General features: G+C 46.0%; 3 protein-coding genes and 1 pseudogene across 4 annotated transcripts; 1 reads left to right on the top strand and 3 right to left on the bottom strand.

Annotated features, from left to right (window-relative positions):
* Positions 1–32,475: 32,475 nt before the first annotated feature.
* Positions 32,476–36,928, bottom strand: LOC123101681 (uncharacterized; the record flags this gene model as incomplete). Its single annotated transcript, XM_044523026.1, has 7 exons — positions 32,476–32,881; positions 32,986–33,161; positions 33,256–33,380; positions 33,693–33,951; positions 34,289–34,849; positions 36,478–36,547; positions 36,648–36,928. Coding segments are annotated over 6 exons (1,320 nt in total), but the record flags the coding sequence as incomplete, so codon positions are not given.
* A 1,349-nt stretch (positions 36,929–38,277) lies between these two features.
* Positions 38,278–40,798, bottom strand: LOC123105521 (signal peptidase complex catalytic subunit SEC11A). The gene is made up of 8 exons (XM_044527602.1): positions 40,557–40,798; positions 39,955–40,067; positions 39,445–39,516; positions 39,269–39,304; positions 39,120–39,165; positions 38,866–38,953; positions 38,716–38,773; positions 38,278–38,484 (listed from the first exon to the last, which is right to left on the bottom strand). The coding sequence occupies exons 1-8, from the start codon at positions 40,633–40,635 to the stop codon at positions 38,434–38,436; spliced, it is 543 nt and encodes a 180-aa protein (XP_044383537.1). The 5' UTR covers positions 40,636–40,798; the 3' UTR covers positions 38,278–38,433.
* A 4,702-nt stretch (positions 40,799–45,500) lies between these two features.
* On the bottom strand, positions 45,501–50,067 carry LOC123108114 (probable CoA ligase CCL12; annotated as a pseudogene).
* Positions 50,068–58,713: 8,646 nt separating this feature from the next.
* LOC123105520 (probable CoA ligase CCL12) lies at positions 58,714–63,502 on the top strand. Of its 2 annotated transcripts, XM_044527601.1 has the most exons (14): positions 58,717–59,115; positions 59,484–59,613; positions 59,717–59,976; positions 60,087–60,288; positions 60,366–60,406; positions 60,625–60,747; positions 60,903–60,976; positions 61,093–61,313; positions 61,587–61,681; positions 61,763–61,979; positions 62,057–62,182; positions 62,533–62,631; positions 62,721–62,930; positions 63,002–63,502. In XM_044527601.1, exons 1-14 carry the CDS (start codon positions 58,838–58,840, stop codon positions 63,113–63,115), a joined length of 2,190 nt encoding a protein of 729 aa, XP_044383536.1. In that variant the 5' UTR covers positions 58,717–58,837; the 3' UTR covers positions 63,116–63,502. The 2 variants fall into 2 exon arrangements, with proteins under 2 accessions (XP_044383535.1, XP_044383536.1); XM_044527600.1 differs by having other exon boundaries at positions 58,714–59,115; positions 61,587–61,979.
* The last annotated feature ends 8,587 nt before the right edge of the window (positions 63,503–72,089 follow it).

Raw genomic sequence — 72,089 nt, 5'->3', positions numbered from 1 at the left:
ACACGGGGCGAACGTCGGATGCTCCTCCTACAGAGGATGCGGATAGACTATCCGCTAAAAATTCCGAAGTGGAGAGTGCCATGAATCACAAGCGTCGCCGGGCCGTACTCCGTGATGCTTGTTTCTCCCAAGAGGCGTTCGATGCCTTCAACTCAGGAGACGTGTACATCCGTGCTGCTCAAAATGGTCTTGCCAGAGCCATGGACCAGTATGTAAAGGATATACGGGTAAGAAAATCTGACGATTATATATATCAGTAGCCCCTGAGACTTGAAACAGTTGACGCAACTGATTTAAGGATCATTATTTGTGCAGGATCTTACAAAGAAGAATACCCAATTGTCTCAAGAGCTGGAAGAGTGCAAAGCCCAGCTACGGGCCGCGGTTACCGCGTTGAAGGAGTCCGAGAAGGCCCCCTCTGGTAACACTTGTTTCCATTGCAAAGAATGGCAGGTACTAGATAATATGCGGCATGCATGAAAATCTAACAATAGATGTTGCAGATGACTCCGGAGTGAATCCGGAGGCCGTGCTGGAGAATGCTCGACGTGCTAATCTACAGCTAAATGCTGGCGAGCGCGTGCTTACGCGGGTTAGGCAGGAGAAAAATAATCTCCAGGACGCCAATATCCAGCTGGGCATGGAACTAAAAGATGTCCGAGCCCAGCTTGCGGACTCCGTGAAGGAGAATAAGCGGCTTTGACGCGACATTTTCAGTAAGTGCGTGAACGAACTTTTGAAAGAGTTCGGCGAAGAAGCCGGCTAACAGAGTTATGTCTGCAGGTATGCTGACGGGTCGTCCCGCGGAGGAGATGCCCGGGTCTACGGGTGATCTTCTACCAGAGCTCTCACAATTGCACGAACAAGTTCGGCAGGTGATGCAGGGTATTGCCCAAGCCTTGTGGCCATCCGCCTCCCTGCCAGGAGGCATGGGGGAGCTTATAGAGAAGCTCAAGGGAGCGTGGCAGTGCTTCCGATTATGGAAGATATCAGCCTGCCGACAAGGTGCAAGGGAAGCCTGGGCCATGGTGAAGACGTGATATACCAAAGCTGACCCAAACCACATGGCCGAGGTCGGACCTATGGGGCCTGATGGGAAAGAGATCCCCATCAGTTTGGTCTATGACCAAGTAGAATTAGCCGCAAAGTATTCCCAATAGGATTGTAGGCTAGACAGCCTGTTGGATGGTATAGAAGAAGAATTTAGTCAGTCTTAGTGACTCTGTACTTTAAGTGACATATATAATGTCCCTAGCCGGATTGTAAATCATTTGTCATGGCAGACCTTTTCGCTTCGACCTCTGGACCCGATAGTCCGGAGTGTATCCGAATACCCGCTCGGTTATGTAAAAACCGGGGTATGCGTGGAAACCAGGCGTAGGGGTCATAAGTGCTTCAACAGACAAGTACCCAACTAGCTATGCTATATTACATGGATAGTAAGAAACATCTTCCAGGGAGAATAGTTCCATTAAGGGTTCCTTTCCCTGGGTACGCATGCCCTAATGTGCATGTCCGAACTGCGAAAAGAGACGCAGGCTATAAACATCTGGGGGCATGTATCAAAATAAATAAAAGTCATCTTTTGTTCACCGACCGAATATTCCCTTAAGAACGCTAGCTTTCGGCTTCACCCAGTCTGAGGTACACATCCGGCTGACCCGGCAGTAACAATCGCAGAGGTGCTCCCCTTATGCCCTATCCGGATTAACGGGAACGTAGGGCATAAATACAAGAGCCAGGCAACCAAGCTTGGCCAAAACTTAATTCATATCGATGCATATAATGGCGAAAAAAGGTACATGTGGAAGAATAACACATGTGTGGGGCATAAAGCCCAGAAAAATAGTTATATTAAGCTTCTGTATAAGAAGCCCCCAGGTATAATGAGTGTGGTTAGCGCGTCAAGATTGTGTAGTCAAGACACAAGTTAGCCTTTTAAGACCTTGAGGAGAAGAAAAAAGAAGAGAGAAAGAGAGAAAAGACAGATAACGGATATGCAAAAAATTGACGGGGGTAAGGAGACGAACATAGAGTCTGGCACTAGGCGTAGAATCTTCGGAGTCTGGCTGCGTTCCATGGGTTTGGCTCGAGTCGATTGTCCGATGCATCCCACAGACGGTACGCTCCACCGGTCAGAACCTGGTCAATAATGAAGGGACCTTCCCATTTTGGGCTTGAGCTTGTTCTTTCTCTTCTCCAGCAGGCGTAGAACTAGTTCACCAACGTTATAGGTTTTGGCCCGTACTTCTCTGCTTTGATACTTTCGAGCCTGTTGCTGATAGAATGCGGAACGGGCTTTTGCCACGTCGCGCTCCTCCTCCAGGGCGTCCAAACTATCCTGCCGATCGAGCTCGGCCTCTTTTTCTTCGTACATGCGCACTCGAGGTGAGTCATGAATTATGTCGCAAGATAGAATCGCCTCTGCGTCGTACACCATAAAAAACGGTGTGTATCTAGTAGTGCGATTCGGCGTGGTCCGCAGCCCCCATAGTACAGAGTCGAGCTCCTCTACCCAGTGTGTGTTTGATTCCTTTAAGGACCGCACTAATCTGGGTTTGATGCCGCTCATGATAAGATCATTTGCTCGCTCGACTTGACCATTAGTTTGCGGGTGATAGACAGAAGCATAATCGAGCTTGATGCCCATATTGCTGCACCAAAGTTTTACCTCGTCGGCTGTAAAGTTCGTGCCGTTGTCAGTGATGATGCTGTGGGGGATGCCATAACGGTGTACAACCCCAGATATGAAGTCTATCACCAGTCCGGATTCAGTCGTTTTAACGGGTTTGGCTTCTATCCATTTGGTGAATTTATCCACCATGACCAGTAAGTATTTTTTTTTTCTTATGGGTTCCCCCTTTGAGGGGTCCGACCATATCAAACCCCCAGACCGCAAAGGGCCAAGTAATGGGGATTGTTTGGAGAGTGGTAGGCGGCATATGGCTTTGGTTTGCAAAAAGCTGGCAACTGACGCAATGTTGGACCAGATCTTGTGCATCTGCTCGGGTCGTCGGCCAATAGAAACATGTACGGAAGGCCTTGCTTACAAGGGCCCAGGCTGCAGCGTGGTGGCCGCCGAGTCCAGCATGGATTTATGCCAAAAGCTTCTGCCCTTCCTCTTCGGAGATGCACCTTTGAGGGACTCCGGTAGTGCTTTTCTTATAAAGCTCTCCCCCGTGGACCTTGTAGGATTTAGATCGCCGCACTATGCAGCGTGCCTCATTTTGGTCCTTAGGTAGTTCCTGCCTGGTTAGGTAGGCCAAGAATGGTTCTGTCCACGGGGCGATGACGGCCATTATCATGTGGGCTGAAGGTGTTATTTCGATGGCAGAGCCTCTGATTGTGTCAGAGTGTTCAGTATATGGTGTTGTGGCCGGTTCCGGACTATTGTTACCGGTGTCCCCTTCCCATACCACGGATGGCTTAAACAGCCTTTCCAAGAATATGTTAGGTGGGACAGGATCGCGCTTAGCGCCGATACGGGCAAGGATATCCACCGCCTGATTGTTTTCCTGAGCCACATGGTGGAATTCAAGCCCCTCGAACCGAGCTGACATTTTGAGGACGGCGTTGCGATATGCCGCCATTTTCAGATCCTTGGCATCGAAGTCTCCATTTATTTGAGATATTGCGAGGTTCGAGTCCCCACCCACCTCCAGGCGTTGAATGCCCATGGAAACTTCCATCCAGAGACCATGTAATAGGGCCTCGTATTCGGCTGCGTTGTTGGGGTCTGTGTATAGTATTTGGAGTACGTATTGGACTGTATCTCCGGTGGGGGACGTCAGGACGATGCCAGCCCCCAGACTAGCCAGCATTTTAGAGCCATCAAAGTGCATGATCCAATTGGAGTACGCACCATACTCTTTAGGGAGTTCGGCTTCTATCCACTCGGCGAAGAAATCGGCCAGTACTTGCGACTTAATGGCTCGCCGTGGTCTGTATGTTATGTCGAATGGGAGGAGCTCGATAGCCCATTTGGCAATCCAGCCCGTGGCATCGCAGTTGTTTATTATGTCGTTGAGTAGTACTTCTGAGGCCACCGTAATTGAACACTCTTGAAAGTAGTGTCGTAATTTCCGGGATGCCATGAATACCATGTATGCTATCTTTTGATAATGTGGGTACCGTGATTTGCATGGAGTGAGGACAGTGGATACATAATATACCGGCTTTTGAAGTGGGAATTTATGTCCGTCCGTCTATCGTTCGACGAGGAGCGCTGCGCTTACAACTTGGTGAGTTGCTGCTATATATAACGGCATTAATTCGCTGACATTTGGCGCGGCCAAGATTGGGTTGGTGGCCAGGATGGCTTTTATTTCTTCCAATCCGGCCGTGGCTGCGTTCGTCCACTCGAAGTGTTCAGTGTGCCGAAGAAGGCGATAAAGGGGGAGTGTCTTTTCTCCTAATCGGGAGATAAAACGGCTTAAGGCCGCCACACATCCAGTTAACTTCTGGATTTGCTTGAGGTCAGTTGGGATAGCCAACTGCGACAGAGCTTGGATTTTAGCCGGATTTGCTTCAATTCCTCTCCTGGAGATGATGAAGCCCAGGAGCTTTCCGGCGGGTACGCCGAAAACGCATTTTTCCGCATTGAGCTTAATGTCGTATGTTCGGAGTTAGCGACCACATCGTCTACGTATGCCTCCACTGTTTTGCCGATCTGCTTTTCCAGACATGTCTGAATCATGCGTTGATACGTTGCGCCGGCGTTTTTGAGCCCGAAGGGCATTGTGTTAAAACAAAAGGGGCCGTATGGAGTGATAAATGTCGTTGCGGCTTGATCGGACTCCGCCATCTTAATTTGGTGGTAACCGGAGTATGCGTCGAGGAAGCACAATGAGTCATGTCCTGCGGTGGCCTCGATAATTTGATCGATGCGAGGGAGGGGAAGGGATCCTTTGGGCAAGCCTTATTAAGGTCCTTGAAGTCGACGCATAGGCGCCAGGATTTGTCCTTCTTTGGTACCATTATCAGGCTTTCTAGCCAGTCCGGATGTTTTATTTCTCTAATGAATCCGGCCTCGAGTAACTTGGCTAGCTCTTCTCCCATGGCTTGTCGCTTAGGCTCAGAGAAACGCCGAAGAGTCTGCTTGACCGGCTTGAACCCCTGTAGAATGTTAAGGCTATGCTCGGCCAGCCTACGTGGGATTCCTGGCATGTCTGAAGGATGCCAGGCGAAGATGTCCCAATTCTCACACAAGAACTCCTGCAGGGCGGCGTCTGTTGTGGGGTTCAGCTATGCCTCGATGGATGCTGTTTTTGTGGAGTCCGTTGGGTGGACCTGGAATTTGACTATTTCGTCTGCTGGTTTAAAACAGGTGGACTTGGGTCTTTTGTCGAGTATCACGTCGTCCCTGTCCACCGTGGAGTGCAGCGCAGTTAGTTCTTCAGCCGCAAGGGCTTCGGATAACGCCTCGAGGGCTAGTGCGGCGGTTTTATTTTCGGTGCGGAGTGCTATGTCCGGATCACTAGCCAGAGTGATGATTCCATGGGGCCCAGGCATTTTGAGCTTCATGTACCCGTAATGGGGTATAGCTTGGAAGATCGTGAATGCCTCCCGCCCTAAAAGGGCGTGGTATCCGCTACTGAGCGGGGCCACTTGGAATGTGATTTCTTTGGACCTATAATTCTCCGGCGTGCCGAATACCACATCTAGTGTGATTTTTCCCGCACATCGTGCCTCCCGACTAGGGGTGATTCCTCTGAAGGTCGTGCTGCTTTGCTCAATGCGGCTCTTGTCTATTTCCATTTTGCTAAGAGTTTCCTTGTAGATGAGGTTTAATCCGCTGCCACCGTCCATGAGCACTTTAGTAAGCTGGAAGCCGTCCACAATTGGACTAAGGACCAAAGCGCCTGGTGCTCGGGCTATTCGGAATTGGGGTTCGTCACTGGCATTGAAGGTTATGGTCGTGTCGTTCCATGGATTTATTGCTGCAACATGGCAGACTTCGGCAAGGCTGCGGAGTGTTCGCTTGCACCTATTATTTGAGGCGAAGGTCTCAAAGACTGTCAATACTGTATTGTTATTTTCCACGGGATGGTGCTCTATTGTATTGTTGATGAGGATATCCTCGCCGCTCTTGGCCACCTGCCGGAGTATCCAACATGCTCTAAGGCTGTGTGTTGGCATGGTATCTGCTGTACTGTGAATTTTGCATGGCCCATTGAGCCATCCCTCCAATACAATTTTACGCCCTATAGTGGGCTTTTGTTTCTTTGTAATTGGATCGGGTGACTTACGAGAGTACACCCTTTTAGTTCGGGTGGGGGGTTTAGTGAGAGCCGGAGGGTCCCAGAATTTTGTTTGGATTTTCCAAGCGCTTTCCGTCGCAAAGTACTTCCATACTATGGCCGCTAAGTCAGCAAAGTGTGCTATGTCACGGCGACTTATGGCGTTGAGGATTCCCTTGTCCGTGCAATTTTTGCAAAAGAATGAAATTGCATCTTCCTCGCGACAGTCCTTGACCTTGCTCATTACAAGGACGAATCTGGCCCAATAGTGATGTACTGTCTCTTGGGGCTCTTGTCTAATGTGGGAAAGATCACTTGAGTCTGGGTGGGTGGGTAGATTTAGGTCCAAAACCTGACCCGATCTGAGACCCAGGGGCGGAGGAGTTTCCGAGCTTGGCAGTTCGGACTCCGGGATGTTGCCCAATAGTTCTGGCCCGCTGTCTGATTCTAGGTTCGAAGCTTGGGCCATGTCCTCCCGTGGACGGGTATCCGGCTCGGAGAGCTCGGGAATCCGGACATAGTTTTTCCTCAAAATATAGGAAGAATTGCTACATTGCTCCTCCACCACCGCTATCTGATGGGTGACCGACGAAGAGTTAATCTCCCTTTGGTCGGGTTTAAGCTCGATCTGATCATAGTCCATTGCGACTCCCAGGGCGGCGATGCGATCCAAGAGCTCGTTCAGGGAAGAGAGCTCTATTGGATCCATCTGCTCGGTGAATCCCGAGCCGACGTGGAGGCTGTTTTTGATGACCCGAGAAGTCATCGTCGGCGCGACGGCCGAACGGGCGGTCATGACGAAGCTGCCTAGTCGGAGAGTTTGGCCTATAGTCAGGGCTCCCCCCGAGGTAATGTTGTCCTTGACAACAAGACGAGCCATCAAGCCTTATCGTGGCGGCACAGTGGAACTCTCAAAGAAAGCACCAATGTCGGTGTCAAAACCGGCGGATCTCGAGTAGGGGGTCCCGAACTATGTGTCTAAGACAGATGGTAACAGGAGGCGGGGGACACAATGTTTACCCAGGTTCGGGCCCTCTCGATGGAGGTAATACCCTACTTCCTGCATGATTGATCTTCATGATATGAGTATTACAAGAGTTGATCTACCACGAGATCGTAGAGGCTAAACCCTAGAAGCTAGCCTACGATTATGATTGTTCTCGTCCTACGGACTAAACCCTCTGGTTTATATAGACATCGGAGGGGGCTAGGGTTACACAGAGTCGGTTACAAGGGAGGAGATCTACATATCCGAATTACCAAACTTGCCTTCCACGCAAAGGAGAGTCCCACCCGGACAGGGGACGAAGTCTTCAATCTTGTATCTTCATAATCCAACAGTCCGGCCGAAGGATATAGTCCGGCTGTCCGAGGACCCCCTAATCCAGGACTCCCTCAGACACGAGGCATCCACGAGGGTGGAGGGCGTGCCATACCCCCCTGGGCGCGCCCCCTGCCTCGTGGGCACCTCGTGTGCCCCCCGGACTCCGTTTTCTTGCACGATACTTCTTTTTGTCGGTAAAAATTCATTATATAATCTCCTAAAGGTTTTGATCACCGTACCACGCAAATATCCCTTGCTTTTGTTTTAGGCTAGTTTTTTGACAGATCTAGATCACCATGACGTCTTCAAGCGCCCCAATGACAAGTTTTTCGAGAAGGTCATCAACCCCTACCTCGCGGAGGTGCTGCAACACCCTCAAACCATTGAGATGCGTGAGGGGGTGCTGCACATCCGCGATGTTGAGGGACCAAGGAGGACTAGAAGCGTGGAGACAAGACTCGAAGCAATGGATCAACAGGTTTTTCAAGTGCCAGGAGATGGTGGAACGCGGACTCGACACCAACCACATGATGATCACGGAGTTCACCAACAACCACAAGCTGAATGCCAAGAACATTGGGGAGACCATCTTCAAGCTTCACGAGAAAATCGAGCACCTCCAAGCCCAGATCTATGACCTGCACAACCAAAAATGTGAGTATGAATATAGATTCAAGAGGATGAGTTTGGCTGCAGATTTGAGGATCCTGGAGACTTGGTCATCCTTCTATGATGGTGAGCCTATGCCTTGGAAGATGGACGACAAGCCTACATTATCAACAATTCCTTCATCGCCACCTTCGAAGAAAGAGACATAAACACATGGGTATGGGCACTCCCCTTGGCAACTGCCAAGCTTGGGGGAGGTGCCCCGATATCGTATCGTATCACCATCACACTTCTATCTTTACCATTTTTCTTAGTTCGATCCTTTTGGTTATATCTGGATCTAGTAGAATAAAGTTTAGTATGATCTAGCTTTGCGTTTTTGTGTTGATCCTTATCTATGTAATCGAGTCCGTGAGCTATATATAATAAAGATTAGTCTTGAGTAGAGGGCTTGGTTATCTTGCTATGATCTTAAGGGAATAAAAGTAAAAAGAAAGAATAAAAAGAAATAAAGAGATCATATTGATCTTATGGAGAGAGTAATGACTTCACATATAAAGAGTATGATGAATAAAAGTTGTTGAGAGCCGATAAACATAGTTTTGGTCATTGTTGCAATTAATAGGAAGTAATAAAGAAAGAGAGGCTTTCACATATAAATATACTATCTTGGACATCTTTTATGATTGTGAACACTCATTAAAATATGACATGCTAAAAAGTTGATGTTGGACAAGGAAGACAACATAATGGGTTATGTTTTCTTATATCCGAAATAAATTATATTGTCATGGATCATCCAACATGTTGAGCTTGCCTTTCCCCCTCATGCTAGCCAAATTCTTTGCACCAAGTAGAGATACTACTTGTGCTTCCAAATATCCTTAAACCCAGTTTTGCCATGAGAGTCCACCATATCTACCTATGGATTGAGTAAGATCCTTCAAGTAAGTTGTCATTGTTGCAAGCAATAAAAATTGCTCTCTAAATATGTGTGGATAAAATAAGCTTTATAAGAGCTTGTGATATGGAAGAAATAAAAGCGACGGACTGCATAATAAAGGTCCCTATCACAAGTGGCAATATAAAGTGACTTTCTTTTGCATGAAAATTTTGTGCATCCAACAATCAAACTACATGACAACCTCTGATTCCCTCTACGAAGGGCCTATCTTTTATTGTTTGTCTTATACCTTATGCAAAAGTCATGGTGACCTTCACCTTTCCTTTTTACACTTTATCCTTTGGCAAGCACTATATGTTGGAAAGATCCTGATATATATATCCACTCATATGTAAGTTATCATAAACTATTATTGTTGACATTACCCTTGAGGTAAAAGGTTGGGAGGCAAAACTATAAGCCACTATCTTTCTTTGTGTCCGATTAAAACTTCATACCCATAAGTATTGTGTGAGTGTTAGCAATTGTGAAAGACTAAATGATAGTTGAGTATGTGGAATTGCTGAAAAGCTCTTATATTGACTCTTTCTGATGTTATGATAAATTGCAATTGCTTCAATGACTGAGATTATAGTTTGCTAGTTTTTCAATGAAGTTTCTGATTCATACTTGACATTGTGAATAGATTGTTACTTTATCATAAGAAATCATATGACTATATATATATATTGCTATTCTAAGAATGATCATGATGCCCTCATGTCCGTATTTTATTTTATCGACACCTCTATCTCTAAACATGTGGACATATTTTTCGATATCGGCTTCCGCTTGAGGATAAGCGAGGTATAAGCTTGGGGAGTTGATATGTCCATTTTGCATCATGCTTTTATATCGATATTTATTGCATTATGGGCTGTTATTACACATTATGTCTCAATACTTATGCCTTTTCTCTCTTATTTTACAAGGTTTACATGAAGAGGGAGAATGCCGGCAGCTGGGATTCTGGGCTGGAAAAGGAGCAAATATTAGAGACCTATTCTACACAACTCCAAAAGTCCTGAAACTCCATGAAAGTCAGTTTTGGAATATATAAAAAATATTGGGTGAAGAAAGCATGAGAGGGGGGCCACCCACCGTCCACGAGGGTGGGGGCGCGCCCTACCCCCTGGGTGCGCCCCCTGCCTCGTGGGCCACCTGGAAGCCCCCCGATGCCCATCGTCTGGTATAAGGTGTCTTTCGCCCTGGAAAAAATAAGGAGGAAGCTTTCAGAACGAAGCGCCTCCGTCTCGAGGCGGAACCAATCTAGAGCTCTGGCGGAGCTGTTCTGCCGGGGAAACATCCCTCCGGGAGGGGGAAATTGTCACCATCGTCATCACCATCGATCCTCTCATCGGGAGGGGGTCAATCTCCATCAACATCTTCACTAGCACCATCTCCTCTCAAAACCTAGTTCATCTCTTGTATCCGACCTTTGTCTCAAAACATCAGATTGGTACATGTGGGTTGCTAGTAGTGTTGATTACTCCTTGTAGTTGATGCTAGTTGGTTTATTCGATGGAAGATTATATGTTCAGATCCTTTATGCATATTAATACCCCTCTGATTATGAACATGAATATGATTTGTGAGTAGTTACGTTTGTTCCTGAGGACATGGGAGAAGTCTTGTTATAAGTAGTCATGTGAATTTGGTATTCGTTCAATATGTTGATGAGTCTTTCCTCTAGTGGTGTTATGTGAACATTGACTACATGACACTTCACCATTGTTTGGGCCTAGAGGAAGGCATTGGGAAGTAATAAGTAGATGATGGGTTGCTAGAGTGACAGAAGCTTAAACCCTAGTTTATGCGTTGCTTCGTAAGGGGCTGATTTGGATCCATATGTTTCATGCTATGGTTAGGTTTACCTTAATACTTCTTTTGTAGTTGCAGATGCTTGCGAGGGGGGTTAATCATAAGTGGGATGCTTGTCCAAGGAAGGGCAGTACCCAAGCACCGGTCCACCCATATATCAAATTATCAAAGTAACGAACGCGAATCATATGAGCATGATGAAAACTAGCTTGACGATAATTCCCCTGTGTCATCGGGAGCGCTTTCCTTTATATAAGAGTTTGTCCAGGCTTGTCCTTTGCTGCAAAAGGGATTGGGCCACCTTGCTTCACCTTGTTTACTTTTGTTACTTGTTACCCGTTACGAATTACCTTGTCATAAAACTATATGTTACCGATAATTTCAGTGCTTGCAGAGAATACCTTACTGAAAACCGCTTGTCATTTCCTTCTGCTCCTCGTTGGGTTCAACACTCTTACTTATCGAAAGGACTATGATAGATCCCCTATACTTGTGGGTCATCAGAGGCCACTCCCATGGGCGGCATATGATCACTGCACGTCAACCTAGACCGACAATGAAGAGCTCCACGGTGTCCGTCAGCCCATGCCTTGTGCCCCGGCTCGTGGTGAGCCACACGCGCCACCGTCACTGTCCTCGCCCAACAGCACCCACACCAAGGTGGTCTCTCCTGACTTTTTATCTCCCCAGATCTAAGTGAGTTTTTTTAGTTAGTCTGGGTTGCCCGCTCTGATTCGTGGGTGGTATGATGATGTATTTAGAACAAAGCTCTATTCTGTCTCCAACCAGTCAGCCACTTCCTCCGCGGCAGCAAGTCCAGTCTCATCTCGAACACTCTTGGCAACCATTTTTCAAAACATGATCGATTCATGCTCGCGCTACAATCCGGTTGGTTTTGATTGGAAGCACTTTGGTGAAAATTACTCTTTATTTGTTTCCTTTATTGTTCTTGAAGCTTATCATTTACAACGTGGTACTACAATCATGCAACTCTCTAACTTATTAGTTCACTATGATTTTTGTTGGTATTTCTACAACTTTCCGTTGATTGTTTCATAGAATCAGAGCATCCGTGACCATGCTATTTACTTTCAGGTATGTTTTTGACCACCAGTATTCCACTGTGATGACATGAGATATGAGACTGCTCTAATAACCAACTGATACCAATGTGTAACTGAAATTTTTCGTTCTTCTACTAAGGGTGCACAACCGAAGGATTTGTTTTTGCTGCTAGGCAGTCTGGAGTCTCCCTGTTGACCATCACATGCATTGCATGCAAAAGGAGGCAATGATATCTAGTTATTATGATTAGTTTAGTGTTTTCTTTCTATTTCCAAACTGAGCATACATGATCACTACTCTAGGGAATTTTCTTCCCCATCATTGCTTCATACGCTTGGACATCACATGTACAAATTGGATTTAATATTTAGCAATGGCTACTAGATACACTTATTAAGTAGGATAATTTGTGTACTAATTTAATTGCTAAACTTACAGACTTTAATTAGTTCGATGCAAGAATTTCTAGGGTTTCTTAATTCCTTTAACTCACTATTGGTGCTTGATGATTTGCATCTTCTGTAGAAATAAGTTCAGTCCGCACCAAAGCGACATCAGGCATGAAACCCATATTTTATCAAGAACAATGTTCTAGAATATAATTGTTCATGAAAAATCATAGTATATTCTATGGGCATTTATTTTAGTTACATGATTTTTACTACAGTTCGATGAGAGCGAAATTCTACTTCATATCATATCCTCCATGTCTAGCTCTGTATGCTTCCACCCTTTTGGTATTGAATATATCTATTTCCACTTTTCCAGTTATTAAAATGCCCCTAATTCTTTTGGTTCATTTTTTTACTCTGTTGATGGTGCTCAATTCAAAGTACCATTGTGAATAATTCTTTTGGAGTATGAGTTACATGTTAATCAATTGGTGGCTTCAAGTGTGGCTTTCAAAGAAATCCATATATTAACAAGATCGATGGAAAATTGTATAATTGCATTTGATCTACATGATGTGTAGACTTCTCCTTTGGGAAATTGGGTCTTCTATTAATTATTTGCATCATATAACCACCAAAATGTTTAGTCCATGCAATTGCCTTATCATTCACATTTTTGCGTAACAAAGCGGTATATGTTTTGTTTTCATATTATTGCTGCTGCTATTACTGTTTCGTTTTTATTTTACGAAATTCACCCATCCTGAGTAAATATGAATTTATAAATGGCAAATGGTTTCATACTCCAAGTCATCTCCGTAACATATCTATTTACTCTTCCGTGCATATTCCCTTCAGATATGTAATAGTATACTCATAATCCAATGATATATTTCCAGATTTTAAAATGTATGTTTGTTGTTCCCCCAAATTGCTGATACATTACAGTTTATAGGTTATTTTGAGTTGGTGTTTGTTCAGTTGAATGCTTAACTTGACTACACCCTCAGTTTACATTCGTGTATCATGCATACTCCTCCTTGGGGCATGGGATGTGAAGTGCTGATGTGTTTCTGGTTTGGGGATAGATGCTATCATTTTATTGTTTATCAAATTTATTTCTAGTTCGAAATAGCAGCAAGAATAGTAACAAATGTTCAGTAGGCATGCATGTGTAAGTACAATCAAACAATCTTCTATAATGCTAAGCACTTGGATATTATTTATTTGAACACATATCTTCACTTTACTGATGTAAGAATAACTTTTCAATGTTTAGAATTATACTAAATGATTGTTCAAGTGTTGATAACAATCTTAGCCTAAAAGGTTTTTGCCCGTGCTAAGAGGATCAAGTATATCCAGTTTTGATCATCTGTTGGTTTAATTGGTCTTTGATGGCTGGCAGCCTATTGATAATATTTAGTAAAATGGACTAAGTTTTTCCTACTCATGAACCATGCCATTTTGCAAACCTTTGGTTATTCTGATCATTGTTGACACTCCAAGCTAATACCTGTTTGGCGCATTAACATCGAAAGGCTCACGGTTTAGCATGGAATTTCTTTATTTTTACCCTGATGTACTTCAAATATACAACCAAATTATATTGTATTGTATTATTTTAGGAAAAATCTTACCAAACTATATATTCTTCTTTTAATGTTAGCGATGCGCTCTAATTAAGCAAATATGGAGATACTCGATAATATACTAATTTTGATGAGTTTTCATCACACTAATTTTGCTGACTTTTCATCATACCATAAAGTCAGCAAAATTAGTATATTGTAGAGTATCTTCATGTTGTTTCATTTCATTCCTTTTCACTCCATAAATCCTTCTTGCAATACTATAAATTCCCGCAGCAACCGCGACGTATCATCTAGTTTATGAAGTATTCATGCCATTTTACAACAATTTTATATGGTTTTGGTATGATTTGCATGGAACTAACCCGGACAGATGTTGTTTTCAGCAGAACTACTTGGTGTTGTTTTTTGTGCAGAAATGAAGGTTCTCCAAATGAGCTGAAACTTTTTATAATCATTTTATAGAAACTATATATAATTTTTTGGGACTAACCTATTGACATCATGCCCAGTGCCAGTTGTTGTTTTTTGCTTGGTTTTTTTACATCGCAGAAAACCAATCCAAACGGAGTCCAAATGTAGCGAAACTTTTTGGAGATTTTTTCTAGACTAGAAGACACTCGGTGAGCCAAAGAAGTGTCAGAGGGGGGCTCCGAGGGGAGCACAACCCACCAGGGCGCGCCTGGGGGCCCAGGTGGGCTGTGCCCACCTCGGTGGCCTCCCGCACCGCCTCTTCGCCCTATAAATTGCCAAATATTCCAAAAAACCCCGAAGATAACCATAGATCAGAAGTTCCACCGCCGCAAGCCTCTGTAGCCACAAAAACCAATCTAGACCCCATTCTGGCACCCTGTCGGAGGGGGAAATCATCACCGGTGGCCATCTTCATCATCTCGGTGGCCACCATGATGAGGAGGGAGTAGTCCACCCTCGGGGCAGAGGGTTTCTACCAGTAGCTATGTGTTTAATCTCTCTCTCTCTCTCTCATGTTCTTGAGATGTCACGATCTTGATGTATTGCGGGCTTTGTTAATATAGTTCGATCATATGGTGTTTTCTCCTCTCTATCTTGTTGTGAATTGAGTTTTCCCTTTGAGATTTCGTTTTATCGAATTGAATTTTATGGATTTGAGAGCACTTGATGTATGTCTTGCTATGAATACCCGTGGTGACAATGGGGTATCATATTGATTCACTTGATATGTGTTTTGGCACTCAACTTGCGCATTCCCAAGGTGACATTGGGGTAATCTATGCATAGGGGTTGATGCTCGTTCTCGTCTTTGTTTCTCCAGTAGAAATCTTGGGGCACTCTTTAAGGTTCTCTATGGTGGATTGAGTATTGTGAATCTGAAATTGTTTGATGCATATTGTATAACCAGTTCACGGATACTCGCGGTGACATTAGAGTATCTAGGTGACATTATAGGTGTCCAAACGGACCGGGATAGCTGGGCCGGCCCGGTAGCACGGCCGGCACGGCACAACACGTGCTAAACGGGCCAGGCCCGACACACGGCATGCCAGGGGCAGTGCCTGGGCCTGAAGGCCAAGCATGTGGGCCGGCACGGCACGGCCTGATTATCTTTTTTATTTTTTTATGTATCCTAATGTGGCCTAACAGGTAAAAATAGGCTAAAAACGCCCAGTGCGCAAAATTAGAGGCATATTAGCAGGCCTAGCGTGCCGGTGGGCTGGCCCGATTAGCATATGGGCCGTGCCTGGGCTGCAAGCTGCAGCATGCGGAACGGCACAGCACGGCCTGTATAATAATCGTGCCTTGGCAGGCCGGGCCGTGCCAGGCACGATTAAGATGGGCCGTGCCGTGCCGGGTCGGGCCGGCCCGTTTGGCCAGCTATGGGTGACATTAGAGTTGGTTGATGTGTATCATATGGTGTTATTTTAGGAATTCTTGGTTAGGTCGATCGGAAAGAATAGCTTGGTGTTATTTTAGTATGAATTCTAGGATAGACTAATCGAAAAGAATAGCTTTGAGGTGGTTTCATACCCTACAAACAATTTCTTCTTATGTTCTCCGCTAGATAGGAACTTCGGAGTGATTCTTCATTGCATGTTGAGGGATGGTTATATGATCTAATTATATTAGCATTGTTGAGAGATTACACTAGTGAAAGTATGGACCCTAGGCCTCATTTTCAAATATTGCAATACCGTTTGTGCTTCGTTTTATCAATTGCTACCTTGCTATTTTTTATTGTTCCTATTAAAAAAATCAATATCTAGTATCATTACTAAACTTGTATCAACATCTGTTTGCTGAACTAGTGCACCTATACAATTTATCATTGTATTTGGTGTGTTGGGGACACAAGAGACTTTTTATTATTTGGTTTCAGGGTTGTTTGAGAGAGACCATCTTCATCTTACACCTCCCACGGATTTATAAACCCTAGGTCATCCATTTGAGGGAAATTTGCTACTGTCCTACAAAACTCTGCGCTTGGAGGCCCAACTCGAGTCTACAAGAACAAGTTGTGTAGTAGACATCAAGTAGCAGTTGTCGGTGTCAAAACCAGCGGATCTCGGATAGGGGGTCCCGAACTGTGCGTCAAGGATCGATGGTAACAGGAGACGGGGGACACGATGTTTACCCAGGTTCGGGCCCTCTCTATGGAGGTAATACCCTACTTCCTGCTTGATTGATCTTGATGAATATGAGTATTACAAGAGTTTATCTACCACGAGATCGTAATGGTTAAACCCTAGAAGCCTAGCCTATGTGGGTATGGTAATGAGTATATGTGGTGTCCTTTCCGGACTATCCCCTCAGTTTATATAGACACCGAGGGGATCTAGGGTTTACATGGAGTCGGTTACATAAGAAGGAATCTTCGGTCGCCAAGCTTGCCGTCCACGCCAAGTAGAGTCCAATCCGGACACGGTGCAGTCTTCGGCCTTCATGTCTTCACAGCCCATCAGTTCGGCCCAAAGGATAACAGGCCGGACGCCCAAGGACCCCTTAGTCCAGGACTCCCTCAGTAGCCCCTGAACCAGGCTTTCAATGACGAGGAGTCCGGCGTGCAGATTGTCTTCGAAATTGCAAGGCAGGTTCCCCTTTCTCCGAACTCCAAGATAGTCTTCGGATGCGATGATAGTATCCGGACCTGTCACATACCACACACAGCCGCAGAGAGAATATATTTTCACACGAGTTCTATCTGCTGACAGCTTTTCACAACACGACATTACGTTTGTCCGGTCATAATTTTGAACCACTTTTCGTCTGTCGCTCCACGTTTTGAGACGCGGTTGCCATTGGCACGTCTCATCAAAGCAGAGATCGTGTCCCCTTATCGCGAGATTCTCATCAATGCGGGTATGGGTAACCCAACTGTGTCATTTATACAGCCCTTGGGAATCGGCGAGTTTTTAGGACGAGTGGGGAGGCGCTTGATCTTCGCGGCCTTTATAAGGGGATAAGGACACTCTCCCTTTACCCACACCCTTCTTCATCTTCAGTCCTTCCGTCCTCGAGCTCTAGCACCCAAGATTTTAGCTTTTCCTCTTTCGAGAAGGCACTCCAATCATGTCCGGATTCGGAGCTGGAGGCAAGTGGATGGCCTCCTCTGTTAAGAAGAAGGACATCACAGAGCTCCGGGAGGCCGTCTATCTAGCCAAGGAGATTGCTCACCGACTCCCGGCAAAAGGGCAAATCGTCCCTACCCCCGAGCCCCATAAGAGGGTTGTGTTTCTCACACACTTCGTCCGTGGGCTGGGATTCCCTCTTCATCCATTTGTCCGTGGATTGATGTTTTACTACGGGTTGGACTTCCACGATCTCGCCCCCAACTTTATCCTCAATATCTCCGCATTCATAGTTGTGTGCGAAGCCTTTCTCCGCATCCCACCTCACTTTGTCCTATAGCTAAAGACTTTTAATGTAAAGCCAAAGGTGGTGCGCAGCCAACAAGCCGAGCGCGGAGGTGCCATGTGGGCAAGATGCCCAATACCACTTGGCTCGAAGGCTCCTTTGTAGATACGGTGAAGGATGGCAATCGGGGTGGTTCTATATCACCGAGCCGCGCGACGCCAACTGGGCGGCGGCTCCCAAATTCTGACCCGGAGTCCCGAGGCGGCTTACCTCCTGGCAAGAGAAGGGCCTAACCTGGGGATCTTTGGAAGAGATCACAGGGCTCCAAACGTGCCTCCAAAATATGATAACCCAAAAGATCAAGCTCGTTGATGTGATCCAGGTCATGCTTGTACGCCAGATCCTTCCATGTCAGCGATGGGCCTGTTATTTGTGGGAGTTCGATTCGGCCGAGCACCAGACGCTGCTAAGGCTTTTTGGCACGATGCACGAAGATATCTGGAAGGTGCTCTTCAAGGGCAGCGAGACGCTGCCACCCTTGACCAAAGATCGCGGCCTCAACTTTAAGCGTTAGGCGAATTCAGTAAGCCATCAAGGTATAGTCTTTAAGGACACACTTCGAGGAAGGATACTAAGCCTTCTTGTCAATTTCTTTTTCAGGCCTGGGTCGACCTGGTGGGACGGATTAATAGTCCGACTCCACTGCCCGAAGACGAAGAAACTCCACTCCTTACAAAGATGCTATTTCTGGCGCCTTACGACGTGTCAGAGAAGAAGGTCAAAACCATGGCCAAGGGGACCAGGAGTGGGCTTTGCCGAAGGAGCACCTTGGTCATCTCGTCTGACAATGAGACAGACCCCTCAGCCGCCGACGATGACGACAAGGAGGGAGGCGACTCCCCTCCTGCGAGAGGAAGGGAGAAAAGGGAGGCCTCCACGAGTTTGGCGGAGGCGCCCAAGAGGGGGAGAGGCTCCCTCGCGGATAACTCCGCGTGGGATGTTGATAGCAGTCCAGAGCGACCTCGTCGGACCAAGCCTCGGGCCACCTCGTGAGTACCAGGATCAAAAACATCTAGCCTTCTCGGTTTGTAATATTGACACATCTTAAACCTTGTCATTGCAGTCTGGCATGTGATGGCTCCCCGCGATCCTCGACAAAGGATTCACTGGACTCGAAGGAGATGGCTAGCATGCCTCCGCCACCTGCTCATTCCATCTCACCCAAGGGTGATGACGAGGTGGTGTCCAAAGAGACCTTCCCAGGCCGGGGGGAGATTCCGGAGACTATCGGGGTGACATCCCAGGATGACTCCTCGGCCGCCGGACATACGGGGGAAAAAGTCCCCGCGGGGGCTGGTGACGGGGCCCGAGTTCCCTTCGGGCCTCAGCTGGATGCCATTCAGGAGATCTACATGGCTCCGGGGTCCAGCGAATGGCATTCCCCCAAGGAGGGAATGTGCCTGTTCCACTGGTGACTTCTGTCCAACCAGAGGCACCGGATAATCTGCTGGAGGCGCTACAAGGCGCCTCTATAGTGGATGAGCATCGTGTCCTTATGGACACGGTAATAGAGAAAGTTTAGTTTGTCAAAAGCGGACTAACCGAAGCCTGCACCAGCCTTCTAACGGGCTTTGAGGTGAGTAATGTGATTGTAAGAAAAATATCACCGTATAGACAGTAGCCCCTGATGCTCTGTTTGGTGTTCGGGGGGAAAAGCCAAACAGAGGATCGAGAATAAATATCGCAGGAGTCTAACATGAGTTGTCTATGTGAATAAGCAGGTATCGCTTCAGGCTGCCACTGCTCATGTTGCGGAAGTTTTCGGACCGAAGCGGACATTGGAGCGGGCCGAGGAGGAGCTCGGCCTCGTGAAGAAGCAGCTAGAAGATAGCCAAGGTATGTAGTAACCTGTGGGCACATTTCAAAAAAATGAGTAGTCCAGCCGGACTAAAGTGTCGTAAACTTTATTACTGGCCATGACCGAGGTGGCGGCCCTTAAGAAGGGGTTAGCTGACGCTGAGGACAAAGCAGCCAAGGAACGCGCCGCGCGCGAGAAGCACGAGGCCCAGGTTGGCGAGGCGCAGCAACAGCTCAAGGGCGCGATCGAGAGATTTGAGTCCTTGGAGCGCGATTGTAAGGCGCAAGAGTCCAAACTGGCGAAGGCCCACCAGAGCGCACAGGATGCACGAGCCGAAGCCCAAGACGCCCTCCAGGAAATTCAGGCGGCCAAGGAGATTGTGGCGGGTAATTCTTTCACCATGCAAAGCAAGTATGTAGAAGAAACATTCCTTGTACTTATCCGAATTTGGGCTTTCCAGGGGCGTTTACGGATCTGCCGTGCAGTATATCAGATGCTGCCGAGCATTATAGAGCCGAAGAAGGGATGTCGACAAAGAAGCTATTCTGGTCCCAATATCTTGGACCCGAATATCTGTTATCCTTCAGCGACCAGCTAAAGCAGTTGGTCGAGCTGCACAGGTCGGCAGAGCTAGCCATGAAGGACCTGATAGTCCGGCTGTGGCTTGCCGAGCCTGTACCTGGCAGCTACTTCGGACTTGTTAAGAGGCTTGTAAGTGCCTGTCCGCGGCTCGAAGCCGTGAAGCAGTCGGTCTGTATTGAAGGTGCGCGTATGGCCTTTGCCCGCGTCAAGAGGCATTGGGCAAAGCTGGATGCCAAGAAGCTGATGACCGAGGGGCCGCTGGAGGGCAAGGAGAATCGTCGACCCGAGCTCTATTTTGATGGCGTCCTGGAGGGGTCCCGCCTTGTGGCGGAGCAATGTTCGAAGGATATCATATTCCCATGAGAACATGTGTATTACCTTGCCCTGTAATATGGAACAATGGTGTTATGTAGTATAATGCTTATGATTTAAATTTACCTCCTGTGCGGCCGTTTATTAACTCTGAGGGTTGACTAGTCGTGGGCTTCTGCCCCCACATAGATAGTACGGGGGTGTTCGGGATAAATCTAAACACTCTTTACTCCATATTCTGGTCCTTAAAGGAGGTGTTTAGCACAACGAACAAGGCAATCAAACTATGCGGCCTTTACCGCCCTCACTTAGCCATAGGAGTTTGACAATTAAGAAAGTTTGGCGAAGCCCCTAGTATTCGGAAGACCGGACTAGGGGCGCTGTGCATGCCTAATCGGGGGAACCGATTCTTCGCAAAAAGCAGAAAAAAATCTCTTATGATTTGGAACCTCTCGAACAGCTGACCGGCTCTCGCCGCATCATGACAGTCAGTTTTTAGCCTTCTCTACTGAGGTGCTCGCCCGGAAGAACCGGGACACAATCGCAGTAGTTCTCCCTTTACTACCCTAGCCAATATAGCGGAACGTAGGGTAGCAAGCACAGGAGCCGGGCAACCCAACTATTGACCAAAGACATGATTCGGAGCCGATGCATATAATGCTATAAGTTCGGGGTGCCGAACTATACTATAAAAGTGTTCGGACTTTTTATTGTTGTAGTGTTGGGTGTAATGAAGCCCCTGGCATAGTAATACATACCATGATGTACGTGTGCAGTGAGTAATTAATATCGAGGTGAGTAAACGGAAAAATGGAGTAATAAGCTGACGCTACCGTGTATTCACCATTGTGATGTAACTAGTACGTCAAGGCGTACTTTGTACAAGTAATGCGACAAGCAAGTAGGGCTATTTAACATGCCGCAACCAAGGACGAGCTACGTGCGGGTATGAAAAGCAAGTATGGCAATCATTTAGTAGAGACCACCTGGGGACTCCCTTGTAAGCCAGAGCTCCTTGCCTCCTAGGTGTGTTCTGCAAGCGGGTTGTCTGCATAGACCTTCAAAAGAGAAGAAAACCCGTAAAAAAAGATAAAAGCGTGCGAATCCCCGGGGTCGGTTGAGCCGTATAGTGGATCGCGAACGAGTTATGCCTCCGTCAATTCCCATGGGGTTTTGAGTGCGTAGTTTATGTACGTGTGGTATTAGTCCCATTGTCTCATCGGGGCTGGGATGAAGGTCAAATTGCTAATTCGGCTCTTGACGAGCCGAGCTGTCCTGCTGCAGTGTGGTCCGGACCCTCTTGATGATGTCCAGGGGCTCGGCAGCCGGATTATAATGCTGCTTGAGAAGGCCGCTCTGTACTTCTGCTACTAGGGCGGCAGTGCACTCCTCTGTACGGAGGAGCGTTCCGTGTATCCATTTACTGTAATAATGCCATGTGGACCGGGCATCTTGAGCTTGAGATAAGTGTAATGTGGCACAGCATTGAATCTAGCGAATGCGGTTCGTCTGAGCAGGGCGTGATAGCCGCTGCGAAATGGGACGATATCGAAGATTAATTCTTTGTTTCGGAAGTTATCCAGGGAACCGAATACTACCTCCAGCATTATTGAGCCCGTACAACGGGCCTCTACGCCTGGTATGACTCCTTTAAAGGTAGTCTTCGTGGGCCTGACCCGTGAGGGGCCGATGCTCATTTTACGTATTGTATCCTGATAGAGCAGGTTGAGGCTGCTACCACCGTCCATTAGGACTCGTGTCAGGTGGAATCCATTGATGATTGGGTCGAGGACCAGTGTGGTTGAACCGCCATGGCGAATGCTGGTTGGATGATCTCGGCGGTCAAAGGTGATCGGAAATGACAACCATGGATTGAATTTTGGGGCGACTGTCTCTAACGCATAGAGGTCCCTAAGTGCGCGCTTGCGCTCCATTTTGGGGATGTGTGTAGTGTATATTATGTTCACTGTTTTGACTTGAGGGGGAAATTTCTTTTGCTCCCCAGTGTTCGGCTGCCGGGGCTCCTCGTCATCGTCCTCGCTCTGTGATTCTCCTTCCTTGTTTCTGCTGTTGACCTTGCTGGCTTGTTTAAGGACCCGGCAATCTCTGTTAGTATGGTTGGCCGGTTTGTCTAGGGTGCCATGTATCTGGCAAGGACGATCGAGTATGCGGTCCAAGCTGGATGGTCCTCCGCTGCTCCTTTTATAGGGCTTCTTTCGCTGGCCGGACTTGGAGCCACTGAATCCGGCGTGAACTGTAGTGTCATCGGCGTTATCGCCATTGCTTCGGCATTTGTGTTTGTTGCGCCGGAGCTTGCCGGTGTTGTTTTTGGCCTCAGAGGGGCCTGTTTTGTTGGTTGTGTTTGTATTGCGAGCCAGCCAACTATCCTCTCCTGCACAAAATCGGGTCATAAGTGCCGTGAGGGCTGCCATGGATCTCGGCTTTTCCTGGCCAAGGTGGCGGGCAAGCCATTCGTCCTGGATGCTATGATTAAAGGCCGCTAGGGCTTTGCGTCCGGACAGTCGACGATCTGGTTCTTTTTGGTTAGGAACCTAGTCCAGAATTTTCTGGCTGATTCTCCGGATTGTTGAACTATGTGGCTTAAGTCATTGGCATCGGGTGGCCGGACATATGTACCCTGGAAGTTGTCGAGGAAGGCCTCTTCCAAGTCCTCCCAGCTGCCGATGGAGTTCTCAGGCAGACTATTTAGCCAGTGTCAAGCTGGTCCTTTGAGCTTTAATGGGAGGTATTTGATGGCATGGAGGTCATCTCCTCGGGCCATGTGTATGTGAAGAATAAAATCTTTGATCCATACTGCGGTGTCGGTTGTTCCGTCGTATGATTCAATATTGACAGGCTTGAACCCCTCGGGGAATTCATGATCCAGCACCTCTTATGTGAAGCAGAGAGGGTGTGTGGCGCCTCTATAGTGGGCCGTGTCACGGCGTATCTCCAACGACGTCCGTCTGTGGTTATCGGCCCGGGTGTGATTAAATTTGTCACGTCCGAATAGGTAGCTGTCGTCCCGAGTATGGAAACGTCCTCGCGATCTGTATATAGATTTGGTGTGTCCTGCTCTATTGTCCAATTCCTGCCGAAGATCGTATGTATGGTCCCGAGCTGGTTTGTCCCTGTTTTTGCGAGGCGGTGGGGCGGGCTGTTGTTCGGTCTGAGCGACCGTTTTATCCCGACCGCGGGTGGCCGGTCCGCCGCTCTATCCCGATGTAACGCCCTCGATGCGGCTATATCTCCCACATGTAGAAGCACGACTTAGAGGCATAACCGCATTGAAAGCAATGTCGCAAGTGAGGTAATCTTCACCCAAACCATGTAATACATAAGGGACAGAGATACATAGTTGGCTTACAATCGCCACTTCACACAATACAAGAATAAACCATTACATCATCAAGATACCGGACATTAACAAATTCCCATCTGCCCATAACCGCGGGCACGGCTTTCGAAAGTTCAAATCCCTGCACGGGTGTCCCAACTTGGCCCATCACAAGCTCTCACGGTCAACGAAGGATATTCCTTCTCCCAAGACAATCCGATCAGACTCGGCATCCCAGTTACAAGACATCCTCGACAATGGTAAAACAAGTCCAGCAACACCGCCCGAATGTGCCGACAAATCCCGATAGGAGCTGCACATATCTCGTTCTCAGGGCACACTCAGATAAGCAATCCGCACAACTAAAACCAGCCCTCGAGTTTCCCCGAGGTGGCGCTGCAAGGGGCTCTAGTTTGGACCAACACTCAAAGGAGCACTGGCCCGGGGGGGGTTTAAATAAAGATGACCCTTGAGTCTGCAGAACCCAAGGGAAAGAAAAGGCTAGGTGGCGAATGGTAAAACCAATGTTGGGCATTGCTGGAGGAGTTTTATTCAAGGCGAACTGTCAAGGGGTTCCCATTATAACCCAACCGCGTAAGGAACGCAAAATCCGGGAACATAACACCGATATGACGGAAACTAGGGCGGAAAGAGTGGAACAAAACACCAGGCATAAGGCCGAGCCTTCCACCCTTTACCAAGTATATAGATGCATTAATTAGATAAGAGATATTGTGATATCCCAATAAAATATCCATGTTTCAACATGGAACAAACTCCAATCTTCACCTGCAACTAACAACGCTATAAGAGGGGCTGAGCAAAGCGGTAATATAGCCAAACAACGGTTTGCTAGGACAAGGTGGGTTAGAGGCTTGGCTTAACAATATGGGAGGCATGATAATCAAGTGGTAGGTATCGTGGCATAGGTATAGCAAAAGAGCGAGCAACTAGCAAGCAAAGATAGAAGTGATTTCGAGGGTATGGTCATCTTGCCTGAGATCCCGCAAGGAAGAAGAACGAGTCCATGAAGAAGACAAACGGACATAGTCGAATGGGTCCTCACAAACGCGACATTATCGGAACCAACCCGAAGCAGCAACACCGGAAAGAAGCACACAACATAGTAAACAACCACCACACGAACATGGTATGATATGCGGGATGCGGTATGTGATGCATATGCATGATTTGGAAAGGAATGATTGAATCTGGCCACAACTTGGAAATCCAAGAGTGCCACTGGAAAGGTGAGATGATTTCGGTTGAAATCGATATAAAGATCACCGGAATCGGATGCACGGTTTGGAAATGGCAAGCAAAACAAATATGGCACCGGTCTGCGATAATCAGCAAGTAGCCTTCTAAATGCATCAAGATAAATATGCTACAGCACTCAAACATGGCAGCAAAATACATGGAAGGAATCCACTCAAGATGCTTGACAAAAGATGAACACTGAGCTACGGCTAATTCACTCAATAACAGGTTCAAACAAGCATGGCAAAAGTGCAAATGATAACAGGTTTTAGACTTAGTGAAATTAACACAGGTCTGGAATTTATCATCAGGAAACACACTTTAGAGCATGAAAACTACATGCTACAGGAACTTAACATGGCGAAGCAAGGCATGGCATGAAGCTACTCAAAGCGCTTAACAAAAGTCCCTTTGTGACCTTGAGCCAAAAGGGATCAGAAAATACAATTGCAAGCATGTGATCATAGCAAAAATATAAACAGATTCAGACTTAGTGAAAAACTGGAGCATGCGAAACAGTTAACGAGTAGGCATGTTTACGAGCTCGATGCACTCACTACAAGGCATGGCATGACAAACTAAGCATACACCCATCAAAAAGACATGGCATAGAAGCTAGACATGGCAAGAACAACATCATAACATGCACGGATCAATAGCAACATCCTCGGCAAAATCGCTAAACATGTCAACAATCTGCCAGGATCATTTTATAGCAAAAGTAGAGCTCGACTGACTCAAGCTAGGGTGCTCCATAAATGCAAACAAAGACATGGATGGATAGAGCACCACAATGTTAACAAAACATCATTACTGATCATCCTCAAAAGAGGCACAGATCACTAGGAAACAACATGAACATATGGCATAACAACAAAATCAGGACATGGACTTAGTGAAATTCTAAGTCCCTGAAATCAGCATCAACGATTACGCTACTTTGCAAGCTTGTGCTAGTCACCACATAGATCACAAAAATACATGGCATACACCCCTGTAAAGATGGCATGGCATATAACAAAACACATGTAGAGCTGAGGATCATAGCATGCACACATTAATCATGGCAAAGATGACAAAATGCCATTTGCTGAAACAGATCTGACATAAATCATCACATAGCCCTCTTCCAACAGAATTTCAGGCATCAAGATGAGCTCAAATGATAATGATGCAATGAGATGAAATGATGTGCTCGTCGAGACGAACATTTTGATATGCTACACGCACGAATCGGAGCTACGGATGCAGAGTTATGATGCGTCAAAGATTGCAAAAAAATACTGAGAGGAGAGGGAAAAGTCAACCCCTCAAGAACAGATCTAGGGTTCCTCCGCAGGGTACTGTAGCACTTCGTGAAATCCGAGGATGGCCGGGGTTGAAAGAGGCGCCGGGGCCGGATCCGTGCCGGAGATGAACGGGGGCGGCGCCGGCGGTCGTCGGGCGGCGGCGGGGAGGGTCACCGGCGCGGCGAGGCGCCGGCGAGCTCGCTGCGGCGGCGGGGTAGCGCGGCGGCCGGCGAGGTCGGAGGAGGCAGCGAAGACCGGTGAGCTTGCGCGGCGGCGGCGGTTGCCGGTCCGCGAGGCGACGAGGTTCCGGCGAAGGGCGGCGGGTGCCGGCGCGGCGAAGGCGAGGAAGGGCGCGGGCGGCGCAGATCTGGGCCCGGGAGGGCCTCCAGCGGGCCGGGCGGGCCGCGGCGGAGGGAGGAGAGAGAGAAGACCCGACGAGGTGATGTGGCGCGCGCGGGTTGGCTGGAGGCGACGCGGCGGACGTGTCCGGCGGCGCGGGATGAAATGTCCGGCGGCGGCAGGGAAGGTTAGGGTAGGGTTTCGTCCGCGAATTTTGGAGGGGGGGTGTTTAAATAGGTAGAGGGAGCTAGGAGAGTTCAAATGAGGTGCGGTTTTCCGCCACGCGATCGTGATCGAACGACCGAGATGATGGAGGAGGTTTAGGTGGGTTTTTGGGCCACTTTGGAGGGGTGTTGGGCTGCAACATATACAAGGCCTTTTCGGTCCCTCGGTTAACCGTTGGAGTATCAAACGAAGTCCAAATGGCACGAAACTTGACAGGTGGTCTACCGGTAGTAAACCAAGGCAGCATGACAAGTCTCGGTCCAATCCGAAAACGTTTAACACCCGCACGCGAAAAGAGGTAGAAAGGAACATCGGGTGACAAAAGAGCGCCGGAATGCAAAACGGACAACGGGGAAAATGCTCGGATGCACGAGACAAACATGTATGCAAATGTGATGCACATGATGACATGGTATGAGATGCATGACACACAAGCAATGACAAGGCAACAACAGCGAATAACTGGAGGACACTTGGCACATCGGTCTCGGGGCGTTACACCCCGACCACGTGGTGGTCGGTCCGCATTATGCGAAGGAGGTATGGGATCTGTTGCCTCCTCATCGAACTGAGGTAGCAGTCTATGTTTTGGGTACCTTTTGGCTGGGCGCTTGAGACCATATTCCTCGGCTGTCAGGACATCAGTCCATCCGTCGACGAGCAGGTCTTGTTCAGCTTGAAGTTGTTGTTGTTTCTTTTTCAGGCTCCTTGTCATGGCTATGAGCTGAAGCTTAAAGTGCTCCTGCTCGAGAGGATCCTCAGGCGCGATGAAATCTTCGTTGCCAAGGCTTGTCTCCTCCTTGGAGGGTGGACGGTAACTATCATCCTCCGAGTCATCTTCTATGGCCTGTTCGTCGGGGTTGTCTTGCCTGCTGTCGTGTTCCTATTTAGATGTAGCCACGACAGGGTCTTCATTGTTTTCGGCGTCGCCCGGAGTACTATTTTCTCCTGTGTCAGTGTTGCCGTCCATTGAGCGGCGGGGCTTGGGGCGGCATTTGGGTCGCCGGGGCTTGGACTGTGTATCAGAGGTTTTATTCGCATCTGGTTCTTCTTTGTCGTCGCCAGATCCTTTAGGTGTGTCAACCATGTACACGTTGTATGAAGAGGTAGCCGTCCAATGTCCAGTGAATGGCGGGTCTTTGCCTTGCTCCTTGTTCTCATCGTCGTACATACCGTCGATGTCTTCGGAGCCATAGTCAAGCACATCGGTTAAGTCGTCGACGGTGGCTATGAAGTGGGTGGCGGGTGGGGAGCAAAATTCCTCATCATCCATCTCTAGCTCGAAGCGCACATAGTTCGGCTGTGAGTCCTTCTCCAAGGACAAATTCTTTAAAGATTTTAGCACGTCACCCCAAGGCGAGTGTTGGAAAACATCAGCGGCGCTAAACTCGAAGATCGATAACCGATCTAGCTAGCTCGGTGTCCGCGGGCGTACACAGTCCGGAACTTATAACTGGAGATGAGTCCGAAGTTCCATTAAAGCGAATGTTGCAGGTCGTCGAGTCCATGTGTGGCTCCAACGCCGCGGACTCTGAGGCCTTGGATTGCTCGGCCTGCTTCGGCTCTAAGGTCGTTGCAGCCGCATGAACCATCTCCTGGGTGTGATCCGATGATAGATTTAAGTCACGTTCATCGGGATGAGGGGGAGCGATTGCCGCGGGCTTGAATCCCTCGAAGATCAAGTCTCCGCGGATATCCGTGACGTAGTTCAATCTTCCGAATCTGACCTGATGGCCAGGGGCGTGGCCGTCAATCTGCTCCAAATGGCCAAGCGAGTTGGCCCATAGTACGAAGCCACCGAATACGAAGATCTGTCCGGGGGAAAGTTCCTCCTTGGACAGCGTCATTATTGACGATTGAAGGGGCCATCGAACCTTTTGCCGACGGCACAGTGGAACTCTCAATGAAATCACCAATGTCGGTGTCAAAACTGGCGGATCTCGGGTAGGGGGTCCCGAACTGTGCGTCAAGGATCGATGTTAACAGGAGACCGGGGACACGATGTTTACCCAGGTTCGGGCCCTCTCTATGAAGGTAATACCCTACTTCCTGCTTGATTGATCTTGATGAATATGAGTATTACAAGAGTTCATCTACCATGAGATCGTAATGGCTAAACCCTAGAAGCCTAGCCTATGTGGGTATGGTAATGAGTATATGTGGTGTCCTTTCCGGACTATCCCCCTCGGCTTATATAGACACCGAGGGGATCTAGGGTTTACATGGAGTCAATTACATAAGAAGGAATCTTCGGTCACCAAGTTTGCCGTCCACGCCAAGTAGAGTCCAATCCGGACACGGTGCAGTCTTCGGCCTTCATGTCTTCACAGACATCAGTCCGGCCCAAAGGATAACAGGCCGGACGCCCGAGGACCCCTTAGTCCAGGACTCCCTCAGCAGCCCGTTCTCTTCACCCATCATTCTTGTGAAGAAGAAAGACGGCATCTGGCGCATCTGTGTCGATTACCAGCGCCTCAACGCTATAACAATTATCAACAAAATACCTGGTCCCGGTGATAGAGGACATACTGGACGAGCTAGTTGGAGCTCGCTGGTTTTCTACGCTTGATCTACGATCAGGTTACCATTAAATTCTCCTGGCAGAAGGAGAAGAATTCAAAACAGCATTTCAAACCCACTTTGGTCATTTTGAATTTAAGGTCGTTCCCTTTGGCTTGGGGGGGGGGGGCACCAGCAACATTAATTCTTGGGCGCCATCCAGCTCACTCTACAACCAGTACACCAGGTGTGTGTAATGTCGTTTTTCGACGGCATCCTTGTTTTCAGTCGCACACTAGCTCTACACATCCAACATTTACGGCAGGTCTTGTCCCTCCTACGAAAAGATCAATGGTATGTCAAGCGATCCAAGTGTGTGTTAACCCAACAAGGAATCAAGTACCTGGGCCACACTATTTCTGCACAAGGGGTCTCCATCGACAACAACAAAGTTCAATAGGTGGTTGATTGGCCGGTGCCAGCGTGTGTCAAGGATGTTTGAGCTTTCCTCGGTCTGGTAGGCTACTACCGACATTTTGTCAGGCAGTTTGGCATGCTCGCTCAGCCCCTGACCACTTTGTTATGCAAGAACACACCTTCCCAATGGATAGCAGCCACCCAGTCTGCTTTTGAGGCACTCAAATTTGCCCTAGTGACGACACCCACTCTGGCTCTACCTGACTTCACTAAGCCATTCATAATTGAGACAGATGCTTGCGAATACGGAGTCGGTGATGTGCTCCAACAGGAAGGCCATCCCATCGCATACCTCGGCAAAGCGTTGGACCCCCACACAAAAGGGCTATCCAACTACAAAGAAGAATACCTGGTAATTGTCCTGGTTGTTGAGTAGTGGCGATCGTACCTGCAGTTTGGCGAGTTTTGATCAAAACTAACCAGTGCATCTTAGTGCATTTGGAAGAACAGCAGCTCCACACCCATTGGCAACAGAAAGCGTTTACCAAACTCTTGGGACTGTAGTACCGCATCTGCTACCGCAAAGGATTTGAAAATGTCGTCGCGGACGCTCTCTCTAGGCACACGGTATCTTCTTGTGAACAGCTCTACGCCATATCTGTGTGCCAACCCGTGTGGTTACAGGAGATCATCAGAGGTTATGACCAAGACCCAAAGACACAACAACTGGTCACCCAACTTGCCATTGCACCAGTGGTTGGGGGTAAGTTCACCTTGCACAAGGGCATTGTCCATTTCAGTGGTTGGGTCTAGCTGGGCAACAACACGCATCTCCAACAACAAATTATGCATGCCTTGCACGGTAGTGCTATGGGTGGTCATTCAGGCTTTCCGACCACATACAGGAGAATCAAGCATCTGTTCGCGTGGCCTGGAATGAAGCAACATATCTAGCAGCATGTTCACACTTGTCAAATCTGTCAACGAGCCAAAGCAGATCGTGTGCAGTATCCAGGGCTCCTCCACCCTTTGTCGATCACCAAACCTTGCTGGGACTTGGTGTCCATTGATTTCATCGGGGGTTTGCCTCCGTCCAGGCAGTTTAACTGCATCTTGGTGGTGGTTGACACCTTCTCTAAGTATGCCCACTTTATCCCAGTTAAGCACCCCTACACAACACAAGTGATAGCCTAGTTATACATTGATCAAGTCTACAAACTCCATGGCCTGCCTGAGGCTATCATATCCGACAGAGATGTAGTTTTTACCAGCAAGGTTTGGCAAGAGATCTTCAAATTGCAAGGCGTGAAACTGAAGATGAATTCATCACATCATCCGCAAACCGACGGACGGACTAAGCACATCTATCAATATCTTGAAACATACTTGCGCTGCTTTGTGCACAACACCCCCGCCAACTGGAGCAGATGGTTAGCTTTGGCCGAATTCTGGTACAACTCGACATACCACTCTACCCTCAACAGAACACCGTTCTCAGTGGTTTACGACCAAGAACCACGACACATGTGACTGCTCCCTGACCAAGCAACACCGATTCCTGAGCTGAATGAATGGCTAGAAGAACATCAGCAAATGCAGGACCTATTAAGGCAACATCTGGTTCGCGGCAAGCAGATTATGAAAAGTCAGGCAGATAAGATAAGATCCCACCGGGAATTTCAGGTTGGTAACCAGGTATTCCTCAAATTACAACCATACATTCAGACTTCAGTCGCCCGCCGAGCCAACCATAAAACTCAGTTTCAAGTTCTTTGGACCATACCCGGTGATCCGACGGGTGAACAAGGTGACGTATGAGCTGAAGCTGCCTGAAGGGTCCTCAATCTTCCTAGTCTTCCACGTGTCGCAACTTCGCAAGGCCTTGACACCTGGTGCGAGTGCATCCTCATTTCTTCCATCGCTTTTTGATACTGTAAATGTTCGTATGGAGATCTTGGACAAACACTTGTGCCGCGGCTCGAACAAGATGTGGGAGCAAGGACTGATTCGCTCGCAAGACAACCACGCTACACAAGATACCTGGGAGGACCTTGAAAATCTCCGTCGTCGCTTTCTTACTGCTGCGACTTGGGGATAAGTCATATCTGAAGAAAGAGGGGTGTTAGCAACCACACTACACAAGGGCAGAGGGAAGGGAGAGCTACACCAGGCCGGCCCAAGAGAGAGAGGAGGCCATGCCACAAGTTCACTGGGCCCCAATCGGCCTCTTACATGTTCAGCCCAACCGAGCCCATGACTGGCTGATATAAGTAGGAGTGGTAGGTGGGTAAGGGCATCCCGGCTAGGATCAGGCATAGGTGGCGGCGAGTGCGCGTGTTCCTCTCTTTATCGAGCTATGCTCGCGATCCCCTTCTTCCCTTCTCCCAAGTTGTAATCGAATCAAGTCTGTAATCGCCATAGATAGAAGAGGAAGAACTAGTGAGTACCTCACAGATCTGGGCGGGTACAGGGAGGACTGGGAGCCCCAGCAGACGTTTGAGGGTATTCAACCCCTCCCCATCCGTAGATCCGTCTCGATTCTTTCATACGTGACATCGCTGGTATATGTCGTATGAATGTATTACAGCATCCAGCAAATAACATCTAAAAAGGGGATTAGTGCTTTATTAACACTGGAGCACCAATTCACCTAGTGTTGACTATCGAAGTTATACGGGCGAAAGTCAAAAGAAAAAAGAGTTATGCAGTCACGGTATTGCACATCACACACCTTCCATGGCGATATGTACCAAATCTATGATGAATACTGCTTAACGGCCCGCGTGTATCACACGCTCACTTTTAGTAGCCCTCATGAGCAGCACATGCACTGCAGTGTGAATCCTAGTAATGTACAGTTTGCTTCTCCAAAACACCACCGTTGTTGTCAATCTTCCCCCAAAAATTCTTTGCTGTTGTAGCATCACAGGTGCCCCGCCACGCAGCACTGTATCAGAAACGTGTGCAGAGGTGGTTATTAGTGCTTATCTTGTAGTACAAAGTCAGAACAGAAAGTGAAAAAAAAAAGACGGACGAGGGCTAGAATCATACAGCTATGAACAAACAAGTAAAACCCACAGCTGTAACGACAAGAACGTTCACTTTTAGTAGCGCAATGTGAATCCTGCTAATGTACAATTTGCTTCTCCAAAATACCACCAATGCTGTCAATCTTCTCCCGAAATTCCTTTGCTCCAGTAGCATTACAGGTCACCCGCTGCGCAGCACTGTGTCAGAAACGTGTGCAGGTTGTTAGTACTTATCTTGTACCAAGTCAGAATAGACAGTGAAAATAAATACGCATGAGGGATAGAATCATACAGCTATGAACAAGCAAATAAAACCCGCGGCTGTAAGGCCAAGAAAAGATTTCAACAGTATTGTCGCCTCAATCGCCTCAATCTCCAGTATCCAATGAGAGAACATGCCAACAAGAAAAGTCAGGCCTACATAAAAACACAACTGTCAAATCTTTCCCAGCATCCATTAATACTCACTCCATCAGAAATACAAGGCGCATAATTATTAATGCAGTCAACATTTTATAACTTTGACCCCTAATACATGTAAAAGTACATTAATTGAGAATACAAGAGTTAGATTGTCGTACTTCTCTTCAAAAAATCTTTTATCATATTGCAAATATATATTATAGTTGAACTCATGTATTGGAAGCTGTGAAAGATCCTATGCGCCTTACATTCCAGGATAGAGAGAGCATAATAACATGAGAAATATAATCTTCAAGGATAACATACCAAGTATTGCCAAGTGGCCGGACACACGGGCATACTGCTGCGCCATACAACCGCGACCATACAAACTGCAAGGCACGCCAAGAGCTACCAAGCCCCACCACAACTTGAATAGCAAATCCACCCGCCACAGATAATTACTTGAGAAAATTGTTTTATCCTTAAAAAGGCCATCTCTTCCCATGTAGGGGAGCAAACTGAGAGACATTGCAAGGGCGCATGTCTGCATGCCTAGCCACTTGTCACATAGCCTCCCCTGGCCCTATAAAAAACAGAGAAAATAATTCAGAATCAGAATACAGAACTTAAAAATATCAGCAGTAGTAACTTCATGGAGTTAATACTTCTAGTTCCAATTTTCAATTGTCAACCATGATGAAAAAACAGTAATGTCCAGAAACAAAATGAATAACTAAGTAATACTCACAAAGACAGTCAATATTACTACATGAGGATAGAAGCAGATGGTTGTATCCATACTTGCATAGCCCCCTATAACTTGTTCAGCTTCTTAGTCAATTTCAAGTGACCAAATATTAGCTAGTGTGTATTAACCTCACCAATGGATACTAAATGGGTTTCTTCGGAAGTTTACATACCTGTGGAACGGTGGTAGAGGTATTGTCCCTGACCATTGAGGCAGCTGGATTTAGCAAAGGAGCCTTCAAAGATTCAATATCTCTCATTCTTTTCCTTTTGGACCACCATGAAGAGATCCAGGTTGTCGGTTGCTCTGGGACTTCCTCATTATCTTGGTCGGCTTGCTCTTCCACCAGTCCATCCATGTTGTGCAAAGCAGCGAGTTGTAGGAAAGAACGCCCAGCGTTTCCCAAGTCAATGGCACTGCACCTGAGGATCTCGTTTCCTACATTTTCAGCTTCTCGTGCGAGTGCGGCGGACTCAAGTATAAGCTCGCGTACGACATGAGCCTTTCCAGAAGCTTCTATTCGAGATAGTCGACGAGCAGCTTTGACGAGCTTGACCTTACTAGCAATCGAATCATCAGCTATCCCTGCGACTTGACTCGCGATCTGCACCAAGTGAGCAGCGCTAGTTGAAAGGGCTGCCTTTGAGAAAGCTTCTAACATTGTCGCGGTGTTCCCAGCAATGGCTGCAGAATTTTTGTAGGTGTCCTCCATCTCGTGTATCGCGTCCATTGCCTAGACAGAATAAAAAAAATTAGTGCAATTAACACAATCTGTTACTGAGGAAGAACATAATAATTTGAAAACATGGATGACTGAAGCAGCTATTTCAAAGAATAGTTGCACAGATTAAGCTTCTACAAAAAAATCATAGATGGAAATACATGTTCACAACATGTGGAAGTAGGGGCAGTCATAAACCATGCAACATACAGTCATAATACCAGCCCGGCGCGCCTTTTAGAGTTGTTATTTGTTTGAGAACTGGTTGCAATGTTTTGGATTACAAAAGGGCCAATCTGCTTATAGCCATTTACCATTTTCCATCAAAATATATATCAAACAAGTGAGTTGTGTATATCATGATGCATATTCATGGCCAATCTGCTTCTTATGTTTTCGGTAACGATTTACAAATGGTGTGCCTGGTGCCTGGGCTGAGAACTGCTTGTGTATATCAACGAAGAAATTCCTTCTGATCTTATCTTCGTTGCAAGTGCCTGGGCTGCGAAGAGGCTGAACGAGATCAGAAGGAATTTCTTCTGGAATGCGGGCGACGAGGGAAATGGGGGGAAACTGCTTGGTTAATTGGAAAGCTGTCTGTGCCCCCAAACAAAATGGTGGACTGGGTATAATGGATATAGGGAGTTTCGGAAGATCACTGAGGCTAAGATGGTTGTGGAACCAATGGCAAGAGGAGGACAAAACTTGGAAAGGGACAGCGGTACCCTTCGACAAAATCGATAGGCAGTTGTTTGCTGCTTGCACCACAATTACTCTCGGTGATGGTTTCATAGCTCGTTTTTGGAATGAAAAATGGCTGCTGGGACAAGCTCCTAAAGGATATTGCTACAAATATGTTCCGCTTAGTGCACCAGAAAAACCTGACAGTAAAAGAGGCACTGGCTGAAGGGAGATGGATGAAGGGACTACAACAAATTGAGTCTTCGGAGGACATTGATCAGTTCATAAATCTCTGGGATCTGATTCAATTTGTTCAGTTAACGACTGAAAGAGACGCATTAAATGGAATTTAACAGGTGATGGATACTACTCCCTCCATTCCAAAATATAGTGCGCCCGCGCTTCCCGAGGTCCAATTTTGACCATAAATTTAACCAACGAGACCAACTGCGGCGGGAGAAAAAATTATATAATTGAAAACTTTTTTCGAATACGAATTCACTGATATAATTTTTGCTCCCGCCGCAATCGGTCTTGATAGTTAAATTCACGTTCAAAGTTGAAGCACGGGGATAGAGGAAGCACTACATTGTGGAATGGAGGGAGTACTCAGCTAAGTCAGCGTACCATTTTCAGTTTCTTACACGGATCCCCCAACCGAGACTTAGCAAATTTGGCGTGTAAAGGCTGTACCGACCTGAAGTGTGACTTCATCTGCATGTTCGGAATGTGTTTGTGGCTTTGTGCCAAGACATATTATTACCATGTTCTTACAGTGAGATGGATAGCCAAAAACAATGATTCAAAAGCACACAAAAAATCAGTTCTCCATCGATGAAACCATCCATCGGTTACATGAGGTCACTGCTTAATTCCTTATCATACTTCCGTGGGGCTGTTCAGTGCAGATGCGATGTTTGAAACCCTAAGGTTTGCTTGGGGGAGCTGCTTGTACTGACCTCTACGACGAACGGCCTGAGAGAAGCGTGCTCGTTTGCTGACACCGATTCCCGCTCCACGCTGCTCGGGCTGGAGAAAAATACACATCCGCCGGAAAATCACACCGATGTCAGCATTCAGCAAGCGGATCCCATTCCCATCAACGAAACAATTCGTCGCATATTCTCACCTGCTTCTTCCGCCGTCCGCCTCGACGGAGAGGCTGGCCGGAGTCGACGCGCCCGCCCGTCGATTCCTCCCCGGGGAGGCGCGGCAGGCAGCCCGCCAGCGGTGGGAGCAGGCGCCCGGCTTCCCCGCGCGCGCGAGCGCGCGAGCGCGCGAGCGTCGGCCGACCCTCGCTCTCCTCCGCCTGGCTCGACGGAGAGCAGTACCCGCCGCCGGATTCGTCGCCGGAGAGGGGCGGCGGGCGGCCCGCCACCGGTGGGATTGGGGAGGGAAATGGGTGGGGCCTCACCCCTCTCTCTCTCCCCTCTCTTTCCCGCGGCGCGGCGCCCGAAATTTGAGCCGTTGCCCTTGTGCTACTGGAGCGGTCGCGCCCCTACTCCTACCTGAGACCGACGTGTGGGTCCGGCACTCCGGCTGCTGCACCGCGAGGTGCCTGCGCTGTGGGTAGAATATTTATGTGAAAATGCAATATCGCCCACCCCGAGCGGGCCCCATCTCTTCAAGTTGGCCTTCCTTTCGTCGGACACGTCACTTGGCTCGTGATCTGGCCGCATGATTTCAATCAGACGGCAGACGGGCGCGCAGAATGATGCTGCAGAAATTCTGATGGAAAAGATTGGGAGGCTTTGGTATATACAAACACGATGGCTGAGACGCGCAGGGTACCCTCTTTTGCAGGCATTTGAAATAGATTATTCCAGATTGTACTAAAATTGTATGTGTATTTGTTAAGCTATTTCCACTCTGATAAATAAAGTTTTTCTAAAAAGCGAAGACAAAAAATTTGCCTCGTTGATTAATTAAAAAGAGAATTGCCTAGTTAATTTATGAAAAAAGAAACAATACAATTAAACTGTAAGAAGACCAGTCAGAAAGCATGAAACCTCACGACTGCACATGCATCCCATTAAACTCTCGCAACACACAACATCCGCAATCGTTGACACTTGTACACACAATAGACCCCTGACGAGAACAACACCAAAACCATAGTGACGATCCAAATCGTGAGGCCGAGCTGAGCAAAATTTAGTTTTTTAAATAGGTCTGATGGTATTCTTATTAATAGTGTTCCGCCCTGTGTGGCAGAAACTGTAACGAATGATTGTATGAACATTTGTATTAATTAATTAATATATGGGTGGAGTTTTCAGAAGAAGAAAAAAAGAGAAGATCTTCCATCAAGCAGTTGTGGGAGCCTTTTCAATGGGGTCGTTCTTGCCTTTGCACTTGAGTGATTTCTCTTTTCGAACGCGTTCATCCAAGGGCAATCGTCCACCTTCTTGCTTTTGCCCCTAATTGTCATCCCAGTTAGGAGGCAAGCAATTGCACTTCCAAATTCAAGGCTAGCATTCTCCAAGATGACAATCACGCCGCAATTATTTTTTTGCGAAGAGAGTATCGGGATAAAGTTCGCTAGTGTGGGTGGAGTGGGGCGCATGAGGTCACCTGGAGTCCACCTTCATATGCTCGATTGACAGAGGCAAAGCAGAGCTCAGGCATAGCTCCAGAAGCTCATGCATGATCTGTAACACTGGAGCTACGACCACAGCAAACTGCCCCGAGGAGACAACCATATAGCTCCGCTCCCATATCCTCCACAGAGCCAACACTGGCCACACTAGGAAGACACGAACGTCGAAGTGGTGTCGGTTACTTCCATTCAATACACGAGAAGTCAAAACAGACACATAAAACTTCCATTCAATACACGATGCAACATCTTCAGCTGTCGGTTACTTCTGCGCTACTACAAGACCAGACTACGACCCTGTGACAAGGTGGAATCTTCAGTCTTTCGACGTTATCACCAGCAGGCCCAGTGCGCCAATCAGAAGGTACTGCAGCAACGAGCATCATATATAAGCATTTCAGCTATTGCACAAATTCAGCATTTCAGCTATACTGTACAGATTGCATGCATTTTCTTATTTCAATTTTAGATCTCCCATTAACCAGAGTAACGGACGGCAGTTTTATCAAAATCTGACGGACACCTTCCTTCATATGGAACAGAACAACCATCACAACCTCTGGGTTGGTCAGTATATACTTGATAAGACTAAGCATACCTTGATGATCGGCTTCTCAGTCATCACAATGGTAACCCACCCAACGTATGGAAGATAGCTGTTCACAGAACAAAATAGCAGTCAAGTAAGCGTAATAGCTTTTCACCAGCATGAAGGCAGGTAAGTGATGCAAGTGTTATGGATACGCACCCTACAGCCCGCCCCATGATGTGGTGCTGCTGAAGCCACAGCTGACCGTGCGCGTACAGCAGTCGGTCATCCCCAAAATTGTTGTCACCTAGAGGACAGTTTACCAGTTGAGATAGAACCATGTAGTGGCATCTACTGTGAATTATACATTGCTAGATGTTGATTATTATTGCAGGACTGCACAAACTGCTCTACCATTGAGCACTATAATCACTGAAGAAACTGATGGCACCGAAACTGAATATGATGGTTACCTTTTGTGAGGATGTCAACTTCAGCACTTTCCTGGCGTTCATGAACCTGCACAGAAAGTAGAGTAAATTCAGATGCAGCATTGAAAAAAAGAAACTTCAGATCTAACATAGATAGGATTATTCATGTGATGACTTCAAATACCAATTACCTTAATCACACGGTGAACAATTGGAATTTCACGGCCCTACATACATAACAATCAGACGTTAATTTATTGTTGTCAGGATCATGTAGAAGCACACAGTAAAGTTGAATACAGCACCAACAGCTGACGAATCCATGATTGAGCTACTGATTTATAGCTTAACAAGCAGTAGGACTTACATCAACATTAAAAACAACTATTTCTCCAGTACGGATGGGTTCTTTACTCATGCGCAAAAACAGGATATCACCCTGCAAAGCATATGATGAATCATTCAGCAACAGCAATGTAGAAAGATGATGGCACATTACAAGAAGCAAAATAGAATCTGAAGTGAAACTAAAACTAGATGATATGCACTGATACAACTTGCCAAATAGGGAACTTAGAGGAAAATGTTGAGATGAATGGGGCCAGTATCTTAATGGTGCATGACAAGACAATAAGGCAATCTTCCACCTTTCACAAATCAGTAGAATTTCTAGGAAACCATTGTATTCTTATAAATATACAGAAATGTCCATCTATGTATTGCACATGCAACTTCTGACATTTAGACTGATCACATTTAAGTGCATATTTTCATATAAGAAGTCAAGGAAACACTTATATGTCCACCTAAAATGCCTAATGATAAGAAAAGCATGCATACAAGTCTGATTCTCATATTGTGCAACTAGATAACTGACCCTTTTGAAGCCAGGCTCCATGCTACCAGAAAGAACTACGACCACCGGGGACTCACTCCCAGTCGCAACCATCAACCCCTTCCATATGATCAATGCCGACGTAACAATCATACCTGGCACAGCAAAAATTCAGAGCTCCAGTATAAAAGCACTGCTGCAATCAATCAATCAATCGGCATATCCTAAATATCATGAGCTAGTATCTAATCTGTCTGAAGCAAGGAACAACACTAGTAGCAACTGGCGACTAGAGTTTAAAAGGAAAAACATCACACTTGACTCATCATTCATGGAGGGCAGAAATTCCCCAGCTCACTTCTCTACGCTGGCACACCCAACTCAATCGCTCCTGTGCTGTTTACACCCCTGTTATTCTTCTTCAGGAAAGCCCACTTAACACAGCTCGCGGAACCAGATCAAGAGCCGAAGGCCCTCAGGGTCCACGAGGCTACTTCCCATCGAAAATCTACTGGGATCACACAGACGGCAAACTCCTGACCCTCCAACCCCGCCGATCTGAGCGGGAAATAGGTCGGAGAAACCTCTCTGAATGAGGAAGAAAAGCAGGAAACAGATACAGGGGGAGAGCGGGCATCACCCACCGAGGCTGATGATCTGCGCGAGCACCTGGCGGACCTGCATCGAGCGGATCGCCTCCACCTGGTCGCCGATGAACCCCATCTTGCCCGGCGCTCGGCGGAAGTGCTGTCCACTTTTCCGGTGAAGTCCCCGGGGATGCTCCGTATTTGCTTCCGGCCCGGCGAGGCTCGGTACACGTCGGCGGGCCTGTTCTGGTGCGTCGGATTGGGATCGGACGGCAGCCAGAGGGTTCTGGTGCGCTAGCTCCCAAACATTAGTAGGAACAAAACATCTGGATTCTTATGTGGCATGCAAACGATATATACATCTAAAGTATCCCAAAAATTTAAATTTATAACCATGACTCGAGGAATAAAAACCACCAACTTGGCTATGGTTACTATTGGGTATTCGGAGCCTATTTTGAATTAACCTGTGAAATTCATATACTATCCTAGGGAAGCAAATACTTTGGCACACTTTACAGCTAGATATGCGTATGATATGCAGTTAGAGTTCTCCTGGGAGGATAAGCCTCCAGGTTTTTTTTATTACCGCATGTAATGAAGGATTTAACCTTTTCAATTATGCAATAAAGTGCCAATAGATTTTTAAAAAAACATTCATAGTAAGATTTATCCTTTTCTCCTCGAGTTTTCTGGGTTGACACATGTAGTCTCACTGCTATAAGCATGGAGAAAAGCCAAGACATCAAATATGAAACTAGAAGTGATGTATACAGAAGACTCTAATATTATCATGCTCTTTGATGTTTTTTCCTAATATATCCAATTTTTGTAGTCTAAATTGTTCATAACAATATTGATAGGAGCCTATGCAAGTCAACCAGCATCACTATAGTCTTGAGATTGTGAGTTTTTCTCTTGTGCACTGTTTGCTTTCAGACTCCGCTCATGGTTATGTCAGCGAGGTCATCTCCTCTGTGCTTTGTTAGTGTCATGCTACACCTTCGATCTCATAGTCCTGACCCCTCCACCCCCACATGTTCAGTGCTGAGGTCCCCCTCCATCCCTATGACTTCTTCATCGCCACCACTCTATTGTTCCCATGACTCCAAACATATGCAGAAAACTAGCAAAGCTGTTGATACACATGTGCTAATGTTTTTACAAACATTGCATCTTTTTTCGTCTGGTTCAGTGAGACGACTACACTACCTCTTTTGTTTTCGAAAAAAGGAGTAAACTAACTCTTTGGTTATATTGTGTGCGTATAAGGATCTGTTGAATCAGGAGATAAATAATTTCGGTGATAGGGTGCTTACTGGTGCAAGCTTGACTCTTAGGGGGTAAGGGAGCAGTGGGCAGCTGCACTGCTCCCGGAAACCAAGGGGACCATCAGGTAGTATGTGCTATGTAGTAATAGGGCTCCCTGAACTTGAAGCAATGTTGCGTTATGTGTGGTGCCGCATCGGCATGACCCATTGGTTTTCCTTTCTTATTTGTCTCTAGTAATATTGTTTTTGAATGTCCCTAGGTACAGGGCGTGAGCCAGAAGTCCAGCTCACCATTCGGGGCAACGTAATTACCAACTTCTCAGAGCTCATGAATGTTCCTTTGTTCTCTTGTGTCTGTCTTTCCCAACATGATACTCCCTACGTTTGAAAATAATTAAAAGCCTAAGTTTGTCATAAGTCAAACTTCTTTAAGTTTGACCAACTCTATAACAAATATGCAAAAATATGCAACATCAAATAGACATACTATGAATATATAATTTATATTGAATCTCATGAGACTAATTTTGGTGTTCTAGATGTTAATTTTTTTTCCTATAAACGACTTAGCAATTCTAGAGCTTCAATTTTTATGGAACGGAGGAGTATCATTTTAAGGGAAATCAGTAAAATTCTAAATTACCGTCAAAGAAGATTAGGCGGCATAATATGAATCTACGGAATTTGTAAATTCCAAACGTCCGGAATTAGGCAATAGATCCGAACGATTTGATTGCCTTTCGAACCTGATTTCCCGCGTGATAATTTCTCGCTCGCTCGCAGCCCGATCCGCTTCTCGCGTGGGCCCAACCGCCCGTTTTGCTTCTTGCGCGTGAAAAGATATCGCAGAGAAAAAAGTGTGCAAGTAGGAATTCGGACACACGAGCTGCTCCACCTGGGCTAAGTCTGCCTTTTGTGTTTTAGATACAGGTTAGCTGATATTTATACTTTATTGGAAAGTGGGAAAACAACAATGCTTTCCACCATGAAAAGAATCATCTGGACCAAGTTTTTTAAGGAACGATTTGCTGTGTTTGTACTTGTCTCTTTTTGTACAGATGATCAATTTTCAGGGAAATAAATGTTTCGCCTCCTAGACTTACATAACTTCTTTTTGTAAATATGATGATAATTTACGCACAGCTAGACTGATAACTTAGGTACAAATATTGTGATAACTTTGAATGAGGGAGGGGGTGTTGTTAAAATAGAGCTGATAACTCATGTGTATTAACATGGTGATATACGCCCATCAGAGCTGATAACTAACTTAGCCCAAGCGTGGTAACTATTTTTGACTCATGGAAAAAATTTATTGAAAAAACCCGTGACTCATGTGTACTAGCACGGTAATATATGCACAACAGAGCTGATAATTTATTTAATCCGGACGTGGTAACTATTTGACTCGGGAAAAAGTTATTAAAAAACACCCTCGATAACTCATGTGTACTAGCTTCACATGTGGGCTATGGACGAGACGTAGAGCTAGTCTAGGGTACGGTGGTGAGGGTGCTACGTAGCACCCTCAGTGGTGTTGGTGTGTTGTAAAAACCCCGGTGGAGGGTCCTTGTACCCCTTTCTTCTTTAATACAAAATACGCATGCTATGCGTATTCGAGAAAAAACTCATGTGTACTAGCATGATAATCTAAGCATAGAAGAGCCGATAACTTACTTAGCCAAGGTATGGTAACTTTTTGATCTAGAAAAAAGTTGTTAAAAAACACCATGATAGCTCACGTGTAAATAAGATGGTAATATTCGCACAACAAAGCTGATGAATTACTTAACCCAAGCCTGGTAACTTTTTGACCATAAAAACTCATCAGGGATATACCAACATGGGACCTACTTTCGAATTTTTCATCGCATCAGATTTTTTATGTTGAACGACTTTTTGATCATACCAACGGTTTTGAGGTAAAAAAACTGAGTTTCGAAATAGCAGAATGTGGGACGGCATTAGCTTTTTATGTCCTCTAGCGTATGCATGCATGTGGGGAGAAGGTAAGAGAAATCATTTTTATGCCTTGGTAATTTTTGTGAAAACAAGCTGATAACTTATGTACCACAGATGTGATAATTTGCGTAGTATAGGCATGGTAACTTCTTGTCCGAAAAAAAGTCATCGGAATATACCAGGGGAAATTTTGTTAAAAAATACCTTCCAATAATTGATGTGTAAACAACATAATAATACACGCACATGAGAGTTGATAACTCATATACAAATATCGTGGTAATTTCTTGACCGAGGAAATGAAAATTGTTGGAAAATATACCCCGATAACTTTTGTGCAACATAGTAATATACACAACAAAGTTGATAACTCACTACAAACATCGTAATCATTTTTTGACTCTGGGATAAAAGTTTGCTGAAAACATACCCCGAAATTTTTTGTGTAAATGACATGGTAACTTATGTATGACAGACGTGATAATTTACGTAGTCCAGATGTGGTAATTTTTGATCAAAAAGAGTCATCAGAACATATCAACATAAGATCTAGTTTCGAAAATCTCGCCGAGACGATTTTTTTTGTCAAGACAGTTTTTCAATCGAAGTGATGGTTTGAGCTAGAAAACATTTTGAAGTTTGAAAAAATAAATAATCTAGGATGACATCAATTTTTCGTCCTTTAGTGCATATATGCATGTAATTAGAGGGGGGAGTGCACGTAAAAGAAAAATTGGTCATTCTAATACATACATGTATGTAATTAAAGTGAAGTAATGGTCGTTCTTGTCTATTGCTAAAATTCGAACGTTTGGTAGTTATAAAAGTCCGTGAATCTAATATGTCAGCTGAATTCTTATAGCCTGTCCAGAGAATTAAAGAATATGTGCGGTTGACTTGAAAGCTTGACTCCTTCAACTTTTAGCACACAAAGATGCACGCTGTCTGCACCAAGCAAAACAAAATGGGCGTCCTGATCCAAGCAGAGCTTGACTCCTTCAGCTTTTACAGCCGTGTAAATTTTGGCCCATCTTGCCGTGCTCTGCCAAATGAGCTCTCCACAAGTCAAACTAGTTGTCTCTCTTTTTTTTTGAAAAGGAGGCTCACCTCGGCCCCTGCATCTGAAAGATGCATGCGGCTAGGGTGTGCATAAAGTCATCGATATGGATTTTGTTCTGCTGCATCATCATGGTGTATTCTTGACCAAAATAGGAGCATTTATCTTTCAGACATATACTCCCTCCGTTTCCAAATATAAGTCTTTTTAGATATTCCAACAAGTGACTACATACGAAGTAAAATAAGTGAATCTATACTTTAAAATATGTCTACATACATTCATATGTTGTAGTCCATTTAAAATGTCTAAAAAGACTTATATTTAGGAACGGAGGGAGTACCATGCATGACTGGTACATTAATTAAGATAGCTCAAGTCACAATGATAATTCTTTTGGGCATGCAGAGGTCATACTGTAATGCCATAGAGTTGTATTGAAGCGAGGTGCAAATATACTCTTATTGTTTTTCCCAACACAAATTGGATTTCAATTTGATATTTCAAACGGATACTTGATGCATAAATTCAGTTTTTTAAGACACTAGTTTGCCAGGTAAAGTACCCCCCCAAAAAAACATAAGGACACTACATGATGCAACTCGTCTTGTCTTAATATAATGGTACAAAGAGAAAACGTACTATTTGAAGATGTGATGACATAAAACCCCTCAAACATACAGTGATCCGATTTTAGCAACCATCGCCTTATATATTACTTCAAATGAGCTGAGGACATACAATACAATAAGAAGTCTGTGTGAATCTGCACACCCCCAATGAACTGAATGAACACAACAGAAAGGGATTCGAACCGGTGCTTATGTGCAGACCCAGAGTTCAATAATCACTTGCATTATGAAGAGTCATTCCCTATTGAAAAAAGAGATAACTATCCCTCAGGTCTCCTATAGCTTGCTGCGATTCCCGAGTTCTCGCTTCAGCTGATCCCTCAGGACCCTTCTCAGCAGCTTGTTCGAAGCGGTTCTCGGGAACTCGGGGACGACTTTCACATAGCTCACCTGTCAGGACGAGCAAACGATCCCAATTCCCTCATTAATAACATGTGTCCATCTGATCATCTGAACTGAACGTCAGAAAAAAGAAGCTCTCACCTTGAAAAGGGGATTGAGGTTCCTCTGGATAGCTCTCTGGAACTTTCCCTTCAGAAGATTTGCATCATAGGTTGCGGATCTATCTTTAAGCACTGCCAGGATAGCCAGTTGTTCTGGCCCCCCGCCGGGAGGTTTGACGCTAACAGCTGCTGTTTCTAGAAGACCCTCGTCGGCTCCATTACAAACCCGTTCAATCTCCACTGAACTTGTCTGTTCATGCAAGAGCAACATTGACTTGGTTTCATGAAATGCAAACAAGAGATTGAAAACATTGAAAGGAGGAGCTTCAACCTTAATCCCTCCAAGATTCAGTGTCGTCTGCTCTGCCCTGCACGATATAGTAGCCACCTGCTGTCCTCTGGATTATATCTCCGTGTCGTCGGAGTTGCTGCAGTAGAGGTACCGTCACAACGTGTTAATTTTTTCACCATTCTGGTTATTACTGATAACTTCTAATAGTATTTGGTTGGTTCAGCAAAGGGAACATTGACTCAAATTGCTGGTTTTTTCATAGCACACTTTGCAACTTATGTCAGAGCACAGTAACATGTCAAAATCACATATTTGCTTATTGTCTTCTAGCTAGGACTCCAGTGGAAAATTTGGAGAACATACCTATTTTGTAAACCTTAACAACAGTTGACTACTGCGACTGTTGAATATCTTCCCAACAATTTTTGTCAAGCAGTTTAGATAAATGGCAAAAGCGAAGCAACCACATGGACTGATGTTAAAATTATGAAAATACGCTGTGTTCATATAGGAGTCTAAATGGAGAACTGATGTGAGAGACTCCATACCCGTCCTCTGTAAACGGGCATTCCATCGAAGTAGACCTTATCATGGTCAGCATTGAGAAGCCGATCGGTGGCACCAAAATATAAAGGGAAGAGACCGACTTCTCCAGAACACGGTACATCATCAGGCTGTCATAGCAAACCTCAAATGTTTATGCTGCAAACGCAATCACCTAACACAGAAAATTCAACGGAGAATACTCACATATGGATTTCCCTGTTCATCGAGTATGACAAATCCAGTGGACATTGATGCACCACTGAAAGCTCCAAAAACTTGTGGCTGCAAAAGACTCCCCTGAATGAATGAGGATGCCAGCTCTGTGCCCCCACAACATTCAACAATGGGCTTGTAACAGGTCCGCGAAGATATCCACAGATTATCATCAATATCGGAAGCCTCCCCTGTTGTAGCAAGTACCCTGCAATTGTTGAATTGTAGCTCCTTACGACGAGCATGTAATGAAGTTGAAAGGCTTTCTAACAGTGTAAGTAGAAACTCACCTGATTTTGGTCCAGTCTAGCCCTTTAGTATGATTCCCAGCCTTCCATGACTTCACCAAGCTAGGCACAGATCCTAATGCACTCACATGGGCATCCTGCAATTTATTTTGATGGACCCATGAAGCGCATGAGTAAGCGCAGTTTATATTTAGCTTCTAACATGAATATGCAGGTACTTTTTGACAAATCCTGCCCGATTCATTCACAAAATAAGAGCTCTATGAACTATGATACTGCATAGAAAAAAAACTAAAAAGTGAACAGGGATAAATTGACTTTAGCAGTTTAAATCAAGAGATGGTGAAAATTACGCCACACCTGGACAAATTTGCAGAAACCACGTCCAAGTGGAGAACCATGATATAAAGCCAATGTCGCACCATTTAGAAAGCATAAGAACAACTGTATAGGTCCCATTACCCAACCCAGATTTGTAGGCAAGCAGCTAATGTCCTTTGGGCGAACATCCAAATTTGCCCAGGTATCAGCTCCACATCTGATGGGACAAAGTTGTGTCCATGGTATAGCTTTTGGCTCTCCTGCGCCCAAATCAAATAAAACAGATCAAAATCACGCTTAAATTTGTGAGCCGGAGATGAAAGGAAATTGCATCAGAAACTCAGGGTAGTATATACCAGTTGTTCCTGATGAAAACAGTATATTAATTAGGGCGTCTGCAGATTGATAAACTGGAGAGTACATGGGTGACCTGCAAATCCAAGACATATGGCTGCCATGTTGGTCACATCACAAAATCGCCTCTGTTTTGCCATGTTGGTCACATCACAGTTGTCTATTTCTGTCTGACATGGGAAGGATCAAATTTGTTGCATACCTTCCAGCAGCACGAGAAAGAAAATCTTTCCAGGACATATCGCCATTCCTTAGTGTAACTCCAAGACAGTCTCCGGTTGCAGGAATTACAATAGCTTTACATGAAGTCCCTTTCATGACACAGCTGAAGAATTTGATCTATTTAGGTACGTGCTGAGAATTGGTCTGTGATAGTTCAGTAATTACATGCAAAAAAGTATAAATGAAACATATATTCTTAAATCAAAGCAAAAAGGTAGTTTTCGCACATGCGATCCTACCAAAAGTTACTAATTGTTTCTTGTTATAGTTGAGCAAATAAATTTACTGAAACACATATATTAAATAAATAATTTGATCGATCAAATACCTGTAAAGAGGAAATTTCTTCCCTCCCCTAATTATGAAATCCTGGAATATCGTGAAATTAGTATGAGCACTACTATAGTACCGACGTTCATGAGACATGCTAGTTGCTACGGTCAAACCTGAGTAAAAATTGCCTTTGCTTTTGCGACCCTCATGCGAGTGCCAATCTCCTGAGGTGCAAAACTGTCTGCTATTGACACAACAACAAAGCCTCCAAGGATGATTGCCAAATAAATAATGACCGCGTTGCATGTCATAGGCATGTCGATTGCAATACGGTCCCCCTTTTGGAACATGGTATCAAGGGCATTTGCAACAGTCCTGAAAACACCGAAGCAAAAAACCCATGATGATGAAATCCTCGAAGAAAACAAAAGAAAATTAAAGGTTTCTGCATGCATGCCCCCTACTCTTAATTTGATAAGAGATGCATACATCACTTGGGTGCGAAGCTCCTTCAATGACATACGGTTCACCGGATAATCATCGAAGCCCTCATCCCTCCATAAAATTGCCGTGCTATCATCTGTCTTGTTTTGGGAAGGCCATGGTAGGAGACAGCATTCAGCAATGTTGAGCACTGCACCTGGGAACCATGTTCCTCCCTTCTTTGATTTATCCGACGCATCTAGGATCGACGTTGGTTCTCGTAGGAACTTGATGGAGAGCTCCTTTAGCACAATTTTCCAGTAGACCTATGCAATGATCACCAAGGGGGCTATATTATGATTTATGAAGAAATAAAACTTTGAACTGATGTTCTAGCTGTTGGCTTGTACTGCATACGAAGTAAATTCCAAATTCTAAACTGACCTCCTGATTCTCAACGGCAAACTTGTGGAAGAGGCCAAAGCTTGAAATTGGATCCTTATATGATGCCCCTAACAACTTAGGTCCATTCTCTTCCATCACTCTCCCAAGATTTGTTTGCTTGCAGTCAGTCCTGTAGCAATCAAATACATAAATCGATCATGAAGTAAAGTAACCATATACTGATATACATCAAATCAATCATCGTAATCACATAGCGCGCACGATGTGAATTTACACTAAACCCCAATTACAGTCATGTCTTATGAGCTATCAAGATTTTATCGCTGATAATTACTACTCCCCCCGTTCCAAAATAAGTGTCGTGGTTTTAGTCCAAACGGAGGGAGCACTATCGGTTGTTGCTAGACTAAAATACTTGGGTCAAGTGGAACCATAAGCTTAATTAACTGGTTGGTTGGTTCAGATAGTTGCAGACTTGCAGTCACTTTCATCGCTGATTAGTCATTGATTGCTCCCAGCACCATCAAACACCATCACAGACGATCCTCCCACTCCCCGGTTGGATCAAACGTTTCGGAGCAAAACGTGGAAGAGAATGGACGGCGGACGGCGGACGGCGAGACTTACGGGGAGGGGAACCAGTAGGGCGGCGGGCCCCGGGCGGCGCGGTCCCAGCCGGCGTAGACGGAATAGTACACCAGCTGGTGGAGCGCGTGCGGGTGGTCCGGCCGCAGCACCCGTGCCGCCACGACCGCCGCCCACACGGCGGCCGCGTCGTCGTGACCTCCAACCGCCGAGCGGAGCGCGGCGAGGAAGGGCCCCGCGTCGGCAGCGGCGAGCCCGGCCGCCTCCACGTCGCTGACGCGGACCTCCCGCACGCTCCCCCTCGCGATCGCCGCCATGTGTCCCCCGCGTGCGCGCTCGCCCGCTCGCTCTCGGCCAGCTGCCTCGCGCGCGAGCTCGCCCGCTCGCTCTCGGCCAGCTGCCTCGCGCGCGAGTGGTATGGTCTACGGCCGGTGACACTCCGCTAATTTATGGGCGCGCGCATCTGGAGCTGGCTGGGCCAACAACGACGATGCGAACGAGGAAGAGAGGTAAAAGAAACACGAGGCGGTGTTCGATGGAGTGGTTGTGGGTTGCTGCGCGCGGCAGCCGAATCGGATGGAAAGAGATGGCTGACGGCGGCGGCGGCTACGGCGAGGCGACTTGTTCAGAGGGCGGCAAATTTAAATTCTTCATGCCAAAATTGCATAGGCCAGAGGCTATCTGCAGATGGAAACATACCGCCAAACCGGATTCTACCAGAATACAGTATGTATCCTTGAATACCATGTATATTTGATTAACTACTCCCTCCGTTCCAAATTACTTGTCTTGGATTTGTATAGATACGAAAGTATCTAGCACTAAAATGAGTCTAGATACATTTGTATCTAGACAAATCCAAGACAAGTAATTCGGAACAGAGGAAGTAGATGATACCCCGCGCGTTGCTGCGGAAAATCAAGCTAAGAAATTTAGCTAGAAATTTATAGACAAATATGAGAGAACTTCTTAAGTGGGGAACACACACTTACATAAGGCTTCTCGCCAGCTGATTACTTGGATGTTGCCTATCCCGTCTTTTGTTTTTCTACTTTCCTACAATCCTGAGTGACATTATGTATTTCTTCCCATGACACAGGCATGTGTGCATTCTCCTTTACCTCACATCTCAATGTTGTAGACCAATTAACAATAGGGATATGAAATTCAGAAACTATTATAATAATTAGTTACTGACTGAACATGGTGCAAATGAGTAAAAGTCCATAATTTAGAACATGGTATGATTGACTTAATGATGTCTGCAAGTACCACTTTGGTTAGAATCTATTTCTTACCATATTGTTCTGTGCATACCTACGGCCAAAGGACCGATGAACAGAAAATCTTAGAAGTCAATCATTAAGACAGAGAGAGGTTCACTTAGCATATAATTCACAATGCTCTGCTTTGAAAACTACATATTCTACTAACTCCCTTTGTATAAAACAATTTGACAATGAGAAAGAGGGACATCTCCGACATTTTAAAAAATAAATGACACAAAAATAACATATGTAGAAACAAGATGAGATGGGATTATCCTTGACTACGTCCCAAAGATTAGGTTCACTTCACTTGCTGTGTGTTTGGATTTACATCAAATACCTTTTCAACATGACAAAACGAAAGATCCCTACAAACAACATGAGAGGGGTGAGTTAATTTTAGCAGATTAATGCAGCCCCTATATCTTGATGTTGTTGCTTAAATAGAAATAAATAGTACTAATAAGAAAGGTAAAACATCGATTTCCAAAATCAAACTAATTGAACTGCAGCAGCATGAATTGTCCAACCATATGTACATCCAACCAGGAAAGAATTTTGGTGTGTCACGGACTCACGGACGCCTTCCTACGGAACGGATGACTACTGAATCTTGTGTACGGGAGGACGACCTGCTCGCCTACCAGTACCAGTGCACCGGATAACAGAGAATGGTTGTAGAGGTCGTAAGCAAATGTAAGGGAACGCCAAGAAGTAAAGTAAAAAGGATGGAGTTAGAACCTGCGGATGGGAAGGACATAGTGAGATCGCCGGATGGAGCCAAGCAGAGCATTGAAGTAGAATAATACAAAGGGAGTTCCTCTCCATGCATATTACTCTACTATCATAAAATGTCTGTACGATGGCAGAAATTCATGAACACCGCACAAATGCAATTGCAGTTGTGGCATGCAACATAGTGACGACGTGGCTGCGGCCGTAATCCGGAGAGTCGTAGTTTGCTCACTCCACTCGTCGAAATCGGCTCCATGGCAGGGATCGCGAGTCCAGTGCCCATTGCTGAGGTCCTCGTGTTCGTGGCCAAGGAGATCAAGTGAAGGGGAATTATTTTTTCTAGGGAGAAGGGGGTTGAGAATCTAGGAGAGAGAGCGGTCGTATTCCCTAAAATGCCCGATTGTTTTCCCTAAAAAACGCTTGGTGGTTTAACTCCCTGATTACTGCAGCAATTAACGTGATACTTCTATTTGCTATGGGACGTGCATGCATATGCATTGGTTGCATGCTCCTTATTTCTGGCACTATGGAGTTCTCGCCCTCTAATTATCCAGCCCGCTGATTTCTTCCCCTCAAGCGTCGCGCATATAGGTGGAGGATATGGAGCGAGATCGAGGGGGAAAACTGTCATTGTCCCTTCATGACCTGCTGGGTTAATAAATTCGAACGAATGAGGTACTAATTATTTGTGATAATTATTTTAGAAAATAAATGATGACATGGATGCATGGCTGCATTATGCATGTCGATTGGTTGGTGTTTGGGACTGAGCGCTGATGTGGCATTTATGCTGATGTGGACAGTTTGCATGTAGAGAGAATTGTTAGTAGTGGGGATCAACTTCTTAAGAATAGAGGATTTCACTCATTTCTGCTGTGTTCTTTCCGTTTTAGATAGGACTCACCCATCCACCCAATGCTTTTTAGATCGCTCGTGCGCTGCAACAGGAGAAAAAAACATAATCTTCAGTGGCCATGATCACATTTTGCTACATCACCGAGATACACTATCACTCTCTATTTCGTGAAATCATGAACATTTTTTAAACTCATGAACATATTTAAAATCATGGGCATTTTTCAAATTCATGAACACTTTTACAAATTTTCGAACATTTTCTAAAATAAAGAACATTTTTTGAATTCATTAACATTTTATACTATTTGCAAACGTTTCTTTAAAAATTGTGAACAATTTTTAAACAATTTTCTTTAATCAAGGAACATTTCTAGAATGGATGAACATTGTTTTGGAAATTGGTGGATCAATTTTTGAAATTCAAGAATATTTTTTGGATTTAGTGAATATTTTTTCAAATGCATGATCATTTTTTGAATCAGCGAACATTTATGAATGAATAAACTATTTTGTAAGTCACGAACAATTTTGAAATTTTTAGGATATTTTCCATTCATGAATATTTTTTGAATTTGCAAAATTTTGTTCAATCTTATTAACATTTTTTAATAATGATTTTTTAAACCATGAACATTTTTTTATTTTTCCTAAACATTTTTTGAATAAGCAAACATTTTTTATAAAATTATGAACATTTTATGTTTTATTAAACGTTTTATTTCAAAATTCTCATTTTTTTAATTTTTGAGTCCCAATTATGTAAAGGAGAAAAAAACAAAAACTGGAAAAAAAATAGAAAAATGAATTTTAGAAACAGGCCGCCTGGACATGATCCGGCCCAAACGGGCACCTCCCAGCGCGCAGAGTGCAGTATAGAAGGTCCCTACTGTATGGGCCGGCCCAGGCAAGGATTCCGATGTGTGAAACGTTTTTTTATCACTTACTAGCAAGATGCTCGTGCATTGCACGGAACATCAAGATGCATTTTTTTTACAAAACATCTGTTGTGATTGACCCATGCAAGAGTAATCCCATGTGTAAAAACTAATGATATCTCAAGAAATTTATCGGAAAAATGGTATCTCGAGAATTTCATCGAAAAAATGATATCTCGAGAAAGATGAGAGATAAGGTGAGGAGGAGTGGGGCGTGGTGGTGACTGGTGGTCGGACTGGGCGGAGGCATGGGGATGGACGGCGCCAGCAGCGGCCACCATGTCAGATTGTTCCAGAGATTTTCTTTTTTAATTGCTCAGCAATGAGGTTGTGGGAGATAAGGATGAACGAGGCAATGCCTTATCTGTAATTGTGGAGAGAGGTGCGGTTTTTTTTTGTAAAATTTGTCATAGTTTGCTTTCTATCCATCGGATGTAGATCAGACGGTCTATATTACAAGATGACAGGCACACCATCATCACCAACTCGATTTTTTATATTTTTTTATCACTTATAGGTGGCATTGGCGGGTAATATTTTGCAAGTTTGGGGTCAATTTTTGTGACGTACTGCAAGAAGCAATAGCCCTTTTTTTACAAAAAGGCCTTCATTGCTACTTTATTATCTCAAATCAAACTTACATCATTTGCTAAAGCATTCAAAATAAAACTCGGAGGTGTATCCGACCACACCATCGGTGGATTACCCCTCCCATAGCTAGCTAATTTATGAGCAACCATGTTTGTCTCTTTAACAATGTTCAATAATAACCTTCCCGAAACCTTATAGTAAACTACGACAATCATCTAGAATTGGTGCAGCCACAAGTGTGTATCCTTCATTCATTTTCATAGCATCCGTGATGATCATACTGTCCGAGTAGATCATGATCTTATCATAGCCAAGGCGCCATATGAACATGATACCCTGCCTGAAGGCCTCAGCCTCTGCTGATACGACATCACCAACGTGTGTCGTCCGCGTTGTTGCAGCCGCAATGAAACCTCCGACATGGTCACGCACCACCATCCCACACCCTCCCGTGTGGTCTTCCTCGGTGAAGGCTGCGTCTACATTCAGAATTTGCACCCCGACTTGTACTCTTTTCCATGTATTCTAACGATCCACTCGACTTGGCTCACTCATAGCACATTCATAGTTCAGTGACATAGCTCGGATGGACATCAACATAGCCCTTTTATTATTAGGTATAGATTTTAAAAGTTTATACCACAAATCTGTTTTTTAGAACCCTGTTTATTATTAGGCATATGAAAACGTCAACTATTTTGTAAAAAGGTTAGAAAGTCACATGACAAGAGAACGATTTGATCCATATAAGAAACACAACCGAATTGTTCTTAGCATGATTAGCTCCCAAGTGAATCCTAACCAATCTAGCAGACACTACTCTCCAAAAGTTAATAGATGGTGTTGTTGATGATGACTCCTTACCGTTGTGCTTCAAATGATAGTCTCCTCAACACTCAAACACTCTCTCATATATTTGGCTTTGGTAGAAGACAGGATTGAATGAAAAGCAACTTGAGAAAGGCTAGAAATCAAGGTTCAAATGGTTGGATTGAAATATCTTGATCTCAACACATGAGTAGGTGGTTCGCTCTCAGAAATGAGTAATGGAAGTAGTGGTTCGTTCTGATGGCTCTCTTAGAGAGTAGGTGGTGGTGGAGGGGTATAAATAGGCAGCACAAAAAATCCAACCGTAACAAGTCTTTGACCCAACTCGGTGACACCGATTCAAAAATCTCAGTGAGACCGACTAGTGTAAAAGACTTGACCGTTGAAGGTTCCGGTGAGACTGATCAGAACATCTCGGTGAGACCGATGTGCAGGGCAAGACCTCGTTTCGGTAGTTCCAATAGTTTCATCTTGGTAATTCCAAAATGAAGCAACTTCATTACAGAAACTTAGTTAGGCCATCTCGGTGATACCAAGATACATATTGGTTGTACCGAAATGTTAGGGTTTGGCATGTGGCAGTGTATGGGGTCATTTTTGGTGGGTCCGGATGGGAACAATTTGGTGGGACCGAGATGGACTTTAGGGTTTTGGATGAAAGTGATGTGGATAAGTGGTTGCGGATTTTGGAGCAATACCACCAAGCACTTAAGCAATTGAGTCATGATCAAAACCTCGCCCCTTTTTAATAGTATTGGCTTTCCTGTGGGCTCAATGTGATCTTGATGTGATCTTGGATCACTTAACAAAAAATATAGAGTGTTGGAGCCTTGCCAATTCTTGTCCTTAGCATTTTGAGGGGTCCACAATCAATAGTCCTTGCCTTGCCAATCATTGATCTTCTCTGAAATCTATTATCAACGAGCATTAGACCAATGATTTATATGTTGTTATTAATTATCAAAACCACCCGGAGATTAGTTGCACTTCCACCAAGCTAAGAGAACTTAGCGGCGCCTCACGGGATCAGACCACCTGCTCGATCGGTTTGGAGGCAGAGCACTACCAAGGCCACATCGCGGTTAGCTCAAGTACCCCTTGTTTAAGCATGTCAACTATTGTCCTGTCATAACTAACCACGACGTGTTTCTTTCTTAGGACCACCTCAAGGACGAAAAGTTCCTCAACACACCCATCGAGAACTATGCCTAGATGCAACATATCTTCTCCATTGGGATGGTAACCGGCAAGCATGCCATGGGCTCCAGTGAGCCGCTTGGTTCACCCATGCCTAACTATCCAAACACCCAGGAGTCAGAGACCATCATCCTTGATGGTCCTGATAAGGGTGGTAGGCACATTCCTGTGCTTGATAGAAAGAGGGGTGGCTTGATGGAGGACGGGTTGAGCGTCTTCAGCAGCATGACTGAGACCGTCAAGGAGGTGGAAACCGCCATTAGGAAGAGCGAACCGGTCGGAGTCCACCCAAACCTCTACGCCGCAGTCATGGACCAAGGTGGCTTAAGCCTAGAGGTTCTCATTGTTGTTTTGAGCCATCTGCTGGACAATAAGGCTAAGGGTGTTGTGTTTGTTGCCATAGAAGACACCCATAGGGTGCTCTGTCTTAGAACATGGCTGGGCAAACACTACTATTAGTGTTGTTTCAAGTGGTGGTGACGAGGTGCATGATCCTCGATGACGATGACAATGGCGACGTATATTTTGTGGTAGTTAGGGTTTGAAAACTACCGATGGTATGTATATACTAATGATGTGGTATATACTAACCCCTCATGCTGATAACAAATTTGTGGTGGTAGGATTGCACTCTCTTTTGGATGTAGTGATAGGATGACACCATAGTAGTGATAGGATGAACTTGCTATGCCACATGATCATGCATGCCTTCTTCTGTTACATGTCTAGCGTGCTCCATTGCTTGCCGCTTAAATAGTTGCTCTTCTACCATGCTAGGAGAAATGTTATGTGGTGTTCCGAGGAAGGGTTCCAGGGATTTACAGCTCATGAAAAACACGCGGCAAATAAGTGACGTATTATAAAAACAACCACTACAGAGGATTTAATAATAGGCAGGGTCAAAAAATGCATACTCCAAAACCGTGCTCAGGAGGCAGGCAGTGTTGAAGTTGGCAAGTCGGATTGATAGTTTGGGCTGAAGAACTTTATCATCATTGTCTAATTCGTTGTGACTGCAATGTAGCACGCACGCACGCACGGCACCACGCCTCCTACCTAACCACACCTACCCAGCAAAGCAACCAAACTCGAGCCTTATTAGGACGCGTCTAGCCGGTGGCCGGTTGCCCACTAGCACTCCGTGGTGGCCGGCCGAAAAAGGTAAGTTTTTGTCTTCCTGGCTCGTATTAGAAAAAGTAAACAGGTGTGGCCATATGTGAAGAGGATAAATAATTACAAAGCATCCATGTGAACAGATGTGAACGCATTTAATTTGTGTTTTCAGTTTTTAAAAAAATCATAACTTTCAAACCGCGTGTCGAAATTAAGATCCGTTTTCACTTTTGGAACCCTCGTGGCGTGCTCTTCGAAACTAGATCCCGCATGGCTATGTTTTGACGAAAAAAAATTTGTGCAATTTTCTCTCCGTTTTGTGCAACTGCCTAGCCGTCAGTGTGCAACTACCTGACAGGGATGTGCAACTTTTCTCCTATACCGTAAACATGCAGATTTCATTGATGGTGCAAAACTAACTCCTTCTCGTTGATGGTGCAAAACTAACTCCTTCCAATGAGATGTGCAACTTCGTCTGTTACCCAGGCCAACTGCATAGTAGTTGATCTGCAACTTTTCCCTGCCCGTGGATGTGCTTCACTATTTGCTGCATCGACCAACAACCTAATAGTGGATGTGCAACTTTGTATACTGCCACGGCCAACTGTCTAACTGTGATTTGCAACTTTCTCTCGCACCCCATGGATGTGTAGTTTTCCTGCTAGCACATGGCCCAAACCACCCCCTAGTGAGTTTTGCAACTTTAGCACTTTGTTTATATGCAAACTTTTTACAATCCTCATGAATGTCAATTTTTTACCATTCAACTGTCCCTGCCTGTGAGATGTGCGGCTTCGTATATTGCCCCTGGCCAACTACCTAGCAAACTATGTGCAACTCTGTTTGTTGGTCCCGCCAACTGAAAATACAGGTCCACAAATAGAGAGCGTAAGGAGTTGCACATTGACTAATAGGCAGTTGGCTTGAACGATAGACTAAGTTGCACATATCCCTTGCGGGGGAGGTGGGGGTAGGGTGTGCCAACAGTGAAAAACTACGCATCTACGAGTAGGGAGGAGAGTTGCACAACGACTACTAGGTAGTTGGTCGGGACAGTAGACTAGTTGCACCATATAGCACGAAAGTTGGCATCGAAAAAAATTCGTCGAAACATACCCATGTGGGATCTAGTTTCAAAAATCTTGTCACGAGAAATCCAACGGTGAAGACGGATCTAAATTCCGACGTATGGTTTGAAAGATACGACTTTTTAAAAATTTAAAAAATCCGAAATAAATAGACGTGAATCTGTTTTTCGTCACATGTGACAAGTCTGACCGCATTTAATGCTAATAGTCACATGCACTAGCAGACAATATATGCATGTATGCATGTGAGTGACAGAGCGGCCGCTCGTTCTTTCCGATAAGCGCGCGCACTTTTAAGATTTCTGGTTTTCTTTTTATTAATTTCTGGTCTTTCTCGTCGTCGTCGTCGTCCTCGTCAGACCAGCAAGTCAAAATGAAATGCCTGCGCCGATAACATAGCAGTGTCACTAGCACTCTCGCGCGAAGTCCGCGACCGCGAGGCAGGCGGAGAGCGAGCGAGCAGCCGAGCAGGCGGGCCATGGCGGCCACCGCGAGGGGCGGCGTGGGCGAGATCCGGGCGGGCGACGTGGAGGCGGCCGGGCTCGCCGCGGCGGACGCGGGGCCCTTCCTCGCCGCGCTCCGCTTGGCGACCGGCAAATACGGCGGCGACGCGGCCGCCGCGTGGGCGGCGGTCGTGGCGGCGGGGGTGCTGCGGCCGGACCACCCGCACGCGCTCCACCAGCTGGTCTACTACTCCGTCTACGCCGGCTGGGACCGCGCCAAGCGGGGCCCGCCGCCCTACTGGTTCCCCTCCCCGTAAGTCTCGCCGTCCGCCGTCCATTTTTCTTCTGGAAGTACGGCTGAACAGGGGTTCTGTCCCGGAGCTTAATTTGCTACCAACTGCTTGATCCAATCGGGTAGTGGGAGGACCGTTTGCTGGTGATGGGAGCAATCAATGGCTAATCAACGGTGAAAGAGACTGCTAGTCTAATTCCACCAACCAATTAAGCTCATGGTTCCATTTAACCCAGCATTTAGCCTAACAACAAAAGTTAAGACGTGGTACTATTTTGGTACCAGCTTATAACTGGTCTGTGGATTCGCATCATTTGACACTGCTATGTGATAGGACGATCGGTATATGTATACTTCACTTCATGACACGATTATCGCGATTGTTGCAGGATTGACTGCAAGGAAACGAATCTTGGGAGAGTGATGGGAGAGAATGGACCCAAGCTGTTAGGAGCATCATATAAGGATCCAATTTCAAGCTTTGGCCTCTTCCACAAATTCTCTGTTCATAATCAGGAGGTCAGCTTTTTTCTTTCTAAATTCACAGTGCAAGTGGACAACTAGAGCATCAGTTCAGAGTTTTTATTTCTTCATAATAACCTCCTAGGTGATCATTGCATAGGTCTACTGGAAAATAGTGCTGAAGGAGCTTTCCATCAAGTTTGTACGAGAACCAACATCGATTCTAGATGCGTCAGATAAATCAAAGAAGGGAGGAATATGGTTCCCAGGTGCAGTGCTCAACATTGCTGAATGTTGTCTGCTACCTTGGCCTTCCCAGAGCAAGACCGATGATAGCACAGCTATTGTCTGGAGGGATGAGGGCTTTGACGATTACCCAGTGAACCGTATGTCGTTGAAGGAGCTTCGCACCCAAGTGATGTATGTATCTCTTAACAAATTAAGAGTAGGGGGCATGCAGAAACCTTTAATTCTCTTCTTTTCTATTCTACAATTTCATCATCATGGTATTGTTGCTTTGGTATTTTCAGGACTGTTGCAAATGCCCTTGATACCATGTTCCAAAAGGGCGACCATATTGCAATAGACATGCCCATGACGTGCAATGCGGTCATTGTTTATTTGGCAATCATCCTTGGAGGCTTTGTTGTGGTGGGAATAGCAGACAGTTTTGCACCTCAGGAGATTGCGACTCGCATGAGGGTCGCAAAAGCAAAGGCAATCTTTACTCAGGTTTGACCATAGAAACGAGCAAGTCTTATGATCATCAGTACTGTAGTATTGCTTATACTAATTTCTTGAGATTTCAGGATTTCATAATTAGGGGAGGGAAGAAATTTCCACTTTATAGGTATATGATTGATCAAATTATTAGTTAATATCTGTGTTTCAGTAACTTAATTTGCTCAACTTTAACAAGCAATGTAGTTATTTGGTAGGATCACATCTTGCGAAAATAATCATTTTGCTTTGATTTAACAATATAGGTTTCATTTATACTTTTTGCGTGAACATACTGAACTATCACAACAATTATCAGCACTCATCTAAGTAGATCTAATTCTTCAGCCGTGTCATGGAAGGGACTTCATCCAAAGCTATTGTGATCCCTGCAACTGGAGACCTTCTTGGAGTTACACCAAGGAATGGTGACATATCCTGGAAAGATTTTCTTTCTCGTTCTGCTGGAAGGTATGCAACAAATTTGTTCCCTCCCATGACACACAATAATAAATGACTTCGTGTTCAGAGGCTTTCTTTCCATGAAAACTTTAACACCTAGATTGCAAAACATACGTGATTTTGTGATGTGACCAACATGACACCTGTATATCTTGGATTTGCAGGTCATCGATATACTCTCCAGTTTATCAATCTGCAGACGCCCTAATTAATATACTGTTTTCATCAGGAACAACTGGTATAGACTACCCTGAGTTGTTTCTGACGCTGTTTCCTTTTATCTTTGGTTGCACTGTTTCTCTCGTTGACAACTTCATGCGTGATTTTGATCTGTTCTATTTGATTTTGGTGCAGGGGAGCCAAAAGCTATACCATGGACACAACTTTGTCCCATAAGATGTGGAGCTGATACCTGGGGACATTTGGATGTTCGCCCAAAGGACATAGGCTGCTGGCCTACAAATCTGGGTTGGGTTATGGGACCTATTCAACTATTCTCATCCTTTCTAAATGGTGCGACGTTGGCTTTATATCATGGTTCTCCTCTTGGACGTGGCTTCTGCAAATTTGTCCAGGTGTGGCCTATGTTGCACCATCTCTTGGTTTAAACTGCTAAAGTCGATTTAACCTTGTGTGGATTTCTTTTAGTTAAGTAGGGTTTTGCCATGAGCTTATTTAGGTATCCAGTACTTGTCTTGAATTGAGCATAGATAAAGCTTATTGGCTACCTAATTAACCTCAGTCTGTGGATGCTAGGATTTAGTCAAAAGTCCCTGCATATTAAATTAGAAGCTAAATATAAATTACTCTTACTCATGTGCTTCATGGTAATGTCCATTAACTTGCAGGATGCCCGTGTGAGTGTATTAGGGTCTGTGCCTAGCTTGGTGAAATCATGGAAGGCTGGTAATCTTACTGAAGGGCTAGACTGGACCAAAATCAGGCAAGTTGCTACTTACACTGTTAGAAAGCACTCGATTTCATCACAACCTCGTCGAAAGGAGCTACAATTCTGGAATTGCAGGGTACTTGCCACAACAGGGGAGGCTTCTGATATTGATGATAATCTGTGGCTATCTTCACGTACCTGTTACAAACCCATTGTTGAGTGCTGTGGTGGCACAGAGCTGGCATCCTCATACATTCAAGGGAGTCTTCTGCAGCCACAAGCTTTTGGAGCTTTCAGTGGTGCATCGATGTCCACTGGGTTTGTCATACTCGATGAGCAGGGAAATCCATATGTAAGTATTGTCCATAGAATATTCTAAGTTTGGTGATTGTGTTCGCTGCATTAACCATTTGATGTTTGCTGTGACAGCCTGATGATCTACCTTGTTCTGGAGAAGTGGGCCTCTTCCCTTTATATTTTGGTGCTACTAATCGGCTTCTCAATGCTGACCATGATAAGGTTTACTTCGATGGAATGCCCATTTACAGAGGACGGGTATGCAGTCGAATACCTCAGTTTTTCAAATCTAAACTGCTGGAAAAAATATGAAGATATTCGATATTTGCAGTAGTCAACATTTTAAGCTTTATAAAATCACTATGTTCTCCAAGTTTTCCAGTGGAGCCCTACCGAGAAGATGAGAAGCACATATGTTATTCAGACATGTTATTGTTCTCTGACATAAGTTTCAGTGATTAGTGTGCTATGAAAAAAGTAGCAACGTCTTAGTCAATGTTCCCTTTGCTGAACCAACCAAATAAATCTAACTACATGCTGTTAGAAGTTATCAGTAATAACCAGAATGGTTAAAAACTTAACACGTTGTAACAGTACTTCTGTTGCAGCAACTCCGACGACATGGAGATATAATCCAGAGGACAGTAGGTGGTTACTATATCGTGCAGGGCAGAGCAGACGATACTATGAATCTTGGAGGGATTAAGGTTGAAGCTCTTCCTTTTAATGTTTTCAGTCTCTTGTTATCATCCTTGCATTTCATGAAACCAATTCAATGTTGCTCTTGCACGAACAGACAAGTTCAGTGGAGATCGAACGGGTTTGTAATGGAGCCGATGAGGGTTTGCTAGAAACAGCAGCTGTTGGCATCAAACCTTCCGGCGGGGGACCAGAACAACTGGCTATCTTGGCAGTGCTAAAAGATAGATCGGCACCATACGATGCAAATATTCTGAAGGGAAAGTTCCAGACAGCCATCCAGAAGAACCTCAATCCCCTTTTCAGGGTAAGAGTCTCTCTTTCTAAAGTTCAGTTCACATGATCAGATGGGCGCATGTATAATGAGGGAATTGACAGGTGAGCTACGTCAAAGTCGTCCCCGAGTTCCCGAGAACTGCTTCGAACAAGCTGCTGAGAAGGGTCCTGAGGGATCAGCTGAAGCAAGAACTTGCAAGTCGCAGCAAGCTATAATGCACCTGAGGGCCAATTATCTCTTTTCAACAAGAAAATGGCTCTTCATAATCCAAGTTTATTGAACTAATGGTGTGTTACATAAGCGATGGTTCGATTCCCTTTCATTCACTTCATTGAGGGTGTGTAGTTTCATAACACTTGTTATTGTATTGTATGTGTTCAGCGCATTAGAAGTAATAAGGCGATGGCTTGCTAAAATCGGACCACTCTGTATGTTTGAAGGTTTTTAAGCCATCACATTTTCTTATGTTTTCTCTTTACATCTTTATAAAACAAGATGAGCGGCATTATGTAGTGTCAGATCAAAACTCGGATATGTTTACTTTTTGTTACTCTTGCAAACTAATGATTTTATAATCTGAACTTCTTTAGACAGTTTCTAAAGTATCGAGTATCCATTTAAAGTACGTATCAAATTCAAATCTGAATATGCAAATTTCCATATATACCAGTCATGCATGATCCCACGTCTGAAAGATTAATACTTACATCCTCCGTTCCAAAATATATGTCGTTCTGGTAAGCTAAGCTAGTCTAGTAGAACGACATGTATTTTGAAACAGAGGTAGTAGATATGTTTTGATCATATACTACTGTAAAACAAAATCCATATCAGTGACTCTGCACGCACGCCCTGCGTAGGCGGCTAATTTGTCTTGTGGGAAGCTCAGGTGGGTGTAAGTTTTAATCTACCAATTTTCCAACCTAAAATCTAAAAAGTGCATACGCACTATTTGGAGACAACAAGCACCGAGCTTCCTAGCCATGCATGAGTTGTTTTTTGTCTGCTAGTGCATGTCGTTATTAGTATTTAATGTGTTCATACTGGTTAGTCTGATTTGAAAGAAACAGGTTCACGTATAATTATTTTGGTTTTCCGAATTTTTAAAAAGCCATATCTTTCAAACCGCGTGTCGGAATTCAGATCCGTGTTCATTGTTAAATTCTTTGTGACGAGATCTTTGAAACTAGATCCCGCATGGGTATGTTTCGACGAAATTTTTTTGATGCCAACTTTGGCGCTATATTGTGCAACTTTAGTACTGCTTTGTGCAACTTTAATACTGCATGGTGCAATTTTTTTCATACACAGTTTTTTGGAGCTGCATCCACAATAGTTATAGTTGCACACATAATAGTCTTAGTTGGCACATGCATGGCCACAGAGTTGCACAATCTGATCCGTATAGTCACATATGAATTGTCATAGCTTGTAATGTAGTCTAGTTGCGCATACATTGATGTTTAGTTGGCTTGTAACGTAGTCTAGTTGCACATACATTGATGTTTAGTTGGCAGGAAGACTAGTTGTACACACGTATGCTTAGTTGGCTTGTAATATAGTCTAGTTACACGCACATTGATGTTTAGTTGGCAGGACACTAGTTGCACACACACATGCACAATTGACGCGACAATGTAGTCTAGTTGCACACACATTGATATTTAGTTGGCAGGACTATTGACACACACATGCTCAGTTGACGCGGCAATGTAGTCTAGTTGCACACACATTGATGTTTAGTTGGCACGACTATTGGCACTAACATATGCTCAGTTGGCGCGGCAATGTAGTCCAGTTGCACAGACATTGATGTTTAGTTGGCAAGAAGACTAGTTCGTCGAAACATCCCCATGCGGGACCTACTTTTGAAGAGCACGCCGCGAGGATTCCAACAGTGAAAACGGATCTTAATTTCGATGCGCGGTTTGAAAGTTATGGTTTTTTAAAAACTAAAAACATGAATTAAGTACGTTCACATTTATTCATATATATGATTTGTAATTATTTATTCTCTTCACATATTTCCACGCCTATTTTTCCTAATATAAGTCAGGAAGACAAAAACTTATCTTTTTCGGCTTGCCACCATGAAAGGCTAGTAGACAGCTGGCCGCCGGTTAGACGCGTCCATTTAGCAATGGGTGTCAAAGCTGAAGGGGCCAAAAGCTTGAATCAGGACACCCATCTGTTTGTTCTTGCAGAGGACGGCTATATCATCTCATCTGTCCGTGCCAAATAGCTGAAGGAGTCAAGTTTGAGGGGAGATGGAAAAAGTAACCCCGGAGCACATGGTGCTACGTTGATTATATCTCGAAATTCAAATTCTTGTGGCGATTCTAATCTCCACTCTAGAGGGCTGTGGCGAACAAGAGTCACACACGGTCACAAAGACATAGCCTTCTTCTACGTGAGCTTTGGCCACAGAGTGTTTGCTCTTGCACTGATGCTATTTCTGTCTTTTACAGACCTTCCTAGAGTGTCTCCAGTTTCTGCAATCTTCCGCAACATCTATTTCACACCTGCATCACCAGGAGATGATGCGGTGGACGCGTGATGATGGGACCCTCTCTGCCATGTGGCATGGACCCATGTATAAGGCAAAGTGGACAAGTGGAGCGCAGCTATTTAGCCAGCTATAGGCCAGTAGGCAGGGCACACAGTGTGTGTGATGTTATCTCTGAACTCTCTCACCTAATCTGTACCTCCTCCCTTGGAAAGAAACTCCTCTCCCAAGTCTTGATCTCATCCCCTTTCTCCTCTTGGATTCGATCCTGCGTTAATGAGTTCGTGACAGTTGGTAATCAGAGCTAGATTTTGCCCCACAAATTTTTCTTCGCTGCCACTCATCCTCTCTCGATCGAGCCGCAACATCCACCGCTGCGGGTGCGGTCTTGCTCCGGCGAGACCCGCTCGAAATCCCCAGCGGGGTTGGCCTGATTTGGAGCAAGTGCGACGACATCGCCCAACAAACCCTCTGCTCAAACTCGCCATATCATCACCGCCATGCCGGAGTCCATGGGAGAGCTCAAGGCGATGCTGCAGGCGCTCCTGAAGCGCTTCAACGAGACCACGCTTGTGAACGACAAGCAGCGTGAGGCCCAGATTGCGTACAACATGCAGGTCTCCTCCGATCTGGCGCACATCCGCAAGCAGCTGGACCTCATTCAAGCCGACGTCGATGAGGTGTGTCAGCAACGCGAGCCGCCACCTTCGCCGTCCGCCACCGAGCGTCACCGACATAATGACGCGGACCACCACGATGGCGACACCCAGGCCTCTGCGGTGACGTCGTTGGAGCACGACCGCGGGTCTCGTCCTCAGGGCCCCGCCGTTCGCCTCGCCAACAACAGACCGCCCATGCTTCCTACGCGGCAACCTCTGCAGTTCGCGGGCGTTGGGCAGACGACCACGTTCATGGCGGGCCGCGATTCGCACCATGGGTCGCAGGAGGAGTACACGGTCAAGCCACCCAAGCACGATTTTCCCCACTTCGACCGCGACGCGCCCAACTTGTGGATCGACCGCTGCATCGCCTACTTCGACCTGTACCGCGTTCTGCCGCATAGTTGGGTGACCACGGCCACGCGGCGCACTAGTTCCAGGCGTACCGGCAGACGCACCGAGCGCCAACCTGGGAAGAGTTCACCGCGGCCATCATCAGCGAGTTCGCACCGGACGAGTTTGAGGTGGAGATGCATAAGCTGCTACAGCTTCGCCAAACCGGCACCGTCTCCGAGTACAGGACGACGTTCGAGGCTCACATGTATCACCTGCTCGCCCTCGACGCGTCGCTCAACCCCAAGTTGTTCATCACTCAGTTCCTTTTGGGCTTGCGCGCGGTTCGTCTTCAGGAGCCGACCAGCATAACACGCGCCGCGGTGTTGGCCCGGATCGTGGAGGAGGAGGCAGGCACGCAACGTGCTCGACCACGGATCATTTCGGCGGGGCGACCACCTCCCCTACCGCTTCCTCCCCGGGTTGTGGGGGCGCCACGGCCAGGAGGCGCTGCAGTGCCCAACGATGACCTGGCACGCGAGCGGCAACTCCGGGAGCACCGACGTGCCAACGGGCTCTGTTTCAAGTGCGGGGATCGTTACTCCCGCGACCATCGATGCAAAACGGACACTCAACTACTCACAATTCAGGTCGGGGACCATGGCGAAGTGCTGAGTGACGATGACGTTCACGCTCTAGACCTGCTCGACGCGCCGGCTGATCAAGATCCCACACCTGAGTGATGCGTGCTCTCAATGCATGCTGTTGCCGGTACAGAGTCACCGCGCACCATCCGTCTGCGCGCGCTCATCAGCAATCAGGTCATGCTGTTATTGGTGGACTCAGGGAGCACGCACAGCTTCCTCTCCAAGGCATTCGCCGAGCGCGTGCACGCACCATCTGTTCCCATGCCCGCGGTGGAAGTCCGAGTGACCAACAGCGAGCGCATGACCTGTAACAACATGGTGCAAGGGCTGACCTGCTGTATTCAAGGGCACACGTTCACCACCGATATGAGGCAATTGGATTTGGGGGCCTATGACGGCATGCTCGGCATGGACTGGTTGGAGCAGTTCAGCCCGATGAGCTACCACTGGCTCAAGAAGACACTGACCTTTGAGCACCATGGCGCCATGATCACCCTACAAAGTGTTCGACCCAAGCAGAACGAGAAGATGGAAGAAATCGAGCCTGAGCAATTGCGCAAATGGCAAGCAAGCAACGACATTTGGTACATGGCGGTCCTCGACTAGCCCCGTGCACCTGAGCCGCAAGCTACCAATGTGCCATCCAGTGTGCAGTGCATCTTGACGGACTTCGCCGACGTGTTCGCCGACCCCAAGGGCTTGCCTCCACATCGCCGCTATGATCACGCCATCACCTTGGTGGACGACGTGCGCCCCGCCAACTCGCGCCCGTATCGCTACTCGCCCCTGCAGAAAGACGAGATCGAGCGTCAGGTCCAGGAGATGCTCCAGTCCGGTGTCATCGAGCACATCATGAGTCCGTTCGCCGCGCCCGTTCTGATCGTCAAGAAGAAGGACGACACCTGGCATTTCTGCATTGATTATCGCTGGCTCAACGACGCCACGGTCAAGAACAAGTTTCCTCTACCCATCGTGGACGAATTGCTCGACGAGTTGGCCGGAGCAGCCTTCTTTTCCAAGCTGGATCTCCGCGCTGGTTACCACCAGATACGCATGCGCGAGGGCGATGAAGAAAAGATGGCGTTGAAGACGCACCATGGCACTGGTAGAAAAAGGGCCTATAGTCCCGGTTCGTAAGGGCCTTTAGTCCCGGTTCAGGAACTGGGACTAAAGTGTCGGTACTAATACCTCCCCCCTTTAGTCCCGGTTCAATCCAGAACCGGGACTAAAGGCCCTCCACGTGGGCAGTGCGCAGAGCCCAGCCAGGAGACCCTTTGGTCCCGGTTGGTGGCACCAACCGGGACCAATAGGCATCCACGTGTCAGCACTTCTGTGGCTGGGGTTTTTGTTTTTTTTGAAAGGGGGGGGGGTTGGGGGTTTTGAGGGGTTAATTTAGGTGTTTCATATATTGTGTTAGCTAGTTATAATTAATAGAGAGAAGTGTCCTTTGTTATGTCCGTGCTTGGTCGACGTTACGTACTATACATACGTATACAGAGAGGACTAGACACGCTAGCTAGCTAGTAAGCAAACGAAGGAAACAAAAGATCGTCATGAACATATATGCATATATACAGAGAGAAGTGATATCGACCACCTCTCCTTCTCCGAGAGATTGGTCGAACAACAAGTTCTCGTATATCTATCTGACACTACCGGCTACATATATACAATAATTATCTCTTACAAATATAATCATACGGACTCAGGGTCCACATAGAATTCTCCGTCTTCAGGGATCACGTGGTCAAGAAAGAATGCCGCCAATTCCTCTTGAATTCCTCGCATGCGAGCTGGTGCTAGGAGTTCATCCCACTTCCGAAACATCTAATTTAAAGAAGGGGGTCAATACATATATATATATGAATGAATGAAACTCAACACAAATGATGGTAATAAAATAAAATTGTGAATGTTGTTATTTACGTACTTCATATTGTTCGTCAGTGTAGCCCCGCTCACAGGTCGTGTGGCGGATGGACTCGCAAACATAGTATCCACAGAAATCATTCCCTTGTTCCTGCCACAACCACTTTACAAGAAATAGAGGTTAATCAAACTGATAAGCAAGAATGCCAAATGGTATTGATGAAACTAGCGCTTGAATGACTAGTAGATGCGCTTAAAATGCTACTATAGCTAGTACTTACTTTCGGGTGTCTAAATTGCAGCTCCTTCGGCAGTCCCGGAGCTTTTCTGGTGAATTTTCTCCAAACCCTGCCGGACAAAGAAAACAATTACTTGATATATCAGAAAATGAACAAAGTTGCTGATATGGTGGATAATGATGATTTAACTTACTTCTCGAGTATTTGAGTCATGTCTGCATAGTCCTTGGGATCTTTTCGTCTTGAGTCTAAGACGGTTACTAGTCCCTGCTCAAGCTTAATATGTAGGAGAATATAGTGGAAACTGCACACGCATGCATAACTCATCAATTACATTACTATAACCTTGACTAATATATAAGGGAAACTGAATACGCACAAGACAGTAACACTCACCTCAAGTTGTAAGGAAAGAGTAATATATCTTTGTTTTGATTTATTATCAACGATCGTAGCATGCTGGCCTCGGTTTCTGCGGCATGAAGTTTAACCTGAGTTGCATCTGTGAGATATGTGTTAATGAACCCAATATCACCGACTTGTCTTTTCTTCAATTCGACGATCTTCAATCTGCATAATATAGTGAGGATGATTATAAATACATGCAATGAAAGAGCTAAGCTATATAGAGAAACTTAATGACAGAAGTAGTACTACTTACAGACAGTAGCAGGCGACCGTTGTTTTATCGAGGGCCAATTGATTGAAAAACTGATAGAACTCCTCAAATGGAACAGGCAACAGATCAATTCCAACGAGGTCATGCTCCTTTTTAACTTTCACATACAAAGTACTCCTCCCCCCAGAGTCTCTGCAGATTTTCAAGTACCAATCATGCAATCTTCGCATCATCGTTGATAGAGATCTTTCATCTTTGACGAGAGGCTTCCCGTACTCGTATCTTTGTATCTGCATCTCCATGGGTTCATAATGTACTTCGTCGGGCAGGTAATCTGCAAGATTGCTATAACCGGGCACCATCCTCGGATCATTATCGACGTTGTGGCTAGGCACCTTGAGCGGGGGGCACGATTGCTTCGCTTGTTCGCCGAGCTGGGCAATTTGTTTCCCAGCTCGTCGTTCTTTCAGCCTTTGATCACTGACAGTACTTCCCGACCGCTCCGCTTCGGCAAATTCCTTTCCAATAATGCGGTCATAGTTTCCTTTCGGCGGATCAGACTTCGGTGGTTTTGTCAGGGCAGCCAGAGTGCGCTTCACTTTCACCCGATCTACCTTCTCCTCCGGAGGTGGATGTTTCTTTGCTTTCACCCCTTCAAAGAATTTCTTCACTTCTTCTCGCGCGATCTCGGCGTTCTCCTCCTGGGTCCTCTCGTATGGTAACTTCTCTGGAGTCTTCAGAGAAGGACCGAATCTGTATGTCCTCCCGCCTCTGGTTGTACTGCTAGACGCCGACCGAGCAGACGTAGCGGTTGTCTTCTTTACTTGCTTAAGAGGCGGAGGAGAAGGACTACGACGCGCCGGAGCAGCTGGAGCGGCGGCAGGTCTCTTCCGCCCTTGCTGACGAGGCGGAGAAGGAGGAGGCTGGCTGCTCGGGCGCGTCGGCGCAGGCGGAGAAGGAGGCGGAGTGCCGCCACGCGCCGGAGAAGGAGCCGGCCGAGGGCCCTGATCGTCACTCGCCGGAGGAGGAGGCGGTGGAGGCGGAGTGCCCTGACTCGCCGGAGGAGGAGGAGGAGGCGGTGGCGTCCAGTTCGGAAGGTTGATGAGCTCCTTCCGCCATAGGCATGGAGTCTTCAGAGCAGACCCCAGCCGAGTCTCCCCTTCACCGGTAGGGTGGTCAAGCTGGAGGTCCTCAAATCCCTCCGTTATCTCATCCACCATCACCCTAGCATATCCTTCTGGAATCGGCCGGCAGTGAAAAGTTGCGCCGGGTTCAGTAGGATAAACAGAGCCAACAGCCGCCTTGACCTTCAAATTCATCCATTGCGTCATAAGGTGGCAATTTTGAGACTCCGTTATAGCATCCACGGGATAGCTGGCAGGAGCCGTCAAGGCATGCTCCGGCTGAAGCAGCTCGGTGGAAGCCACGCTGCTTCTGCGCTGAGATGGCGGGGTAGCTTCGGGGGAGGCTTCGGCAGTACGTTTGCTGCGATTTGCTTCTCGTTCCTCTATCGCGTCTACCCTTGCTTGCAGCGCCTGCATTTGGGTCTGCTGCACTTTTTTCCTCCTCTCATGGGATTTGTAACCGCCTGCGTCCGGAAACCCAACCTTCCACGGAATGGAGCCTGGCGTGCCTCGTGTCCGTCCAGGGTGCTCAGGATTCCCGAGGGCCATTGTGAGCTCGTCGTTCTCTCTGTCTGGAAAGAACGTCCCTTCATGCGCTGCTTCGATATACTGCTTAAGCTTACTGACTGGTATGTCCATTTGATCGTTCGTCCAAATGCACTTCCCTGTTACAGGGTCCAGTGTTCCGCCAGCCCTGAAGAACCAAGTCCGACAACGCTCTGGCCAGTTAATTGTCTTTGGTTCGATCCCTTTATGAACCAGATCATTCTCAGTCTTGGACCACTTAGGCCGGGCTACGAGGTAGCCACCTGACCCCGTGCGATGGTGAAGCTTCTTCTTCGCAGCATTTTGCTTGTTTGTCGCCGACATCTTCTGACTCTTTTCCGATGTCTTGTAGGCCACAAATGCGGGCCAGTGATCTCTGATATTCTCATATCTGCCCTTGAATTCTGGTGTCTCGTTATTTTCGACAAACTTATTCAGCTCTTTCTTCCACCTCCTGAATAGTTCTGCCATCCTCTTCAGAGCAAAAGACTTGATTAATTTCTCTTTAACTGGGTTCTCTGGATTATCCTCAGGCGGTAGGGTGAAATTTGACTTCAGCTCAGTCCAAAGATCATTTTTCTGCATATCATTGACATAAGACACCTCAGGGTCTTCTGTAGCCGGCTTAAACCATTGCTGGATGCTTA

Source organism: Triticum aestivum, chromosome 5A (assembly GCF_018294505.1).
Source record: "Triticum aestivum cultivar Chinese Spring chromosome 5A, IWGSC CS RefSeq v2.1, whole genome shotgun sequence".
Lineage (NCBI taxonomy): Eukaryota > Viridiplantae > Streptophyta > Magnoliopsida > Poales > Poaceae > Triticum > Triticum aestivum.
Note: the sequence above shows the minus strand (reverse complement) of the source record. Positions and strands in the feature narration are given on the sequence as shown.

Bases quoted from the DNA above. Each gene is read 5' to 3' on its own strand.
- LOC123105521 (XM_044527602.1), bottom strand. From the start codon at position 40,635: ATGGGGTTCATCGGCGACCAGGTGGAGGCGATCCGCTCGATGCAGGTC. The intron at 38,954-39,119 runs GTAACCATCATA...ACTGTCCTCTAG, and splicing joins AGTTGACATCCTCACAAAAG to GTGACAACAATTTTGGGGAT. The intron at 38,774-38,865 runs GTGCGTATCCAT...TTCTGTGAACAG, and splicing joins ATCATGGGGCGGGCTGTAGG to CTATCTTCCATACGTTGGGT.
- LOC123105520 (XM_044527600.1), top strand. From the start codon at position 58,838: ATGGCGGCCACCGCGAGGGGCGGCGTGGGCGAGATCCGGGCGGGCGAC. The intron at 60,407-60,624 runs GTATATGATTGA...CTAATTCTTCAG, and splicing joins AAGAAATTTCCACTTTATAG to CCGTGTCATGGAAGGGACTT. The intron at 61,980-62,056 runs GTAAGTATTGTC...TTGCTGTGACAG, and splicing joins ATGAGCAGGGAAATCCATAT to CCTGATGATCTACCTTGTTC.